Source organism: Gracilinanus agilis, chromosome 2 (assembly GCF_016433145.1).
Source record: "Gracilinanus agilis isolate LMUSP501 chromosome 2, AgileGrace, whole genome shotgun sequence".
In the NCBI taxonomy this organism is placed as follows: domain Eukaryota; kingdom Metazoa; phylum Chordata; class Mammalia; order Didelphimorphia; family Didelphidae; genus Gracilinanus; species Gracilinanus agilis.
In genome coordinates this window covers 426757764-426829852 of record NC_058131.1, presented here as the reverse complement: position 1 = coordinate 426829852, position 72089 = coordinate 426757764, and the positions used below count along the sequence as shown (strand labels likewise).

General features: G+C 36.5%; 1 protein-coding gene across 1 annotated transcript; it reads left to right on the top strand.

The window, feature by feature from the left end:
* Positions 1-20155: 20155 nt before the first annotated feature.
* On the top strand, positions 20156-47156 carry DLGAP5 (DLG associated protein 5). Its single transcript, XM_044661906.1, has 15 exons — positions 20156-20390; positions 21782-21993; positions 23951-24016; positions 25375-25437; positions 29025-29121; positions 29225-29335; positions 29698-29774; positions 32298-32584; positions 33262-33386; positions 35319-35448; positions 36269-36354; positions 37763-37923; positions 38882-38974; positions 42829-43057; positions 46984-47156. The coding sequence occupies exons 1-15, from the start codon at positions 20156-20158 to the stop codon at positions 47118-47120; spliced, it is 2109 nt and encodes a 702-aa protein (XP_044517841.1). The 3' UTR covers positions 47121-47156.
* Positions 47157-72089: the final 24933 nt, after the last annotated feature.

Sequence of the window (72089 nt, the reverse complement as noted above, 5' to 3'; positions counted from 1 at the left end):
TGGGGTGCTGGGGCAGAGGTAAGGAGGAGCAGAGGGATAGGTAGGGGCAGGGTAGGGGGGCTGGGAAAGGAGGAGGAATAGATTCGGCAGGCGGTAATGGGGCTGGGGTAGGGGAAGCAAGGGCAGAGGGATGGGGGAAGGATGAATTGAGCAGGGGATAGGGACTGAGGTAGAGGCAGGGGCTGGGGGAAGGATAGGTTGGAGTGGGGAAAGGGGCTAGGACAGAAGAGAAAGGATAGGTGTAGGGGGGTTGAGTAGGAAGAAGAAGATTGTGTAGGGTAGGGTGGGACAGAGATTAAATAGGCTCCAATAATGAGGAAGTATGAAAAGATTTATTCTGGAGGACTTTTAAGTCTCTTCCAATGTTTTTTATAGAACTTTTTATCTCCCACAAAGTATTCTCCTTATTTTCATTTTGAGCTTTGAGTATAAATGATTTTCTTCTTTCTTTTTAAGGTAGAATATGTATAGTATCAAATCTATTTCACCAGCTATATAGACATACTGTGAAATGAGAACATATGAGCCATTTTAAACCGAGAAAAGAGAACATATTTCCACCTCAGGTTATGTTGATAAAAATCCATGTTAACTGGTATTAATTTACTTATTATATTCATTATACATTTTTTTAACCAATAGATGGCATTATTGGCTAGGGGTTAGGGTAAGAGTGTGGTCTTTTCTTTTTTTTAACATTTAATAATATTTATTTTTTAGAAAAGTTAACATGGTTACATGATTCATGCTTTTACTTTCCCCTTCACCCCCTGAGTTTCCCTCCCCACAGCCGATGTGCATTTCCACCAGTTTTAACATGTGTCATTGATCAAGACCTATTTCCAAATTGTTGATATTTGCATTGGTGTGGTAGTTTCGAGACTACATCCTCAATCATGTCCGCCTCAACACATGTGTTCAGGCAGTTGCTTTTCTTCTGTGTTTCCACTCCTGCAGTTCTTCTTCTGAATGTGGGTAGCATTAAGTCCCTCAGAATTGTCCTGGGTCATTGCATTACTGCTAGTACAGAAGTCCATTACATTCATTTTACCACAGTGTATTGGTCTCTGTGTACACTGTTCTTCTAGCTTTGCTCCTTTCACTCTGCATCAATTCCTAGAGGTCCTTCCAGTTCACATGGAATTCCTCCAGTTTATTATTCCTTTGAGCCCAATAGTATTCCATTACCAGCATATACCACAATTTGTTCAGCCATTCCCCAATTGAAGGGCTTCAGAGTGTGGTCTTTTCAAGGATTTTTTCAAGGACTTTATAGAATACAGGAATACCCTTAATTAACTAGCCTCAGGCTAAAATGATTAAGAAAGGACTCTAAATGATTTTGAAAAAGAAAAATTTGGATTTACCTTCTCAGTTGAAAATCGAAGAAACAGAATAAAGGCTGACTTGAGATAGTAAAGGAAATTTTAAGAAAAGTGAGGGAAATTTGAGGGTACTTGTCACAACCTTCATTGTCTGCCAGAAATATAAAGGTGAATACAATAATTTTATGAAATGATGTGGTTGTCAATATTTATTATATTTTGAGTCAGAAATTTATTTACAAAATAGAGAGGAAACAATAAAGTAGAGAAATGTGAAAGGGATAGAAAAGTTATCTATTCTATCTTAATCCAGGCAGAGATTAATTAGCTCTCAACCAGGAAGGCCAGTAGTGAGTAATCATGTGGCCTCCTCCAAGATGGAAGCATGGAAGCTAGTCTCTCCAGAAACTAAGAAAGGAGTCAACCCTTTTCACTCACCCAACAAAGAAGTCCTAGAGTCAGAGTCTAAGTTGAAGCCGAGCTCCAAGCCGAAGATCCAAGCCAAAGCTCCTTCAAAGACTTTTTCCAGAAGACGCTCTCTTCAGATTATCTTCTCAAAGACCATCTGCCTCAAGCTGAAGGATTTCATGGCTTTTATGGTGGCTCCTTATCATTTCCCCTCTTCACAGGGGTCAATTACATTTTCCAATTTGTCTAGCATTGCCCAGGGTGCAGTGTTTATACCAACCGGTTCTCACCTTCTGGAGGGGTGAATACTCATCAAAAGGATTTACAGATTCCTGGCTGATTGAGTTTCTGAGGGTATAAATTCTGATCATAGGATTCACAAGTTCGGGCCTGAGTTAAAAGGATGGAGCTTTCTAAGTAATTTACTTGTGAGTTCTCTAAGTAATAAAGGATTCCTTTTCACAAATGTAAACTCAGAGAGAACAAAGAATTTCTTTTTACAGTAGGTAGGGAGACTGTATTTTGATGTAACCCCGCCCATCGCTTTCTTCTTCCCAGAATTCAGCTGTCGAGGCTGGGGAGGAGAGCTTGGCAGGAAAGTTTATTCACATGGTCATACTTAAGCTTTGTGTTTCTATTATTTATTTCTTCTACTTCAAGTGATTACTAATAAATCTTATAAAATATAATACTTGGAGTTATTAGACATTAATTTAAATTTAACAATATATAAAAGATAACATTTTTTAGAGACTAGTCCTTCTAAACTCATGATCTATGTTCTTGAAGTCATTGTGGGCTGTTTTGTGAAGATCTCAATCCTGTTTTCTAAGTCCCAAAAGACCAGAATAGTGGGCATCATTAGGAAAGATTTTGAAAGCAAAGCAGGGGTAGCCTTATCCTATAATGAAATATGTGTAGAAAAGAATCAAAGATAAAATGGAATCTTTGTATACTCATAATATATGCAATTCTAATCTCTGAGCCTTAAGAATGAAACAGAACCAGAAGAGACCCAAAGAAGGGCAGTTAAAGTAATTAGACAGGCATCTCATGAGAATAGACACTACTCCTTCTCCCCTTCATGTGTGGAAAGACCAAGCTAAGTTAATATATCTAATGTCTTATAAAAGTAATAGGAATGGTTGATATGACTCTGGGAATGTATAAAAGTACAGAACTAGTAGCAAAAAGTGGAAATTTCCAATAGGTAAATTTAGGGTTGATTTAAGGGGTGGCAGGGCACATGCAGAACTTGGTGAGGGGAGAGGGGCAGGACAGCTTTCCATCTATGTTGTCCTCCCAGCCAGATTCAACATTATCTTCTAAATTAATAAATTTCTCTTTTTATTTCTTAAGCTAAGTTTTAGAGTCTTGCATTCTTGTAAAAGACACCCCTCCCAAACCCGGGGGGGGGGTTCACCTCAAGCCCCCCACAACACAAGTACTAGCAAGCACAGCTTCTGCTTCCTGCCTATCCACAAACCTGGCTATAATCTCTAGACGACAGGGACTCAAGTAGGACCTTCCTGTTCTACCTTTTCTGTGGGGTGCTTGGACTGCCCCCAAACAGAGACAGGTTATTTAAATAAATGAATTGTTAAAGCTGGCTCCAAAATAGCACAAATCCTAATTTCCCCTTGTTCCCTCTTAACTGGTAGCTAAGAGCTGATGGGGCCAGCCTGCCTTATCTGTGTGATTCACTTCCCTTGGGCAATCTCTGGAACCTGCTCCAAGCTTTAGTTTGAATGAAACTTGACCTGCTACAGGGGCCCTTAGGCCTTCAGCCTTAGATTGCTAGTTCATGGTCCTGATAAATTCCCTGAATAGTATCAGCAAGTAATCTGGAGAACTTTACTATATCTGCTCTAAATTATAGTACCTTTTCTTGTATCTGGCACCAATGATCTGTTTTCAGTAAGCCCATTCTTGAAAATATAATTTTGTTATCTGAATCCCAACTTCAGTTTTATCCCCAACACATCTCTCTCCCTCTCAGTTTCTTGCATTTGTGGGGACAAACCTCTGTTTACATTGCCATATAGTATGTATGTATTTGTGTGTGTGTATGTGTGTGTCTGCTTTTGTCTGTTTGCTGTGCCACATAATAAAGTTCTTGTTTTATGTTTCCTGAATCCCAATTTCCTGGAAATTCCCCAAACCAAATCTTGGGTTTGACCTGTGTCCAAATAAAATACCTTTATATTGAGATTTCTAGGAAAACCATAGCACATCTTCAGTGTAGTCATAATACCATCAGCCTTGGAAGATGCCATGGAAGGCTATTGTTGTTTTTTTAATAGCTATATATGGGGGTAGCTAGGTAGACAAAGAGTCAGGCCTAGAGACAAGAGGTCCTGGGTTCAAATTTGGTCTCAGATATGTGACCCTGGGCAAGTTACTTAACCCCAATTGCCTAGTCCTTACTTCTCTTCTACCTTGGAACAGATACTTAGTACGGATTTTGTCAATTAGAAATCTGAAGACCCCAATTCTGCCCCTGTCTCATGAGAACTCACTCCATGGAAGTTCTAGACTCACTCATTTCAGACTGAACAATAGACCTTAAAGTACTTGAAGATCTCAGCTTAGGTGGGGCTAGCATACCTAATCAAATGTTAAGTACCCTTTTAGTCTTAGAAGTTTCTCCCTTGGTAACAGAGATCTTCAGAAGACTAACACCTGTGCAGGAACCATCCTTTTAGTATCTGTTTTAAGTAGACCACTCCCTGATACCCCAGGCTCTTGGCCTCTTTCCCAATTGGTCAGTGTAGGTTGGATGTCCTAACTACTTTAGTAGTTCTGTGTTTTTCCAAGTTGACAATTCTAAGTCAGAAGATGAGAGGTTTTTAAAATTATTTTTTATTATTTTTAAATACTTTTCCATGTTTACATGATTCCTTTTCTTTCCCTCCCCCTCTCATGTAAGAGTTTAAAAAAAATAGTTCTAACCTGGAAGTAATGGTTCTGTGATTGCTTCGTTCATGAATTGGTAACTGTGAGACAGCAGGGGGAGGTGGAAGTTGAGGCATGATCTACAAGGCAATGACATGAACAAAGGATAGAGTAGAATTAACCAAAGGGGCCAGGACCCAGAGCAGGGGTCGGCAACCTTTTTGGCCATGAGAGCCATAAACGCCACATTTTTTAAAATGTAATTTCATGAGAGCCATACAGTGCTCACAGTGCACGCTCCTGTAACAGTGCCTGAAAAAAAAATTGACTTTATGGCTCCTGCAGAAAGAGCCATATGTTGCCAACCCCTGACCCAGAGGATGCCTCAGATCAGCTGCCAATCATTGGGGGGCGGGGGGTGAGGGAGGGAGAGGAAGAGGATGTAGAAGCTCTTGGACATGGGAACTATTGGCAAAACACTAAAGGTTTAGAAAGAAGTATATCTTTTTTCTCATTGGTACATGGCACCTTCACAAAACATTGACACTATATTAGGGCATTAAAAACCACAACAAAATGCAGAAACGCATAAATGTAGATTTCATCTTTTTCAGATCACAATACAATAAAAATCACATTCAATAAAGGGCATGAAAACATAAAATATTAATTGGAAACTAAAGGATGAGTGTTAAAGAACAAATTATAGAAAGAATTAAGAGAGAATGCCAACTGTTGTGGGGGGCTTGAGGTGAACCCCCATGGTTTGGAAAGGGTACCTTTTGCAAGGATGCAAGACTCTGAAACTTAGTTTAAAAATAAAAAGAGAATTTTATTAGTTTACAAGTTAATGTTAAATCTGGCCAGGAAGACTACTTTCTAGGGGAACAGCATGGATGGAAAAGCTGTTCTTCTGGATGACATTTCTTTATACTCTTTATGCCAATGTGACTTTGTGTCACACTGAAGATGTAACTCTAGGGGTATGGGCAGGAGAGTTGGTCATCTGACCGGGGTCTGCCTGAAGATATAGGGGACATAGTTTAGGAGACATAACAGATAGATGTCTTAGATACAACCTGATGGTATCAAGGCATAACCTGGAGGTGTATTTCTCTGTCTATCTTGAACTTAAAGGATGATCCAAGGATCTAAGGAGGATAATTCTCTCAGAGTCTTATAGGAGTTATCAGATGTTTTTGGGTTAGGAGTCACAAGGATAGAAGGGAGCAAAGGAATTTCCCTGCTTATAGTTTCTGAAACACTTCTATGTTTTGGGGAGGTACAATGTTCATGCCACCAACATGAGACAACATACCAAAAATTTATGGGATGCAGTCAGAGCAATACCTGGGAAAAATTCTGAATATCTAACTACATCAATAAAATAGATCAGATTGATAAATTGAGCATGCAACTAAAAATACTAGGAAAAAAAAAACAAATTTAAAATCACATTTGGAAATCTGAAAATCAAAGGCAAGATTAACCAAACATTGAACTAATAAAACTAGAAGGTTATATACATGTTAAAAAAAAAAAAAGCATTAGTTAACCTGATGGGGGAGAGGGGAGACAAATTACCAGTATCATAAATTAAAACAGTGAATATCACCAATGAAGATGGAATTAAAGCAATTATTAGAAGCTATTTTATACAAACATATGCTAATAAATCTAACAATTTAAATGAAATGGTTGAATACCTACAAAAATATAAACCACCCAGATTTACAAAAAAAAAATGGAATGTTTGAATTCTATTTTAGAAAAAGATTTTTTAAAATGAATTTGTCTTTCCCTGTAACAGGAAAAAATTGAGCTGCACAGATAGCAGTGTTCCTCCTCTGAGGAAGGAAGAAGCAAGCCTATGTGTTTATGGCACCATGGACACATGCCTATTTCTGGAAGTATGTAGAAAGGTCCTTCCATCATTTAGTAAATGCTTTGGTATTTTGTGAGTTTTCCATCCATTTGCTATAAGGTGAAGAAAACCTTTTCTGGCCAGTGAACCAGATCCGAGACGTGCATATGTGTCTTACAAGTGTGCAGTGACACTGAAGACTACTGTTTAAACAGATCATGGTTTCTATCAAAATATCTGTATTGAACCTATTAGTAAATGTAGAGTCATTTCCATGTTATACAAAATGAAATCTCCAAACGATTCCAGAAAGACTTTTCTCACTTTATTTTTGGGCAGTGGGGGAAAGAGCAGTCAAATTCTATTGTAGCCTCTACCTCTTGTTCTTTTATCTTTTTCATGTGGAAAAACTTGGTATAATTTAAATTATATAATTAAAAAAATTGTTGCTTGTGAAAATTGTATGAATCTATATCTTTAAGTTAGAAAGGTCCTTGGGGGTATAGGACTCTAGGTTAATAAAATATTAATTTGTTTAGAGGCTAATATAGAGGCAGCTAGGTGGTTCAGTGGATAAGAGTGCTGGGCTTGGAATCAGGAAGACCTAAGTTCAAATTTGAACTCAGACACTAGTTTTGTGATCCTGGGCAAGTCACACTTAACATCTGTTTGCCTTAGAACACTGGAGACTCCAGTATCTTTGCCAAGAAAAATCCATGGACAGTATTGGCATGATCTTGGGGTCACAAGGAGTTGGACACAACTGAATGAATGACTGAAGAAGAGGCTAATACATCCCTACGGTCCTAGAAGAAACAATAGTGAAGACTTTGAACAATTGTCTTTCAACTACACTTTGTTGCCTCAGCTTTTGTCATTCTAGGCTTGTAGTGTAGCAAAGATATGAGTGATTTTAATTTAGTGGTTATCTCTGTTAGTGATCAATGAATTTTGCTGACTTTTGATCTTCAGAAGTATAATTGGGAACTTAAAACATTTTTTTTTCAAAATTTTGTAAGTCAGCTAACTTTTCTATTTTCCATCATCCAATTCTATGGTCTATTTCATATAACCTAATTTCTTCTAGTTGCTTAATTATCTTGGTTACTTTTTAAAGGCTTTATTCTATATTTTAGTGAAGCAGTTATGTTTTCACTTTTGAATTTCCTTTTTGGCTACATTCTGGTTAGCTATTTCCTAACTGATGAGCATCCCTTCAGTTTCCAATTCTTTCCCATCACAAAAAGTTGCTAAAAATATTTTTGTACATATAGGTCCTTTTATATTTTTCTTTGATCTTTTTGAGGTTCAAGCCTAAAGGCGGTATTAATAGTGGGCCAAAGAGTATACACAATTCTATAGCCCTCTGGGCATAGTTGAAAATTGCTCTCCAGAATGGACCAATTTATAATTCCAATAATTTATTGTTGTACGAATTTAACTTTTAGCCTTCTAGCTTTGGAAGATGGCCTAGTCTTGATGCAAAATTCCCATATGTATGAGTGGCATATAAACATTTAGGCCATAAACCCCCTTTTTTTTTTTTTCAGGTGGGAGAAAGTCCTTCACTCTCTGATATATATTTTCCTATAGGTATACTTTTCTCTGATGTCTTATTTTTGCTGTTAGACTTGGATAAATGGGTTTCTTTGCTACTTCCGATATGTGTTCATTGTGGAACTGATTTTGATGGAAAGGGTGTCATGCTTTGGATACAAACCTTGAAATCCTACTTCTCCCATTCATGAAGCAGTAATCAGAAGTTAAATTGAATCAGAAGATTTCATCATTAGGCTAACAATTTAAAGAGAGCAGATAGATATAATTCTAGCCCAGTAACCACTCTCCTTGAGAGAAGAGTGCCCTCTGTCCTTTTGCTTCTTTTGGCAACAAAGTCTCCCTTAGAGAAGGAAGTTAAAGATAACTATTTTCCATTTAAGCCACACAATAATACCTACATGCTATAAGTGGGGAGATAGAGCATTTTTAAAAATATATAAACCCTTACCTTCCATCTTGGAATCAATACTTTGTGTTGGTTCTAAGGCAGAAGAGTGGTAAGGGCTAGGCAATGGATATTAAGTGACTTGCCCAGAGTCTCCCAGCTAGGAAGTGTCTGAGGCCACATTTGAACCCAGGACCTCCCATCACTGGGCCTGGCTCTCAATTCACTGAGTCACTTAGTTGCCCCATGATTTGATCTTAATTGAAACACACACACAGGCATTTTGTGATTACCCTTTCCTTTCCTACATATTCATTAGCCATCACTATAATAAATTCAAGTTGATGTTCACTAGCTTTATAGTTTTCAGACTCTAATCTCTTTGGATTTTTTGAAGATTTCATTTTATCTTTGCCTAGTCCTGAGAGCTTTGTCTCATTCTCCATAATCTGTGAACGACCACTGGAAAGGACTCAGTGCTACTATTGGCCAATTTTTATAGTTCATTTGGACCTGATGACTTGAACTCAATGAGGGCAATCATGTAGGTGCTCATTATTTTTCCTCTTATTATCTTGACTCTTCCTTTGATATGTCCTTTCTAGCTCAAAGATATTCTTTCTTGGCAACTTCAAACAAACTTTCTGAATCCAACAAAATCTTGTCTATCAAGATCCTAGCTAACCAAACAGTGCTTTTTTATCTTGCTAAAATTTAAAAAACAAAAATTTTTAAATCTTCCTTGCCATTCTCTGATCATCTTGAGCTTTTTTGATATTATTCTTTATACTGACCTGTTACACTTTGGCATTCATACTATGTTATCTGCCTTCGTTTCCATCTTCTGTAGTTTTTGAATTTAACCTTTGTATCTACATCTTGCTTTAGACCACTTGGCCTACTTATTAGTTTCCTCTTTCTATCCTCAAAATTTCATTCAAGAACTTTTCATTCCTCCTGGGCTGTTTTCTCCTTCAAACATCTAGAATCTTTAGGCCATGAGTATCTATCTAGATTTTGGACTCTGCTCTTAACTTAAAGACTAAGTAGCAGACAAGATGCTGACCTGTAGGGATAGTGGGAATTCCCCGTACCAAGAAAAATCACAAGTCCAGAACTGACCTCTATAATCAGGTAAGACTTAGGTTCTAGTCTGGCTTCTAAATGTTTTAGGCAATACTTTTAAGATTGAAGTTGCAGAAAAGGTACCAACCTGTATAGGTCCAGGCTCTATTTCAATCACTTTAGTTCATTTGATAGGCCTGAAGATCAAAGTTCAAAGCTGTTTTAACTTATACATATATGTTTTACACATATAAATGCATATTATCAAGCATATACTATGTGCCCAGCACCATATTAAGTGCTGGGAATACTATATAAGAATAGATGATTTATTTGTTTGTTTGCAAACGGACTGTGACACCAAATTATTAGCAGTAATAATAATCAAAGTGAGCATTTCTATGGCACTTCAAGACCTGCAAGGCGCCTTCCATGAACCTCATAATCTCCCCTCAAAGTCGACAGGTAGGCAAGTCAGTAATCTGGTAACAGAGCAGGGGCTTTGGTTGGCTACAAGCCTGCTCTACGAAGTCGCCTTTTTTCCTACAAAGGCGAGATAACTAAGAGACACCCGAACCGGGAGCCTCCACTGGCAGTTCAGCCCATTCCACAGATTGCTTGGGAAACCGGCCCAAGATGACATCAATCTTCTTCAGGAGATCGGCCGATCTGCACAGAGAGCCATAGAAAAGGACGACAGTAACCTCTCAGCATACCACCCTAAGGTGAGGGGACCGGAAATCCATTCCCTTCTCGGAGGCAACCGGAAGAGCAGAAGCTGTTCTTCTCCGCCCACAAGGCCACTGCTCTCCGAAAGTGGTTCTGAGGAGTGAGGAGGTGATTGCTCTGCTGGAAGCCAGCATTCCCCAAGTTCTTTCCCCTGTGGGCTGAACAACAATTAAAAAAAGTTATGCAAACAAGGGGAAACGATGGCGGAAGTCTCTCGAGCTCCTACGAGCTCCGCAGCTACCCGGAAAACACACTGTGAAAGAAGATACACGTGCCAACATCTTCCTCTCCGCCCCCTCCCAGCATCCTCGTTCTTTCCGTTGTTTTCGGCTTTCAACCAATCCGGGAGGCTCCCTGAACCGACCAATCAAAAGACTCCCTGTGGAGCTCCACCAATCATGAGGTGGAGGCGGGAAATTTGAGTGTCCCGGAGGTGGACTGTCAGACTTCATTTTGAAAACTGGGCGTTTCCGGTTTGGGAGGAAGAGCGGAGCTTTAGAATTTTTTTTTTTTTTTTTTGAGTTTTTCCAGGTCCTTTTTTTGTTAGGAAAATCTATTTCACGGGTAAGTCTGTCTGGAAGAGTTAGTTGGGGGAGGGAGAGAAGGAGAGATCGGCCGAGTGAGGTAAGCCCCTGTCCGTGTCTCTGCCTCGTTTGGGTCTCTCTGGGGACAAGTGGCTTGGTCTGACGCCTCTGGCACTGTCCCTGAGGATTCTTTCTCCCGGAAGGACTGTTGTAAAAATGAGAAACTGAGTAAATTAATGTTTAGTCCCTGGGTAGTGGATAAGAGAGAGCGGTGTGGCACCTACTGGTGAGAGCCACCTCGGGAAATCAGCAAGTCCTGGGTTCTAGTCTTTTGAAACAAACCCACAACCTGGTTGTGTGACCCTGAACAAATCATTTAACTTTTCGGTGTCCTAGGTGATTCTTTAGGGCTATAAACTTGGAGCTGGTGGCAGTCTCCTTTGGTAGAGGGAGTTTCCTTATTTAGGGGTTCCTTCTACCATTGGAATTGTGATTGCCCTCACAATTGTCTAGTCTTCATGAAATTTTTGTTGTTTATATTCAGTCATTTCAGTCGTGTCCAACTTTTCATGACTTCATTTGGGGTTTTCTTGGCAGAGATATGGAGTGGTTTGCCATTTCCTTTTCCAGACCATTTGAATTAGGAAATTGAGACAGTGTTAAGTGACTTGCCCAGGGTCATATAGTAACTGAGGCAGAATTTAAACGCTGGTCTTTCACATCCTGATGCTCTAGTCACATAATATAGCTTGACATCTGATACTACTAGGCCCTTTCCCACATCCTTCCCACTTTTTTCATTATTTCTCTTTAGAATCTTACATATTATTATATTATTTTTCTAGCTCTCTAATCCATTGGCAATTTGTTATGACACTGAATAAATAAATTTAGGACATATTGTCATTTTATTGGCTCAGCTATGAGCAGCTTCCATTATTTAGGTCTATGATTTTTATTCTCTTCCATTATTTAGGTCTATGGTTTTGGTAGGTTTGTTTCATGTCCAGCTTCTTTGCTGAAATTATTTCAATTAATTTTGTTGACTTTCTAAGATTCATTAAGAATGCTATCTGCAAAAAGCAATAATTTTGTTTCGTTTTTAACCATACTTATTTCCTCAATTTCTTACTCTTTTTGTTATAGTGCGTTGTTAACTCTGTTAAATAGTGTTTATAATTGACATCCTTACATGTATCCCTGATTTACTGCAAAGTACTATACTTTATTTCCCCTTACATTTAAAAGCTACTGTTGACTTTAGAGAAATATCATTTAACATATTAAGGAAAAGAGCATTTATTCCTGTGCTTGATGCTTTTCTTAAAATACCAAATGCATTGTTGAATTTTGTTTTTAAAAAGCTTTTTCTCCTGGTATAATCATGTTTTTGATGGTTTTTGTCATTAATACGGTCAATTATTTATAATTTTGGTATAGAACCAACCTTCCCCACTTAGTCATGATGTACAATATTTTTTATTTGTTGTAACACTTTGCTAATGTTTTACTTTAAAAATTCACATCAGTCATTTTTTGAGATTATTGGACTAATGTTTTTCTTCTATTTGTTTCTCCCTACTTGAAGTATCAATACTTTGTCTCAAATTTGTAGCAGTTTGTTAGTATTCCTCCTATTTCTAATTTTCCCAACAGTTAATATAGCATAGGAGTTAATATTTATTTGAGTGTTTAAGAATATTTAGTTGTACATCCATCTGATCCTGAGTGGGATTGTTTTCCCCCAGATGGGGAGTTCTTTATGGCATATTAAATTTCTTTTTCTGAAACGGGATTATGCAATTTCTCTATTTATTTTCTGTGTTTATGACTGTTTGCTTATTTAAATATTCACTTTAAGCAAGCTGGCATATAATTGGGCAGAACTTTTTGAAATTTCTTTTATATATTGTGATTCCTACTTTTCTCATTTTTGTTATTGGCGATTTTGTTTTTTTTTTAATCTGTCTACTTAATACTTTTATCATTTTACCTCCCCAAACTAGTTTCTTGTTTTAAATATAAATTCAATGAGAATATTTTTTTCTTTCTATTTTGTTAGTCTTTTTTGATTTACAGAATTTTTATTTTTGTGTTTAGTTGTATACCCACTTCATTGATTTGTTCTTCTCTTGTTGATGAAAATAGATATATGGGGGCAGCTGGGTAGCTCAGTGGATTGAGAGTCAGGCCTAGAGACGGGAGGTCTTCAGTTCAAATCTGGCCTCAGACACTTCCCAGCTGTGTGACCCTGGGCAAGTCACTTGACCCCCATTGCCCACCCTTACCACTCTTCCACCTAGGAGCCAATACACAGAAGTTAAGGGTTTAAAAATGTAAAAAAAAGAAAATAGATATATAACATTTCCCCTCCATACTTCTTTGGCTGTATCCAAAAATTTTTGGCTTGTCAGTTTCTTTAATTATTCATTTTTTATATTCAGTATTCATTATTTTTATAATTCTTTCTCTGATCCACCAATTTTTTTTTTAAGGATGTTTAGTTTTCGTGTAAGTTTGACTCCTTTAAAACTTTTTTGTTGCCTTGGGATGGATATGTTTACCTTTTCCGTATTTGTTTATCAAGTTTTATGCCTTTATTGCATTTCAGATTTTATAAAAGTGTCACGCACAGCTGAGGTAAATTTTCCTTTTTTAGTTTTCAGTAATTAATTACCAGTGATATAACATCTGATTTTTTTCCTAAGATTCTGTTGATGTCTTTAATTTTGCTCTTGTCCATCAATTCCTTTAAGACTTAGACAAATTAGCCAAAAAGATGTCCAGTACAGATTTGTCATATAATTTCAATTAGACTATCACTACAGCAAAGCAGTTTATACTTTCTTAATTGATTTGCCATCCTTATTTTAAATCTTTTTATCCCTCTTCAAACTTCCCATCCTACTTTCTCAACTGAGGATCTTGTCCCCTCTATCATCCTTCTTCTCACTAACCTTCATTATCAAGCTATCTATTGACAACCATCCTGCTCTATAAACAGACCCCTTTTGTCTTGCCTATCTTGCCTTTTGTGGCTCAAGCCCTTGAAAAAAGCTGTCTTCTGTGCCACTATAAGATCTTTTTTCACTCTCTTCTTAACTCTGCATGTTTTTTTCTCATCTCATCATTCAACAGAAGCTGTTCTCTCCAAAGTTACCAATGATCTCATTAATGACAAATCTAATGACCTTCTCAATCTTCATCCTTCTGGACCTCCTTGTAGACTGCAACACTGTTGATCACCCTCTTTTCGTAGATATTTTCTCTTCTGGTTTTCTTCGTACTTGTTTAACTTTTCCTGCTTACAAAATTTTCTAAATGTTCCAGATCACACTATGGCAGCCTCCCAAGGGTCTGTGCAGGGACCTCTGTTCTCTCTATTATCTTTATTGGTAATTTCATCAGCTCAGTTATCTCTATGCAGACCATTCCTCTGATCTATTTATCTAGCTGGAATTTCTTTCCTGAGCTCCAGTTAAATATCACCGACTACCTCTTGAACATTTTGAATGTTCCATAAGCAACTCAGACTTAACATGTCTAAAATGGAACTCCTCTTTCTCCTCAAACCATCCCTTCTTTCCAATTTCCCTATTCCTGTTAAAGGTACATCAATCCTCCCAGACATCATTGATTCTTCACTCACTCCACATATTCAATCTCTTAAAAATCTTATCATTTCAATCTTTTCATCATCTTTTTCATCATCTCCTGTATACATTCCTCTCTCAACTCATATAGAGATGCCACACATTGATATCAACTTTCATCACTCTGAGCCTAGATTATTACAATAGCCTGCTATGCTCTCTCTCTCACAGGGTTCTCCTTATGGGAGTCTGTCTTATACTCAGTGAATAAAGACATTTCTATAAAGCCCAAGTCTGACTATGTCACACACACACACCTGCACCCCCCTCCATCCCCACTTTTTGGTAAACTTCAGTTGCACCCTATTACTATTAGGATCAAATATTAAACCCTCTGTTTGATTTTTAAAGCCCTTCATTGCTTGGTCCCTTTCTACCTTTGGAGTCTTCTTTAGTCTCCAACCTGTAACTATCCATTGACACTAGACTTCTTACTGTTCCTCACAAGTAACATTTCATCTCCTGACTGCCTTGTCACTAACTTATTCTTATGCCCAGAATATTTTCCCTCCTCGCCTTTCCCCTTCAAGATTCAGATTAAATTTGACTTTCTGCAAAAGATCTTTTCTGGTCTTGCTCCCCCTCTTCCATTTATACTGTGTATATATATACTTAGTCATGTGTACAGCACACACACACTGTATATTTACTTGTATACTGACTCTCAATAGAATATCTTGAATATCTTTTAACATGTAGCATAGTACCTGGCACATAGAAAGTACTTAATAATTCTTATTAACTGACTGAATCAATCACTGATTTCTAGTTGTTCTATTTTTCATGGAATGTGCTACTTGAGTAGGATTTTCTTGTCAGGTCTTAACAACAAATTATTTGTGGCTCATTGAACCGGGATGAGAAAAATGGATCTGGGATTACAGGAGGATCAAGCCACCAGACTGACAGATCAGACATGCAGACATCCTCTTGCTGGGTGGTGACAAAATTTAATGATTTGGAGTACACACTTTATAGGGAAAATGATGTAGGGTAGGGGATTAGGTAAGCCTTTTGCAGGAACAATGGTTAGTAATGATTTACTAGATGGAAACAATGGATGTAGATTGCCTTAGTGGCTCTGAGTAGTGTTTTCTATAGGATAATAAATTAACATGTCAGTATATCAATGTATGACCCAATATTGTATGTTCTTCTCATAGAACTCCTGCATCAGTATTTTTCTTGGCAGGACATTTAGTATTTGGGGAGGGGGAAAAGTTTGTTTTTCTCATGCTAGGAAGCAGACTACAAGCCTGGCAATTTCTAAGCTATGATTTCCTAGAGACCTTGGAAACTGGGGTGCATTGGGCATTCCACAGTCTTGCTGGAATGAAAGCCCCTAATCTTCTTAGGCTGTTCCCACATTTTCTATTTTCTTTTCTAAGCTATTCCCTTTTTCCTTACAAATTCTCATTTAATTTATAATTTCCTTTTATTCTTTTGCTTCAGATCTATCATTTTTTTTCTTGTAGCCTTTGTATAGAAAAGCCTTTTTTTCCCTCTGAGGATCTGCTTGTCACTGTGCTACCACTCTTCTGTGTTTACCTTTTCAGCTTTTCTGAACCTATAGTATTTCTAAATTGTTTTTAATGGTTTCTTTTTATTTATATTTTCAGTCTGAGTTTCTGGTTTGGGATTTTGTATTTAGGCCTGCCTACTTGATAGTAGCAATTCATATGGGGTAGCTGGCATAAGACCCCAATCTCAACCCTAATCCTTCATTTCTGCCTCTATCTCCAAGGAGTCCATTGAGTTCTAAACTTGACCATTGAGTTCTCTATCTTCTCCTTACCTGATCCTCCGGGAAAATTTGGTATGCTCCCTGGCATACCCTAGTAGGATGGTTATAAGGCAGTGTTAATCTCAGCTCATGTGCTGAAATGGCTTTGTTTCTTACAATGGGTCCCAATGCCCTGTTTTATTTCTTTGGATAGTATTCTGTGGGGGCTGGTTCTATCCTCAGCTTGTGTTCTGAGTTTAGGGTCTGGATCTTGCTTCAACTTTTCAATTAGTAGAGCTTATGGTGGCTTCTGGCTGATTTACCTGTTTGTGTTGATTTCCTTGGCAGGACCTCACCACCTACAATAGTGCTACTTTTCTTTTGAGACTTCTTTACAGTTTCTGGCCACATTTTTGTGCAATTCTGAATTGAAAGGTTTTTATGATTCTTTATATTTTTCTTTATCATTGTTCTTTCTGAGATTTTTTTCAAATTTTGCTGGACTTTATGTAGCAGAACTAGACTTTTCTATATTAGCCAGAAGTCTAATCACTTTATTTTAACATTTTCTGGCCCCAGTGGGAGACAGAACCAAGATTGTAAAATAGCAGGAAATAAAATGAACTCCCTGCCAAAGAATATCTAGAAAACTCATTGACCAGGTCATGATTGAGAAATGCAAGGGAAAAAAAATCACATTTGGCCACTGAGGTCTGTGGACATTGGGACTTGGATCTGGCCAGGTGTACACAATGTGAAGCATTCCAGGACAAAAAAGGGCTATGTCCGAGGGCAAGAAGAGGTCCCAGATCAAGCACCTAAATATGTGTTGTGTGAGGGTCAGGTGCACACTGACAACTCTTATCACTTTCCAGAAATCCCTGACTAAAGGGGTGCTTGTGATTCTGTTCCTTTGAATCAGCAGACCTTTCCAGTTGGTTGTTGTGGCTTAGTCTAGCAGCAATCTACTAACGGTCCAAGTAGGCAAACTTAAAGGCCTGATACTCAAACCCAAACTCATGTTAAGAACTTGCAAAGAATAGACCAGGGGGCAGCAAATAGACTTTACCATAGATCACTCCATAAAGAGAACAATAAAAGCCTGGAGGTCTCTAAACTGAGCTGTCCTTAAGATCCTAGTGCAGCACATCATTTAAAACCCCCCCCATCTTCAACCACAAGGAAAGCAACAGCAGTGCCAGCCCAGACAGTTCCCTCCAGAACTATACAGCATCTGTCCTCAATATAAAGTGGAAAGTTAGGAAAAAGACTGGAAGGATAAGCAAACTTAAAAAGAACCCCTTCATAAAAAAACTTATTATGGTGACAGGAATAGTCAAGACACAAATCCAAAAAGCAATGACTCTAAAACATTGACAAAACCTCCAAGAAAAACACTATTTTGGCTTAAATTCTCCGAAAAATGATCAGAGATGAAGTAAGTTTGAAAGAAAGTTTAGAAAAAAATTTAATAAACGAAATGAGAGAAATAGAGAAAAATAGAAAAGAAATGGGAGCTATAGAAGAAAGAATTGCAAAAGAAATTCATAGCTTGGTATAAGAAGTACAAAACCTTGCCTAAACAACAGACTCCCTGAAAATTAGAATGAACCAATTAGAAGAAAATGACTAGATGAGGCAACAAGAAATAGTAAAACAAAGTCAAAAGACTAAAAAAATAAGAGAAAATGTAAGGTACCTCATAGCAAAAATAGCTAATATGCAAAAGCAAATTGAGAACAAAATTTAAAAATCATTGGGTTACTTGAAATCTATGATTTAAAAACAAACAAAAAAAACCTAGACATACTATCTCATTTGAGGAAATCTTATAGATTTCCAGACCTCTTAAAACTAGAGGGCAAACTTAAAATAGGAAGATCCAGCAAATCATCCCCTGAAAGAAACCTCCAAATGATGACACCTAAGAATTTTATAGCCAGAATCCAGACTTTCCCCATATGTATGGTTGTAAGCAACCAGAGTAAATACGTGTTCTGAAGAGCTAGTCAGGATCACCTAATGCATGATTTATCAGCCACCACAATAAAAGAGGAGAACTTGGGATATGATATCCCAGGAGACAAAGGATAAATAGGCTTACAAGCAAGAATAATTTAGTCAATAAAACTAAATATAATTCTTCAGAGGAAAAAACTAATGGACCTTTAATAGAGGACTCCCAGGCATTCCTGATGAAAAGACAAGAGCTGCATAGAAACTTTGAAATTTCAGCATAGAAGCTGAGAGAAACATAAAAAGGTAAAGAGCAAATATTTGTAAGAAACTAAGGATAAACTTCTTATGTGAAAAGATGATATATCTGTTCATTCTGAATCCTGTCATCTTCAGGCACCATAGGGAAAATCTAATTCTATAGAAAGTCTGGGAGTGGTTTTAATTTGTCTTAATGGTCTCAGAAGAAGAATAAAAAGAAAGAGAAAATACACTGAAGAAGAGAGGGAAGGTTTTAGAAAATTATTTCATGTAATTGGGGTGTGTTAGAAGTCTATACAAACAAGGGAAGAGGTGGAAGTATCTGACACTTGAACTTTTCTCTCATCTGAACTATTCAGAAGAGGGAAGAATATACACACAGACCTGGATCCAGAAATACTTCCTAAATAGGGGGAAAGAGAAGGGAAAATTATAGTAAGAGTAGATTAAGATGGGCATTAGGTCTAAGGAAAACAAACTAACAATGTACCAAAAAAAAAAGTTAGCTCTTTTTGAAGTAGTAAAGAATAGGAAACTGAAGGGAGTAGTCAGAAATGAGAATGGCTGAACAAACTGTGGTATATAAATATGTTGGAATATTAATTTGCTTTAGAAAATAATAAAGGAGATGGTTTCAGAGAAACAAGACTTCTATGAACAGATGCAGATTAAAGTGGGCAGAACCAGGAGAAGAGTTTATAATGACAACAGTGTGAAATGATGACCATGATTCTAGAAGATTCAAGATAAAACATACTGCCTACCTTCTGGTAGAGAGCTGAAAGACAGTACAAACTGAGACATTTCCTTTTATATTACCATTAAGGAAATTTGTTTTGCTTTATATGTTTTGTTACAGTGTTTGGGGTTTTCTTTTCAGTGAAGGGAAGGAGAAAGGAGGTCATAGAATGGATCTTTAGATACTTCTTCATGTAATGCCACTTTAATTCTTCTGAAAGTATCTAAATTAACAGAGAACTGGTGTGTGTGTGTGTGTGTGTGTGTGTGTGTGTGTGTGTGTATAGAAACTTGGGTTTTCGGATTTTTTAACCTCATTTTAACTGGTCCAAAAAACCCCAATGCAAGCAATTTTTGAAGCAGTAAATGTTATTGATTACTTGGTATAACTAATTTTGAAATGTCTGTTGGGGGTATTTTTTCTATCATGGTTTCCAACACAAAAAGTATACATATACATAAGTATACATATAAACATGAAATTCACAGAAGCCCAGTTGAATGATTGCTTTCATACAGCCAGAATGCTTCAGATTCGTGAGATAGTCTGAGAGAGAGAGCTTTATTAATACTCACTTTGACAACTCCAGTAATTTCACCAAGATTCTTTAGTAGGATATTGGACCTTTTAGAAAAGCTAAAAAAAAATAATAATAATAATTCTAAAACACTTGTGCCCATTTGTCATTTCCCTCAACCATAGAAACCAAAAGTCTTTGTGGTCAACTCTACCTTTCTTTCCCAAATCCAGTAGCTACTTTCTTCCTTTTCCATTTTCTCAAACTTAAACAACTGCAAAAATAAAAAGCTTTAGAAACACAAACTTATCCCTAGTATTGCTTTGGTATTTATGCTTTTTTTTTGGGGGGGGGGAGTCAATAATACTAACATACAAAGGTGGTATGAGCAAGTTAAAACAAACTATTGCTATAATTTGGTGTGTTCCAAAAATACTGGGTGCTGTTTAAACCTTTATGTAACATAATTATAGACCACAAAATTTAGACCTCAGTAATTTTTTTCCTATATTCATCCAGAAATAAGAAGATTTATTTATTTTTGGAATAGGATGGCATCTTTATCAGTTCCTAATCACTATAGAAGGGATGCAAGCACAGAAATGATAAGAACAAAAATTGCTCACCGGAAATCAATTACATGGAAGGAAAACAGACATAAAAAATATGAACAGAAAAGACACTTTGGCTTACTAGATGTCAATACCACAACTTTAGAAGAGAGAAATCTTCCTCAATTGGATGAGACCATTGACAACATTCTGGAAAAGGACAATGTCAAGCCAAGTGAGTAAAATGCATTGTAGCCTGAAAGTCATTGGAATAATTAAGAAATTGATCTAGAGGGTAATTATTTCCTGTGGAGAAGGAAGTGTTTCAAGATATTATCACTTAAACACTTCAGGTAAAAGGTTTTTAATTACGAGTCATGTAAAAAAGTAACTATAGCCACTTTTTGTCTTAAAGAATTTAGTTCAACTAATGCTTACTTACAACCTACTAGATATAATTCACTGTATTACAATGTTAGAGATACAAAGATTTTTAAAATTATGCAGATGAAGAATTTGACAACTGATAGGATATAAAAAAGAAGAAGAATGAATGATTTACTCAAAGTTTTGAGCTTTGGTGACTGGGATGGTGACTATCATCAATGTGATTTTGTTTCTAAAACTCTACCTTCCTTTTAGAACCAATACTTAGTATTGATTCTAAGGCAGAAGAGTGATGGGGGTTAGGCAATTGCGGTTAAATGACTTGCCCAGAGTCACTCAGTTTCTTTAGCCTGCCTCTCAATCCACTGAGCCTCCCAGCTCCCCCTGCCATCAGTATAACAGGAATTCCAACATGTTTGGAAAGGGTTGGAAGAAAATAATGAATTCACTTTGGAACTTGTTAAATTTAAGATACTTGTGGAACATCCATGTGGAGATGATCGGATAATTGATTATGCAGGGCTAAAGCACCAAATCCTAGAGTTTGATTAAGAGAGGAAGATTGCAAATACAAATTTGAGTCATTAGGATTGAAGTGACATTTGATACCATGAGTCAGAATCAGTTGTCCAGTGGAAAAGGGTGTGTGCATTTATACTTAATAAAATAAAAATAAACAGAAACATATATAGAGAACAGAAGGCCAAGAACTAAAGGTTGAAGAATATTATAATCAGAGACAAAAAAGGAGAGAGAATGTAGAATGGAATTAAAGATAAAATGGAAGCATGAAAGGATAGTTTCAGGGAAGCCAACTGGAAGAGAGAACTTCAAGAAGAAAGCTATTCAACAGAGTCTGATAAGGCTGAGAAAAGATCATTTGATTTGGAAAGGATGAGGTTACTCAAGGTATTTAAAGTTGTGTTTTCAGTAAAATAAGATAAAGAAGTCAGATTTAACTTTTTTAATGGTGATAATAATGGTTTTTAAAAGCAGCAATAAAACATTGACTTTTCTTAATTGAGAGGAAAGTGTTTGAGAACTGATAGAAAATGTAAAATGTTTGATATAAGCTTTTCTTTTCTTTTTTTTATATAAACTTTCTGAAAGTGTGCAGGGAGAACTTAAAATGCATAGTTTTACAAACTGGTCTCATACCAAATTATGATGTCTGATTTCAGTGGGGCTAGGTGATATTTTTAAGTATCTCACATGTTGTATTGTCTCTTGCCATGTAAGCATCAACTCTGAATAGTCTACGTGAGCTGCTTAGTAATCGGCGAAAGGAAATGCTTCAGCAGTATAAAGAGCGAAAGCAACTTCAAAAAATGAAAGAACAACGAGACAAAACGAGAGGAGGGGTATTTAAAGTTGGGCTTTACAAACCTGATCCACCACAGTTTCTTAGAGGTCTTCCAGGACAGAAGATAGTGAAACCTGAACCAAAGAAGGTAAACTAACATCTTTACTGGACAAAATAGGCTAACTGGAATTTTTACTTAATAGCTGTTAAATAATAATACCTAACATTGATAATACTGCTTAAGGTTTGAAAAATGCTCTGCAAATATCAAATCTGGGATTTAGCAGCTATTATTATTTCCATTTTACAGATGAGAACTTTGAAGCAGAGTTTAAGTGACTTGCCCATCGTAAGTTTCTGAGACTAGATTTGAACTCAGGTCTTCTTGACACTGGTGGTTCAGTCATCTGGTGATACCAAGCAACCTCTTAGTGGTTACTAATCACAGGTTTATATTACAGTGAATGAAGAAGCTAATCAGAAGCTTCTATTCTAAGATAACTATTTTTACAAGGAATATAATTAAGAAATGAGATTTTGGAGACATAAATAGGTATGAGGCACAGGAAGAGTCAGAATTTACAAATAAAAAGGCAAAACAATAAAATTTGAATAAGATTTCCAACAATAAAGATAGACCCTCTTTGCTACTCTAAATTTTTTTCTTAAACCTTTTCCTTCCGTCTTAGAATCTGTGTATTGCTTTCAAAGCAGAAGAGCAGTAATGGCAATGGCTAGGCAATGAGGGTCAAGTAATTTGCCCATGGTCACATAGCTAGAAATTGTCTGAGGTCAGATTTGAACCCAAGATTTCCCATTTGTAGACCTGACTTTCAACCTAGCCACCTACCTACCCCCCCTCCCCCAATTCTAAATTTTAATGAACTATTTCAGGACTTTCAAAAAGCATTGATATGTTTCTTTGCCAAAGACTACTATCAGTATTTATTTCTGTGAATCAACATGCAATTTGTGTCTGGAAAATCTTCTGTAATAGCTGATATTGGGCAGGAAATATCTGATACAGATACATAGGCCTTTTACCACAGAGTGGAGAATTAATGAGTCCTTTTTGCATATACTCTTGCTCCACTGAAAAGGATTTGGAAATGAGAACATAAAATTAAATATCTGTTTTCAGATTTAATTCATGATTCAAGTAAGTTGAAGCTATGCCAACTTGTAAATTTATTTACCCGTTTAAAGTTAATAATGATGTCAAGATACTTAAATAATTTACTATTTTTAAATATGTTAAAATCAGTGTAAAGGTTGTTATATTATTCTATACATTGTCTAAGTCAGTGTAGACTAAACTGTACAGTTTTATATTCATAACTGAACTAGAACTCCACCAATATCAGTAAGCATCTCAAGTATTGCCTATCCTTAATATCTCAAATCTTCTACATTAACATGTGTTATCAGTGGTTCTGAGTAATGAGGAATTGGGAATTTAAAGAGTAAAAGTGTATAGGGGTGAACTCCAGAAGGAAAGAGTTATAGAGGTATTTGAAGCCAATAATTACATTAGGTTTCCTTGAGATACCTTTCCATCTGCCCAATCCTGAACTGTGGCAAAGCTTTCTGCCAGAGCACTCACTTGGGCCAAGGCAGCCAATAAAGACTGGGTTGGCCCAGGATTGGGAACTGCTCTGTGAGGGCAAGAGACAAATAGGAATAGCAAGGAACTTAGATCAAGGAGGACTTAACTGTGATGAGGGGAAAAAATCTAATTATTGAACTAACACCAAAGACGGAAGAGACTTTCTGATTCTGAGTGACATGAACAGTTAGACCATACTTAGGATTATTTCTTCAACAAATATTTTAAGAAATAATATGTAATTTGTGGACCTATATTTAAAATCTTTGTTTTTAAAATCCTACAGATAAACAGAACTGTAGTAAAGCTGTTCAATTTATAGAGAATTTATTCCTTCTTAAGAAAAGCAAGAACCCAAGTAGAGGGAAAGAATCTCTTTTGCTCTATATTTCATTGAACATTTAGTTTTTAAAAAGAAAAGAAAGAAGAGCCTAGAAACACATCTCTTACCATTATATTTTTCCTCTAAATTATTTTATTTACTTGTGGATGTTTCTAGACTATTCAGACCTCTGAATGGATCACAAGGTCAAAGGTCAAGGACAAAATGGAGCAGCAACCAAAGGTATTTTAATCAGTTTATGAGGTTCCTTTGTAGTCTTTTTGAAGAATCCATAGTAAATTTTCTGGTTTTTACATACTTCTAGATTTTTAGTGCCTATAAAACATTGTTAATTTTGTGGAATTTTTAAACCAATGAGACTTTTAAGTTCTTTAGTAAAAAACATTGAGCATTGCATATTGCTGTAGTATGGACAAATATTTAAAAAAAGATCACCATGAAAATAATTACATATTTTATACCAACATTGGTTGACAAGGATGAAGTACTAATTGTTTCCTTGACATCTTTAATCCCCCTCCAATCTTTTAAGCAAATAAAAGCAAACAACCAAAGGAAAAATTGCTTTGCTTAATTAGCAGTAGTTTTTCACTGGAATCTGAAAGGGAAGTGTTTCCTGAAAGCGTTTAGGCCAAAGTAGTTAAGAATCATTATAACAACACTTAACTTTCAGGGACAAAGTTCAGTGGGGTTGGGAAGCAAGGGAAATGGAATTCAAGGGTTTTTGCTGCTCTGGCAGTTAGAATAATACCAGTTTTGTATTTGCCTGAAATGAATACTTAATCCATGCAAGAGATATAGAATTTATCAAACTTATGTTTGCTTTTAACATGCTTACAATTACATAGTGATTGTTTCTCATCTTTTGAGTGATAACTTACCCAAGGCTCAAACTAAAATTGTATTACAGGATTAAGGGAAATCATGGAGGTTAAAACAGTTACACTAAACACTTTTCCCCAAGTGGAGTATTTGAAGAACTGACTCAGGAAAGCAGAATTAATAGTCATGTTCTGCTTGGTCTGAAGAGTCAGAACTAAGAGTAATAATCTGAAGTTGCCAATAGGTAGATTTAGAGTTGATTTAAGGAAAGAATTAACAATTAGAAGTATTCAAGATAGTTGAATGGGCTATCTCAAAAGATGATGGGTTTCTCCACCCTCCCATCTCCACCTTCCTAGACTTCTTTAGGCTAAAGTTAGTCAGTCATCCTATAGAAAAGATTCTTGTTTGGTTATAATATTAGATTAGATAGCTTCTGAGGGCCCTTCCAACTCAGCAGCTATCTGATTTGAGTGATAATACCAGTTAGATCATACCTTAGAATTATTTGAAAAAATTCCTTCATCAACAGACATTTTAAGAAATAAGATAAAATTTATATGAATTTATAGGGAATTTATTCCTTATTAAGAAAAGCAAGGACCTAAGTATATGGGAAGGATCTCTTGCCCCCAGTTTCACAGAACAGTATTAAAAAGAGAGAACATTTCATTTAGAAAGAAAGAAAGGCCTAGAAGTATATCCTTTGACATCTAAAACTTTTTACTAAATTCTTTTATTCACTTATGGGTATTTAGGTTTTTCAGACCTCTGTACGGATCACAAGGTCAAAGGCGAAGGACAAACTAGAGCAGCCAAAGGTATTTTAATCAATTTATGAAGTCTTTGTTGTCTTTTCAAAGAACCCATAATAAATTTTCTGGTTTTTAAACACTTTTATATTTTTAGCATCTATAAGGCAATATTAATTCTGTGGAAATTTTAAATATTTAGGCTTTCAAGTGCTCTAATAAATGACATTTGATCATAGCATATTGCCCTACTAGGGACGAATATTTGCAAAGAAAAAAGTAAAAAAAAAAAAGATCACCATAAAAATAATTGCAACTTTTACACTAATATCAGTTAATAAGGATGAAGTGGTAAAAAAATTCTACAAAGAACTTCATAAGACCTCTCAAATCAACATATACTCCGATACTTAGTGACTTAAATGCAAAGATGGGGAAAAGTAAGGTTAGGAAGAAATCTATAGGAAGAAATGAAAAAGATTAAAGACTTATTTATATTGAAACCTCATGAGCACAAAAAAAATTTTTTTGTTAGTTCTAGACATAGTGAGCACCTAGTATAATAAAAAATAAAATTGGTTAAATTTTAACTGACTTGCTATTAATATGGGAGTTATTCCTGAGCTTGCTGTCTTTGTATATAGTCCAACCATCATCTTCTCAGAGCTAATAAGAATTGTTTAAAAAAAAGAAAAATTAGGAAAAATGAATGGAAAGGCTCTTACTTTTCAAATAAAGCTCTGTACAGAGCAGAGATTACTAGAAGAAAAGCAACACTGGATTTGCTTTTCAACATTCGATCTCAGTCAGTTGAAAGATATGGAAAACATAAAATTTCATTGCGCTTATTGCTGATTTCAAAAAAAGCATTTGATTTCATAGAACAAAACTGCCTTACAAACTCTCATAGCAAGATTTCTTTCATCTACATCAGAATTCAGAATTCCTTGGAAGTCATCCTATTCATTGACTCTCTAAAAACATAAGGTTATGTATAAACCAAGGGAGATGGATGTGATGGAGGCAATCCAGACAGAGGTCAGATCAAGAAGACATTCCCTGTGACTTATGATGAAAAAAATGCTATCCACTCCAGAGAGAGTTGATGAACTCTGAGTGCAAATTGAAGTATAATTTTCTTCATTTTTCTTGCTTTTTTCTTTTTTGGAAATATGGTTAATATGGAATGATTTCACATGTATAATGGATATGTTGCCTAACTTCTTTTTTTTTTTTTTTAAACCCTTACCTTCCATCCTAGAATCAATACTATGTATTGGTTCTAAGGCAGAAGAGAGGTAAGGGCTAGGCAATGGGGGTTAAGTGACTTGCCCAGGGTCACACAGCCAGGAAGTGAACGAGGCCAGATTTGAACCAAGGTAGTCAGAGGAGGGAAAGAATTTGGAACTCAAAATTATTTTTAAAAGTCTGATAAGAATAAATAAATAATAAAGTTTTTTTAAAAGAAAGAAGGGGAAAAAAAGATGATGTTCCCTGAGGATGACAAGGTCCTCCAAGTTCTTCTGTTCAGACATGGCATTGTGGTTACTTAAAGTCCCAGGACACAGCAGAAACTCTCTTGATTTATAGTAACTCTTAAGGAATTTGGTCTGTCCATTCTCACAGAAGGGACCAAGTAGACTAAGAATATTTATTGTGCAAATTTTAACAGGTTTTTTGATAGATGCCCTATAAACCTTGCTCAGCAATAGGCGTATCTGGAACAGACAGTACAGTCTGACAATGAGTTGTGCTCAGAGTTGAAAAGGAGGCAAACCAAGCAGATCACTTTAGGGAAATTACAAAAATTTTTCATTTGCCTGAAATTTCCTGTGAAAGCAAAGGTCCATTTTTTTTATGTTAAAGTTTTACCGATGCTTCTATGTGGCAGAACCAAAAATGAATATTATACAAAGGGCAATGGGGACAAATAGTGGGTGGTAGCAGCCTGCAATATATAGCCAATGAAGAACTGAAGAAGAATAAAAGATGTCATGATGAAATTGTATGATGGGAAGAAAAGATGGTCACAAGACAGCCATAGTGTCCACTAGTGCCATCATTATGATGGAAAAAGTAAGGAAGTCCTCCTGAATGGTGAGCTTCTGTAATAAACTGTTGGAACAAGATATAACTAGTCTCATTGGATGTGTTATAATTTTGCAACACTGGAGATCAATAAGATGATCCATTTGAATATTTCTCATATTGTATCATTTGAGGCACAAAAACAGCTCTGTTAGGAAGAACAGCTGATGATGCTTTTATAGATGAGGAAACTAGGGCTTCAGAGTAAAGTGACTTGTCTAAGGTCATATTGCTGGTAAGTAGCGGAGGTGAGACTAGAACTGGATCTTCTGATTTCTAGCTTAGTGTTCTTTCTACTATATCATGAGATGTGGATAATCTGAGCTATAAATGAACAAGTAACCTACAAGAAATTAATAGGATCAGGGCCTTCATCTTCATTTAACATTAGTTAAATGCATTGGGTAGTGCTATGTGCTGTAGGGAAGATTTAAAAAATACATTTACTTTGCTAACTGTCCTTAGGGAACTTACCATCTAAAAGGGGACATGAAGTATGTATTCAATACTGGAAATGGTAGAAACTGTTTATTGAAGGAAGAACAGGTCACTTCTACCTGAGGTTAGCATGTGAGCTAAGCCTTGAAGGATAAGTAGGCTTTTGGTAATTATAGATAGAATGGGAAAATAGGGTATTCTAAGGAGATGGAAAAAGCATGTCTAATGACATGGAGGTGGAACATGGAAGACATTTCCAGGGTGTGTCAAAATCCAGATTAGCTGATGCTTAGAACATATGAGGATACGTATATGGGAATAGTGGGAGATAGAGCTTGAAAGTTACCCCATATACCTGGTGTTAGTAGTGACAAGCCAAATTCTGAAGGTGCCAGTCATGATAGGACTAATGATGGTAACCCTAAACAACTGGTCCTTCCCCATCCAATGTCTTTCTAATTCTTACTGTCTGCCCCCTTTATTCTGGTAATTCAGAGTTGGTGATTCCTTTCCCTTACTATATATCTCTCTCAACTTTGTAGATTTAGGTTCATTATCAGGAAAGGCTTTTTAAAAACTAGATAAAAAAATAAAGTAGATTGTCTTGGGAGAGAATGGGTTCTGTCCTTATTAGAGGTCTTCAAGCAAAGACTAGATAATCACTTGTCAGGTATATTGTTCTTAGTTGTTTGTTTGTTTGTTTTTAAACCCTTATTACCTTCAGTCATAGAGTCAATACTAAGTTATCAGTTCTAAGGCAGAAAAGCAGTAAGGGCTAGGCAATTGGGGTTAAAGGATTTGCCCAGGGTCATCTAGCTAGGAAGTATCTGAGACCAGAGTTGAACCCAAGGACCTCTCTCCAGGACTGGTTCTATTCACTGAGCCACTAGCCACACACCTTATCAGGTATATTGTTGAAGGGATTCTTATTCTTATTCTTATTATCACTTGGGCTAATTGGCTTGCTTCAGTGATCTCTTCTAAGTCTGGATTCTGTGATGTTTGTCTTTCCCTTATTATCTATGTCACTGTGGCCTTTGTTGTCACTTTTGTTTTGTGTGTCCCATTCATCTGAGCCTATGCCAGTTTTTGTTGAAGAGCTCAGTTTAGCCCCTAATAATTTTTAAAAGATCTATGCTGACCAGGTCAATAATGGGCACAAGATGGAAGCAGTCCAACCTGGCCAGAAGCCAACTTCTGAACACCAGTCGAGCAAAGAAAGGAAAGGTATGAAGATTTTGGAACTATAATGTGTTAATGCCTTCATTATAGTAGCTTACTGTATTCCAAGTAGAATTTGATTTCAGTAAAAAGAACTTTTTCTTAACAGTTCTAAAACCTGATATAAGAGTAACAAGATCAGCTACCATAGCAACAAAACAGATCCCTAAGCCAGCTTCATCTATTGCAATGAGAAGACCTATGCCAAAACTTATCAGTGGTAAGTAAAATATTGATCGTGAATTTATTAGATAAGATGAAATGTTCTAATCACTGATGGTTTCATGGTTAACATTTTAAACTTAAAATTGTGTGTGTTTGTGTGTCTGTTTTATTCTTTAATTATGGAACAGGAGAAAAAATAGGTTGAAAGAAATCTTGGAAAACTGTACTAGCTTAATGTAAAGGGGATTTTTTTCTCATTTACATTTTCTCCCATCCCCATTTTATAGTAAACTATAGTGACAAATCCTTCCAAGATATACATTTTTATAATTTTCATTTATCTCAAATAATTGTATGCTTTCATGGATATAGTATCTTTAATCAAATGAAATTTAATATTTTTATTTCATCTTTCAGAAAACAAACCAGAAAGAAAAGCATCAACTGAAGAAAGACCTCCTCCAAAGATTGAAGTTAAAGCTGACAAAGAAAAGGTATGAATTTAATCCATTTGATGAGTGAATTTACCTTGTATCCTTAATTAGAATGTATGGATACTTTACTTTATGTCTTTAAACAAAGATTGGATGAGTAGTCCTAGAGCTGATTCTTTTTTAGAAGTGTTCTGAACCATTTAGCTAACAAAATCTCTTAAGATGATATAGGCCTGAGATTCTGTGATACTGTTGCATTTTATTTAGCTAGACTCTTGTTTTGTTTTTTTAAACATTTATTAATATTAATTTTTTATAAAAGATAACATGGTTACATAATTCATGCTCTTACTTTCCCCTTCATCACCGCAGCCCCCCCTTGCCCCTCCAAGGCTGATGCGTATTTCCACTGGTTTTAACATGTGTCATTGATCAAGACCTATTTCCAAATTGTTGATAGTTGCATTGGTGTGTGGTAGTTTCAAGTCTACATCCCCAATCATGTCTGCCTCAACCCATGTGTTCAAGCAGTTGTTTTTCTTCTGTTTCCACTCCTGTAGTTCTTCCTCTGAATGTGGGTAGCATTCTTTTCCATAAATCCCTCAGAATTGTCCTGGGTCATTGCATTGCTGCTAGTACAGAAGTTCATTACATTCTATTTTACCACAGTATATTGTACTCTGTGTACAATGTTCTTCTGGCTCTGCTCCTTTCCCTCTGCATCAATTCCTGGAGGTCTTTCCAGTTCACATGGAATTCCTCCAGTTTATTATTCCTTTTAGCACAATAGTATTCCATCACCAGCATATGCCACAATTTGTTCAGTCATTCCCCAGTTGAAGGGCATACTCTCATATTCTTAGCTAGACTCTTATTATGAGCTCATTGTTATTCTTTCCCCCAAATTTTGAAATCAAGATGATAATAGAGATTCTTGAACCATTTTCCTGTCCCCAAATCCCAGAAGATTGTAAGTTCCTTGAAGGAAGGGACTATATAGAAATGAATTTTTTTGTTTCTTTTTTGTTTTGGAGTTTGTGTCCCTAGTGTGTTCCTGGCACATAGTAGGAAATTAATAAATACTTACTGAATGGGTGTGGAAGGCATTATAGAGCTTAAGTTTTTTTAAATGCCTTTGGAAATCTCAAATATCTAAAGTAACTGAAATAAGAAATCAAAAATTGAGAATACAGTACCAGTTTGATTAACTCTTATGTTCCCAGGCTTTCCCTTAAACATAAAGCCTTATGACTGTTTCATGAACCAGCCACCCTATGTCTTGTCTCCAGGCATTCTCTCTGGCTGTCTTCCCCCTGATCCCACTCTGGCCTAGGAATAGTCTCCTTCCTTTGCTCTGACTGCAGGCCTCCCTGACCTGACTTCCTTTAAGTCTTAACTAAAATCCCACCTTCTTTAGGAAGCCTTCGTGTAGTATCTTCTCTATGTTAATTACTTCCTACATAACTTTATGTAACTTGGTTTGTATATATTTTTTTCTATGTTGTCTCCCCCATTAGATTGTAAGCTTTTTGAACTCTATTCCCAGTGTTTATCACAGTGCCTGGCATATAGTGGATGCTTGATAGTTGTTTATTGATTGGCACTTTTAGGTAACTTTTAAAGCATTTGAATTAAACAAGCATACTTGATCCTTGGAGCCAGGAAGACCTGAGCTCAAATCTTGTCTCTCATACAAGATGTGTGATCCTCATGGTGCCCTAAGACTCTTAAATTGCTGAGAAGGTGTCAGCCTGCACTGGTGGATTCTTCTCCTGTGAATTCCCTATGTCAGTGAAATTAGAGGACCAGTCCCCCTTCTTATCAACAGTGCTTTTGTAATAAAGGAAGAATGGTAAGAGACTAAAAGTAGTATGGATATAAAAGAAGGCTGCTACGGCAGTGACACATAGTTTTGAATAAGAAACTGGGTCCATTTAATGCTCTGTAACCTATCCCATAGTTTCAATAGCCCAGGCTTTGACAATTTTGGAGTATCAAAGTTTGTGTTTTTCTCCTATAATCTTATATGTATTTGGTGGCCACAAGAGAAAAGGAAGAGAATACTGATCATATCAGTAATTGGTTGTGCAATAGTATAAATCTATAATTCTGTAATGCCTTGATTTCTGACTAGGGACAACATTCTTCTGCCACTGGAATTGCCATCTACTTCTTGGAACCATTTTGTCAGTGCTAGATGGCCAGGAAACTTTTGAAATTAATGTCCCACTGCTGATTAATTTGCTGAGTGTTTGTTATCAGATGAATTTAGGGAGGTTGGGGCATTGGATTTCATTGGCATTGATAACTCCCAATAAGAAAATTCCTTCTACAGATATAGATTGCCAACTGTTTTACATAATCCTAGAGAGTTGCTTGGAGACACTTAAAGGTTGCAATTTGCCCAGGTTTATACAATGTGTATCAGGCAGAACTGGAACTCAGGTTTTTCCTGACTCTAGGATTAATTCTCTCTCCAGTAAGCCTAGCTGCCTCTCTATGCCTTTATTCCTGTATGAATTCATTTAACATATCATAATTGACCAACAAATAACCTACTTTTACTACTTACTTAATGTCCAGATCCTTCCTTCTAAAGCTGGTGGTGAAGAAAATTCCTCAAAGGATGCACTTACTGAAGGACATAGCTTTAAAAAATCCCCATCAGAAGAAATTGCTGAATTTCTTGGAAAAGAATACATACCTGACACAAATGTTGCTTCTCAAGTGAGAAAGAAGTATTCCTTTGCACCTGAAAATTTTCTGTTCCAACCACCAGATAGTCTGGTGAACTACAGAATAAAACTAATTTCTCCACAAAGGGAATATGTGGCACCTAATTGTTTCTGGAGTCCTTTAGAAGTTAAAGAGTAAGAGTTTAATTTTAATTACCTTATTGTAGTTTGGGTTTTTTTATAAGCTGTGTGAGCTTAGTGACCTATATTTAGTTTAACCTTTATTTTTTAAAATAAGCATTACTTAAATATAATATTTTGAAATCAAGGGAGTGTTTTTGTATTTATTCTTCAGAAGATTCCAAAAGATTGTCATATTGATTTGGGGATGTAGAAGGGCAGGGAGAAAGAAGTATAGCTAGTCTTTTTCTTCCTGCAATGGCATTGTTTCAGAGAAATTTTCATTTCTAGAATTCTGCTCTTAAAGAAGACTGGCTGCAATTTTAAATAAGAAAACAAGTGTCACTTTATTCCTAGTGTCACTTTATAAACTAAGGAAAGCCAATAGAAGTTTGACATAACAAGTTACAAAGTTATTTTGCAATGGTAGTTAGTAATTATATCTTCCATTATCCAAAATCTTCATTTATTGGGTAATAAGTTTCCTTTGGTACTCCAATAAGGTGTCTAATAAATTGCAGAATTTCTTTGATTCAGAGTAGTTTGATTCAGATGCTTTCTAAATAAAATTTTTTTCTGAAAATAAAAATTTTAGATAATATGTAAATCTACTTTCAAATTCCATGAAATAAACCTGAGATGATGTGTTTATTTTCTGTTATGTTTTTTTGGCTGTGTGTTCTTTGTTTTAGTGATCACTCTCAGGAATCCAAAAGAGAAGTTTTGAAAGAAAATAAAGCTGACTATAATGCCTCAACTCAACCAGATTTGATTGATTTACAAAGTCCTCCAAAACCTCTCGAAATTCTGCATAAAGGTATGTTAAATGAACTTGTTACATTTTCATTTGTGAGAGTACAAATTCTTAAAATCTACCTACTACAGTTTTCTACTGTGTGATTCAGGATTAGTTTACCTAGAAGCCCTCAAGGCCAAGAGAGATGAGGAAGTAGAATTAGAGAACTGTGAGACAACACTCCTATAATCTTATATGTGTTTGGTGGCCACAAGAGAAAAGGAAGAGAATACTGATCATATCAGCTGAGAAGAATAATAAGTAGTTTGGAAAAATGAAAGGCTGAAAGTCCTAGCCTTGATTATGCCATCACCCACAAAGGTTCTACTTCCATGTTCAAGAACTGAAATTCCTTTATCTGCTGTTAATCCACATTCTGTCTCTAAATCTGTTCTTGCTCCTCACCTCACCTTTCAAACTCTCTGCCTCCTCTTAGTACTTTTTTCTGCTATCAGTTTCCTCTGACTATTTTTTCCCCTTCTCACTCTGTTTTTTAGTCCACAAGTTTTTCAATTTCTTCCACATGATCTTCTACATATTTCTCTTTTTTTCACCCTACTCCAGACACAAGTGACAACTCACCTGGACTGTTGTAATCATCTATTTAGTCTCCCTTTTCCAAAATATTTTTGACAAAACTAACAAAGTGATTCTCCTAAAGCATCAGACTGATCAATATCTCCCCTCTGCTCAAACTCCAGTGGCTTCCTATTCTAGGATTGCCATAGAAGCTCCTCTGTCTGGCATTTAAATCTCTTTATAACTTGGCTCTTTTTTCCTTTTCCAGTCTTTTACATTATTCCTTTCCATACATCTTGTGTTACTTGCTCTTGTGAATATACTACACTGTCTTCATGCACTGAAGGCTCTCCTTCACTTCTGCCTCTTGGAATCCTGGTTTCCTTCAAATCACAACTCAAGTACATTTGTTAATTCTCTTTACACACATATACCCAGCTGCTAACAGCCTCCCACCCATATATTCTTTATTCATTGTATATCTATTCTGTTTATACTTCTGTACATATCATCTTACTTGATCTCTAAAGCATTTGGCACTGCAGATCCCTTTCTCCTCTTTGTTTTAATGATGTTGTTCTCAGGCCTAGGACAGTTTGGCTGGACCATAGAGTATGGTAAGAATATTGAAAAGGTAGGTTGAAGCTAAGTTGTAGGAAGCTTTAAAGGCCAAACAGAGGAATTGATGTTTGATTTTAGAGGTCATTGAGAATCAATGGATTTTAGGAAAATCATTTTGGCAGCTGAGTGTAATTTGGATTGGAGCAACAAGAAACTTAAGGCAGGGAGGCCCAATAACAAAACTGCTGAGAGACTCCTGAGAGGTCATGAGAATCTAAACCAGAGGGGTGAGCTGTGTGAGTGAAGAAAACAGAATGGATGCCAGAGATTGGACGCAGGATTTGGAAACTGAATATGTGAGGTGAAGGAGAGCAGTTACACATGACAGAATGACACTGGGGCTGTGAATCTTAAGAAACTAGAAGGTTGAGGGTACCCTCAACAGAAATAGGTGAGTTTAAGAAGAAGGGTGGATTTGAGGGATAAAGTGGATGCAATTTAGCTTGGGACATGTTGAGTTTCAGATGCCTATAAGACATAATGTTTAAAATGGCCAGGAAGCAGTTGGTTTATGGGAACTGGAGCTCAAGAAAGAAAGTAGGACTCAAATTCATAGTCATCTGTATTGAGATAATAATTGAACCCTATGCTAAGTTGATGAAGCCACTAAGAGAAAGGGAAGAAGAGAAGACTTAAGACAGAGCTTTGGAGTATATCTAGTATCCTATTATTATACATCTGCTTCCTTTGGGGGAAAAAGATAATAATGAAAAATCAAAAGGCTTGTGAAAGTTACTTACTGAGGAGAAACTGTTTTATAAATTTGAGTTTTCACACGTGGTTTTTGGGTTTTCTCTCTTTTTTAAATTATAGATTGTCTTTCAAATAAAAATGGAGATACTACAACAAATTCAGATAACCTCTCATTAAACACACAGACCCCTTTGCTTGAAATAAATGAACATCAAGCAGCACCGCCACAACATGATGTACCATATTTCCGGTTTGTCATTCTGATTCTTGGCAGCTAAGGATTTCTGATTCCTTTTAACAAACCTTTTATTAAATATTGATTATGTTGAGGATAAGCATCAGGGGAGATATGAAATAGAAATAAGATGTCATCCCTGCCCAAGTGGAGTTTATAGTTGCATAGGGTATAGTACACATTGATAAATATAATGTAAATATTGCATTAAATGTTTCAGGTATTACAAAAGTGCTATATGAGATTTCAAGGGAGGAAGGCTTATGAAAGGCCTCACTGAGGACTTAGCGTTTCAGTTGGGTTTTGAAGAATAGGTAGAAATTCAGTCACTGAGGAAAGATGAGAGAGATATCTTGGGCATAAGAAACCATGAGCAAATATATTCACATCAGGAAGGAAAAGATAATTTTGGGGAAAACCAAATCATTTTGGTTAATAAATAAAATTCAAGATGAATAATGTCCTTCCTGCTCTGATTAGGCTTATCCCTATGAGAAATCAATAGAGATCTAAATCTAAATCTAAAAGTGTTACCTTAAAAACTGATAAAAGATTTTTCTTTCTACTATTCTCATCTTTGCTTCAAGGATGATATTATGGTGAAAGCATAACCAATATGCAACTGCTTAATGTAACTTCAATTTTTAAATTGAATCCTCTATATTATATTTTGTGTGTAGGATAGTTTAAAATATTTATATGGAAAGAAATGAATACTTATTCCTAATATTCAGAGCCATCTCATTTTGTTTATTAATGTGGGAATGGTAGTTATATTCAGCTTCTAGAGTATGAGGAAACAGTTATAAAATTAAAATATTTCTGTCACAATTAGAAATATTCTTCAATCGGAAACTGAGAGATTAACAGGATTCTGCCATGAATGGGAAATGAAACTTGCACTGGATATTCCTGATGATGGTAAGAAGACTTTGTTTATGAAGTGTGGTTTCAAATTTATTTTGGTTATTTTGAAAAAACTTTAGTTGGTCTTTTTAGAATTCAATTATTGCTCTAGGAGAAATGTCAGCTTAGCATTATGTTAACATTTATTTCTCTTCCCAACCAAAGTAGGCCTCTCACTTTTCCTCACACACTACAGAAAGCGCACATCTTACAGGCCTGAAATGTGCTCCTACCTCACCTTTGCCTCAGAATCAGTTCCCTGTGTCCTTCAAAGCTGTGTTCAAACAACACTATCTACATCAAGGATTTCCTGATTTATGGTCTTCCCCACTCCACTGCCCATAAGTTCTTAGAACTCTCCTTCCCTAGAATTTAACTTGTATTCATTTCATTTTAACTTTTTCATGTTCATGTTGCCTCCCCAAACACCCTCTTCAAACACAGGGATTGTTTCAATTTTGGTTTTGCATCCTTGGCCCCATATTTGATAGCTGGCATAGAGTAAGGACCTAATGATGCTAGTTTCATAAGTAGATGCCATCAGAAAAAAACTTTAGAATGTAATTTAAACTAAGATGGAAAATTACATTTTCCTATTTCAGGCCTTTTTTTTTTTTTTGAGGAGCAGCTGCTTTTTTTTTTTTTAACCCTTACCTTCCATCTTAGAATCAATACTATATATTGGTTCAAAGGCAGAAGAGTGATGATAGATAGGCAGTGGTGGTTAAGTGTCTTGTCCAGGGTCACATAGCTAGGAAGTGTCTGAAGTCAGATTTGGACCCAGGACCTCCCATCTCTAAGCCTGACTCACTCCATTGAGTCACCTAGCTGCCCCCTGGCAACTTCTTTAAAGAGGTCTTCTTTTGAACCCAAGTTACCTAACCTTTGCCAACTCTTCTGTCACAGAATTAATACTAAGACAGAAGTTGAGTTGTTTTTTTTAAGCCATATGTGGGGTTAGTCTGAAACTAAATGAATACTAACATGTGATAAATCATGCTGGTATTTGGTGTCTCTTGGTCTCCTGCTATGTTGTCTAGCATGTCCTTGAGGCAGTATAGTGTTGATAGTGGCTTCGGAATCAGAAAGATTTGGATTCAAGAACCATCTCAGACATATCCTGCTTGTGTGACCCTGGATAAACCACTTAATCTCTCAATATCTTCTCCCTGCCTTGGCAGCTTTCTAAATCTATAAACTACAGAATACTTACCTGTCTAGGCTGGTGTTGGTAGAATGAGTTTCCTATACCAGTGACATTATAGATCTAGATCTCCCCTTTCCACCTTTTGTAATTCTCTCGTCACTTCTGAAAAAGAAAAATAATATTTTGGATCTTCTTTGCATAGTCAGGTGGTGGGCTTTTAGGTCATATAGTTGTGTTTTATGAATGAACTTTTTTAAAACTTATTTTTTCAAACAGCCCAAGATCTCATTCGAACAACTATTGGTCAAACAAGACTCCTTATAAGTGAAAGGTTCAAACAGTTTGAAGGGTTGGTGAATGATTGTGATTATAATTGTGGCCAAAAGAAGATTACCTGCATGGATCTGGATGGATTTTGGGATATGGTTAATTTTCAGGTAAGTGGTATTTATTGGAAACACAACTAAAAAAGACAATCCTATACTAAATCTGGATTTTTCCAATATTAATACTAATACATAGTCACAGTATTTTTAAAATTTGAGGTTTCAAATTGAGTGATATCAGGTACTGCTTTTGACTTTTTCTAGATAATACTTTTTTCCCAGGGAAATTAATTGAAAACTCCATGCTTAAAGGTTTTACCTATCATTTTGGGGTCAAGAAATGACCACAGGAGCCTTTGTTCATAAATGGGGTGCTTTTTATGTTTTTTAGGACTGTAGACATAAGTGCACATTAGTATATCACCATTTTAAATATCTTAACCAGATTAATTTTTTTTTTAACTTTTACCTTTTATTCTAGAATCAAAGCTAAGTATTTGTTCCAAGGCAAAAGAGGTTTGTAAGGGCTAGGCAATTGGGATTAAATGACTTGCCCATAGTTAGGGAGTGTCTGAGTTCATATTTAAACCCAGGACTTCCCCATCTCTAGACCTGGTTCTCCATCTACTTAGCTGTCGACAGATTATTTTTTTAAAACGAACTCATTGATGCTTAAGAGCAATTTGTAGCTGCTGTTACTTTCTTGGTTCTTCTTTAACTTGTTACACCAGTTAATCACTAATAGCACTTATTACTTGTGTTTAACATATATTTAGTTTATCTTTTATTGCCTTTAGTGGTATTTAGTTATTTATGTGTTAATACTGTGATTATGAAATATATGGGAATAGATGTCTAATGCAGTCACTAGGAAGACAACTAGTTAATTGGCAACAGGTAAAACTGGGGCTTCCAGTTCTTCAATATTTTATTCAAGAATTTTAATTGTTCATTATAAGAATATTGGATTGTAAATTTTCATTTGAAAGGATCCTATGTTATTGGAGTTGTCATTTAAATAATTAATTATCATGGATTTATAAACTGTTGAATTTTCATCTGTCAACAGGTAGAAGATGTGAACAAAAAATTTGAAAAACTGAGCAAACTTCAGGAATCAGAATGGCAGGAAAAAAATACCATAAACCAAAAAGTTATTCGGGTAACCTAGTAACCTCAAAATCTGGTCTCAACCTTTATATAGCCTTTCAACTGAACATTTTTTCTTACTCAGCTGTTAAAATACTTAGTGAGCAATTTTCTTTTTCATCACTAAATACAGTTATTCAAAAAACCTTTATGTTCCCAGCAAGATAAGCTCCCTAACCTTAAAGAACTTAGCTCCCATCCCTTCCTGTCTTCTCCAGTAAATCACCCACACTATCATTCTACTTCTCTCTAATTTTCAGTCTCTTTATCTACTAATTCCTTTCCTTTTACCAAAAATGAAGCCTAGATATCCTTCATATTTAAAAAACCTTCAGTGGAGCCTCTCTCTTCCCTTTCTCAAACAAATGCCTTTAAAAAAAAAAAGCTATTTGCTCACATTGCCTTGAATTCCTTTTCTCTTCATCATGTTTTTTCCTTTTTTTTTTATTTTCCCCCATTACGTGTAAAAGCAATTTTTAATCATTGTTTTCTGACATTTTGCAATTCAGATTCTCTCCCCACCCCCAAACCCCACATGGTAAATAGTTTGATATAGGTTATACCAGGGCTATTATGTAGTACATATTTCCATATTCCTTATAGTGTAGGACAGAAGACATACCACACATACAATAAACTCATGAAGGAAATAAGTGGAAGATGTCATGCTTTGATCTGCAATCAGACTCCAATGATTCCTTCTTTGGCTGTGGATAACATTTTTTTTTCATGAGTCTCTTGGGGTTCTTCTCTTGGAACCTTGTTTTGCTGATAATAGTTTAGTCCTTCACAGTTGGTCATTGTATAATATTTCTGTTACTGCAAAGATTGTTCTCTTGGTTCTGCTCACTTCATTTTGTACCAGGTTTTTCTGAACTCATTCTGTTTATCATTTCTTATGGTGCACTAGTGTTCCATTACAACCCTAAATCACAACTTGTTCAATCAAAGGGTATGCAGTTTTATGACCCTTTAAGCCTGGTTCCATATTGCTCTCCTAAGTAATTGTATCAGTTAATACTTCCACCAACAGCATATTAGTGTCCCAATTTTCCTACATCACCTCCAAGATTTATCATTTCCCTTTTTGGTCAAATTAGCCAATCTGTTAGGTGCGAGGTGGATCTCAGTCCTCTCCATTTCTTAACCCTCTGCCACCTGACTTCTGCCCTCATTACACAAGTGAAACAACATTTGCTAGTGTTGTCTACCCTCTGTTTGTTTTGAATTCAGGGAAGTGCTATTTGGAAGTATGTCAGAGACTTCCTATTGTCACGTGGGGGCTTTGAGACTACATTTTCCATGATTCCAATGGGCTTCTGGTTTCTGGTTTTTGGGCGTGGGGACGTCATAGGGCAGCTTAAATTCAGAGGAGGGCCTAGAGAAGGTCTCTTGGTTTTCCTGAAGGGCTGGCTGACGAGAGAGGATGGGCTCCAGCAGTAAATTTAACAGATAGTCAAGCGTGGTCATTTATATATATATTTTACCAACAAAACCATGGCTATTAAAATATTAATTTCTCTTGTAATATCAGCCTTTATCATTTTTAATCATAACACCTCTAGGTACTGTCTCGTCTGATGCTTTTGTGATGCTACTTTCTTAGTTTTTCTCTGAACCCTTGTACTATTCTTTCTCAATCTCCTTTGCTAATTGAAATTGGATTCAGACTTTTATCAGCCTTCTTCTCAGCTATATATTTGCAAGAACATGATCATCTCACATAGATTTAATCATTATCTCTATCCAGATTACTCTCAGATCTTTAATTTTTCTCTCCTCAACTCTAATCTCATATTATCAACTGCCTATTAGACGTTTGAAATGTCCCATAGGCATCCCTAAGCCCTATATATCCAAAATGAAACTCATTTTCATTACTTCTAGACCCAACTCACTTCCAAATTTCTCAGTTTTTATCAAGGGCACCATCGTCTTTTCAGTTTTTCAATGTCAATTACTATTAATAACAAACTGTTGAAACATAGCTATCCAGATTTGTTTCTCCAGTCCTGACTTTTGAGGAGAAATTTTACAGAGGCAGGAAAGACAATATTTGGGGACTAATACATTTTTTGAAGTCTAAGAGGGTGAGACTGAGGAAATTGCCAACACTTGATGGGAAACTAGGGAAGAGCAGTCTTGAAAGGAAGATGAAGTTGCAGGATCTTAAGTTCTTGCCATTGCCAGTCTCCTGTCACCTGAGAATGAAGTATGCCATGGAGGTTCTTCCCTTCTGCTTTTTTGGATATTCATTCACCTGGCTTCCTCTTATCTATAACTGTTCCTTCTCTATCTCCTTGACTGATCTTATTTTCTTCCTAGCTTCTTAGGGTGGTTGTTCTTCTAGGTTTTTTCCATGACTCTTTTCTTTCTAAGTCAGTGGTTCTTAACCTGGGGTCTATGAATTTTTGTCTTTAATATTTCAATAATGTATTTCAATATATTTGGGGTTATTTTTAATCTTAAGTATTTTATTTTTCCACATTTAATAGCATTCTGAGAAGGGAACCATAGGTTTCAGGTTTCACCAGACTGTGGGGTCTATGACATAAAAAAGGTTTACTCTCAGTTTAATTTCACTTCATTTCATGACTTCAGTTTTATTATTTATGTACCTTTATGGAAATGAATCCCAAAACTGTCACTAGCCTTGACTCTGTATGTTCAATTCCTAGGAATACCTCTCAAATTGGATGTCCTTTCACCATGTCCAAAAAAGCCGGCCTTATCTTTCTCGTTAAACCTATTCCCCTTCCTGCTTTACTATTTCTCACATTTCTTACCTTAGCTTCCCTAGTTCAAAAACTTCTTATTCTTGGTGCTCCCTCTTGCCTCACTTTATATTTAATTAGTTACTAGGTCATATTGATTTTATATCTGTCACTTTCCTATTCACCTGCCCTTCCTCTAGTACAAGATCTTAATATTCTAGTCCTGGACTACCTTCATTTCTTTCCCCTTTCCAATAACACTAGATTTTTCTAGAATTGAAAGCCTACTAAAATAACTTTCCAATTTTGTTAACAAAACTATACATTAAAAAAAGCCAAGTTTGTACAGAGGCAGAAAATAAGGAACTTAGCCAATGGAAAATAGATGGTATACTTTCTTAAAGCAATGGATATAACAAAACTATTTAGTCTCATTTTCAGTGAAGGTGTGTGTGTGTGTGTGTGTGTGTGTGTGTGTGTGTGTGTGTGTGTGTGTAATCATAGCATTCCTTTGCACACAGTTGCTAAGTGGTTTGCTTCTTCAAAGTTCTTTGCCTGATACTCCACAATGATGACATATGGTGTCATCATTCCTTTATATCATTATCTCTTTCTAGTCCCCTCTATATACTGAATTCTCCAGCCAAATTTGCCCATTATTTATTTCCTCTAATACCACCTCCCCAGTTTGTCTGTCAAATATCATTTATCTATAGATTTTCAGAACAAATTTCAGGGATCATCTAGTTGGAGGTATGTTAGGATAGCTTTTTTTTTTTGAAGGATGTCCAACAAATCTTTCAACTTCGATTTGAAAAATAAAGGAAAACTTTTTATAAAGTCTAACTCCAATGTCACCTTCTCAATGAACAAACTTTGATTTCCCCCCACCCTTTTTGTTGATGAAATTTATCTTATACCATCTTAATAAAACTATTGTTCTGTAATGTCTCATAGTCAAACCTATGGGTTTTATTTTTGTTTTAATCTTCCCCTTCCTCTCCACTAGAATGTAAATTTTGTACAAACTCCTTATTCCCTCACCTTTGTCCCAATAGCTGACCCTAGGGCTGCATATAGTAGATGCTTAGTAAAATCTTTTGTAGGTAGAATGAGCATATTCAATATATGACATAACTTTTTCTCTTTTTAGAAGAAAGCTGTCCCGGTTGAAAAATGCAAGTCAAAACAGGATGATGCTGCAAGAACAGCAGCTCGAAATCGCCTGGCTGCTATAAAAGCCTCAATGAAAGAAAAAATTAAACAGGAAGAACCTACATTGGAGATAGCAGTTCCTGGGGTCTCAAAAGCAAAGGAAATTGACAAGATAGTTTTTGATGCTGGGTTTTTCAGAGTAGAAAGCCCAGTTAAGTCATTCTCAGGTTAGTTTTGTTATTGAAACCATTCATTGAGTAGACCCCTGTATGTGTGAAGGGCTGAAAAAAGAGAACTTAACCCGGCAGAAAGGAGACAGTATATTTTCTTCAAGCAATGACTAGAAAAAAAAGATTTCATCATTTTTTCTGAGGGTAGGCAAGCGTGTTTGTGGATAGACTGACTTGAATATATAAAAAGTTCTTTTTTAGGAGCAAGTAGGTGGTTCGTGGATAGAGAGCCAGGTCTGGAGTAAGGAATTCCTCGGTTCAGATCCGGCCTTAGACACTTTCCTAGCTGTGTGACCCTAGGTTAGTTACTTAACCCTAATTGGCTAGCCCTTCTGCCTTGGAACATACTTAGTATCAATTGATAAGGATTCCAAGTTTCTGCTGCACCTTTTATTTCATTTTGTCTTCATGAAAGTGACTATCATCATGGGACAGATGAAGAAACTAGTCCATGAAGCTTATGTGACTTGCACATGGTTACATGGCTAGCTGAAGATAAGTAGGGCTAGATATGAAAAGATAGTGTATATAATTCAGGCTCGAATGGCCCTATCCTTACATATTTTGTTTGGAACCTTAGAAAGAAGATTTATCTATTAGTACTGAATTTTTTTGGTCTAAGGTTGAGATTCTCAGTATCTCTTTTTGCTGAGCAAGGATAACCCTAAAGATCACTTAAGTAAATTGTCTTTCTGCACGTTTTCTTTTTTCCTTTTTTTTTTTTTTAATAGGCAATGGGGGTCAAGTGACTTGCCCAGGGTCACACAGCTGGGAAATGTCTGAGGCCAGATTTGAACCTAGGACCTCCCGCCTCTAGGCCTGGCTCTCAATCCACTGAGCTACCCAGCTGCCCCCATGCACGTTTTCTGATGGTAAAATCTTAGATCTCGTGACGAGAGAAGAACAGTAATGACTGAGTTGAACTGGTGGAGGGGGCTCCTGGCTATTATATTTTCCCTGCTGGGAATCCCAACAAACTTTAGAGTGGTATGTGGAAGTGGCAATCAACTTGAAGGACTACTGAATAAGGCTTTCAAAGACCTGCTATTAAATGAGAGTCTACTCATTTGGAACAAATATACTTGAGTCTTCAATTTTTTTATGACCAATACGTTTCTATGATGTCATTAGAAAATAAACCACCTCAGAGTTAAGGCACAGGTCAAGACATATATTTTGGACATGGAAAATGTGGGAATTTATTTTGCCTTTGCATATTTCTTTCAAGAATTTTGTTTTACTTTTCCAATATTTAAAAATAATTTTCATAAAAAAGAAAAAATAAATTTCCAGAATCAGTGTTCAGTACTTTCAAGGAAATCTTTCCCTACTTTCCCATTTATTCAATAGTGATTTTTAAAAATCATTTTCATTTTCTATAGACTCCATTTAAATCTAGATTAAAGTATAAAATGAGCAATGTTTGCTTCCAGAGCTAAACTTAATATCTTAAAAGTATCTTGAGACTTAACCCTTGGTGAACATTCCAGTCAATGTATTTAGGCAATAAAGTATAGTGGAAAGAGCCCAGCCTTGTAGCTTGATTTTTGTCTAGAGTACTCAGTTGGTTACGTGACCTAGGCAGACCATTCATCCTCTCTGAGCTGCAATTTCAACACCCCTAAATGTGGATATCTAGTACTTGTCATTACCAAGGTCTAGGCAGTATGCTATAGTGCAGAGAATTGAATTTGGAATCCATATAATTTGGCTCAAATCCTAGCCCTACCAATAAATAAATATATGTGACTGTGAGCAAGTAAGTTCTCTCTGAGCATCCATTTCCTCATCTGTAAAGAAAGATATGGAATTTGACATTGATGACTGTTACAGACCCTTTCAGCCCTAAATCTGAGATTCTACTGACCACTGGGGTTGAGAAGAACACACTTTTGAAAGGCAGCATGAAATGTCAAAAAGCATTGCACTTGGAATTAAGATCTGAGTTCTAATCCTAAATTGGCTCTGCATACTTTTACTGCTACGTTTTTTTGGTAATGTCACTTAAGCCCTTTCTCCTTCCATTTCTTTATCTCTGAAATGAGAATTTTGCACAAGATAATCTCTACGTGTCCCTTTTAACTCTTAAGTTCATGTCCTGGTGAAGTTAATCCTGTACAGGCTTATGGGAAAGTCATTTCTCAGTGCCCCATGAATCCCTCCAACTACAGAGAAATTGCTGATATTCATTGTTATGAGGTGTTTCCACGCTTAGAATTCTCCCTAATGAAATCATAGATCCAAAGTACATGGGTAGAGGGGAGATACCTTTTTAGAAAGGTAAGGCAAATTGATACAACTGCTCTTCTTTCATGTCTGTACCTCAAAAAAGTTTTCTGAAAATAAAACCTGAATTCCTGATTTAAAAATAAAAAAAATTAGCTCTTACTACAGTCATTTTTTGGTAGAATGGACATTTTAAAATGGAGCTAACATCTACTTCAGCATTTTAAATGAATCAAGGAAGAAAAGCATTTATTAAGCCCTTACTGTGTACCTGGCCACAAAACATAAGTCCCTAACCTTGAGGACTTACTTTCTAATAGAAATAGATAACACAGGGTAGTGATGACTTTAGTCATATTTTATAGATCATCAAAATTCTATAGAACATACCTTTAAGAAATTTTGACATATAAGAAAAGACCCAGGGTTGGCCTTGGGACAATGTAACAAAAGGGAATGCTAAATAAATTTGTCTTACAGAAGCAGAAAATATAACCATTGAGTAAGGGCAAGCTGATCACCAACTGGACACAGATGAATATTGTGACTATTCCTCTCAGTGGGAAAATGCCCTCCCAGTGGAAGCAGCACAGCAAAACAAGTAGACATGAATATAGCCTCACACTGAAGTACATGCCCAGGCTGTAGATGCAGAAACTCCTCGAGTCAGCTTATAGGAAAAGTAATACTTTGCTAGAGAGGTGTCTTCTACTATAGCTCCTCCAGGACGGGAAACCTAATTTTATTTTAAAAGTCTAGTAAGCCATCGCAACTGAGCTTGTTTTGAGATGTTACCATGTGGTCACTAATATTCCCTGCAGCAAGCTGCTTGTTCTACCCTCTTGAACTTTGCCCCATCTATGATCCTACTTTGTTTAGACTAGAAGGAACCTTTGATCATGAAGATAAAAATTCCCCCTCATTTTACATAGGAGGGATTTTACATTTTACATACATTCCCCCACAGATAGGCAGTGACTTGCATAAGGCCACATAGCCAATAAGTAGCAAAGCCTGGGCTGAATTCCAGGTCTCTAGAAGTTCAGGGTTTTTTCCAGAGAACCATACTGAGCTTCTGTCAATATCTGAAGAACAGGTTGATTCTTGATTTCTGTGCCTAGGGAATTCCATATTTCATGTTGACCTAGAGTAATTCAAGGCTTAGTTTGAGTGCCATCCCCTCTACAAGGCTTTTCCTGATTTTCAAGCCCCCTCCTACTTAGTGATATATCTCACCTCCACTGAAGTTATTTTATAGATGTTTCATACTTATTTATCAGTTTGTATTGTTATATGAAGAGGGAGAGGGCTTGATATTCTCCTAATAAAATAGGAGTTCTGAGGCAGGGACCATTTTCATTTTTGTCTTTTTATCTCCAATATTCATCCCTTGTAGGAAGCAGTTAATAGAGCTTATCAAGTTGAATTATTTTGAGTTAGTCCTCTCTGACATCACATCGTTATATGAGTTCAGTATTATCAATATGCATCCTGACATCTTAGTTTTGAGCATTGATTTTTAAAAAATCAGTAAAATATAACAGATTTTACTTTCCTGAATATTTCCAAATTTGTTCCAACTTAGGTTTCAGCTGTCTTACTATCATTGTATTTTTTGCTCCTAGTATTAGAAATCTCTTTTGGGATTTCTTAGTTCTTGTAAATTCTAAGCAATATTCTTTTCCCCCCCACTTTAGCCATCAGTACATCTAAAGAAGCTGTACATAGCAAATCGGATGATCCAACTGAATACAAAACACCTGGGAATAAGAAAAGAAGTGTTATTGAAGGAAACTGGAACAAGCTACGTTCTCCCATTCCCCCATATCACTAATGTAAAAAAAAAGCCACAACAAACCCTGACTGAACATTGTCGAAGCCATTCATTAATATTTTGAAAGCCTCTGTTTTCAGAGGATTACAGATTGGCTATGAAAACCTTTGTCTTAAGTTGACACTGATCAGCCTGGAAATGTTACTTAAGTACATTAACAGAAAGATTTCATCGATCATTGAAATTGGATCTTTATTTTTCTTCTTTTTTTATGTTAGAGTGATTATATGTGGTAAGATATTTTCACAAATAGTATTAAAGGGCGAAACTACTTCTTGCTTTGAATTTTTGTGCTTATGTATGTTGTGCTAAATTCAATATTGAATACAAAATTTTTGTATTTGGAATAAATATAGCAGTAATGATAGCTTACAGTTATATAGCATTATAAGGTTTGCAAAATGCTTCATTGTATTCTCATTTAATCCTCACAACAACCCTGTGAGTTGGGTGTCATTTTTATCTTCATTTTACAGATAAGGAAACCAAGGTTCTGAAAGATCCAGTGACTTGTGCAGGGTCACAGAGGTATTCAGGTATTACTTCCTCCAAGTCCTATACTCTCCATTAGACTAAATAAGTGCTTATGAATATGTCCTCAGCAGATTAATAGTAAATTAGTGGGGAAAGTTTATTTTAAGGAGTGCAGCTGTTCATCAGAAAATTGTTTCCTATAATAGCAAAAAAGTGTCTCTTAGACTTTTTTTTAATGTTAACATGTAACTACAAATAGTGATGTCCATTTTCTACTTAAGGAACTCAATCCACAAATCAAACAACTTGTTAGAATAATTGGTTTAGACATCTAAACCCAGCAAACTCCTTAGGTTAGTAATGTTTATACCCTTTTCAGTCTTTTCTCTATAATTTTTTTCAAATGGGAATTTTCAAATTTAGCATTTTAAAGTTACCAGATTTAGTCGCAACTTTCTGAGATCATTGTGTATCATGATTTCATCTGTGTTGTGAAGAATTAAATCTTCAAAATTATCATCCTCACTTTTCAGTGCTCCACTTATTATGAAATACTTGCAAATGAAAACAAAAACACCCAAGACATCTCCACATTACAGTGTCATTTTTACCTCAACTCAACATTCAGGAACCAATAGCTTTTTATTGAGTATTCTCAGAACAAACAGAGTTAGTTTTAATTTTTTGTTAAAGGAAATTATAGTAACTTTCAAATCATAAATGAAATGGCTTTTAGAAAATAGGCATTGTGGCAGCTAGATGTCTGACCTTGGGCAAGTCACTTACCTCCATTTGTTAAGACAAAAAGTAAAAGGATTTTTAAAAAAGAATGAGCATCATTAAGAGCATCATAAGCATAAAGGTCTCCCATACAGAAGGTTCACAGTTGTTTCGCTTTCATAATGCAAGTTGTTCAAATGTCTTAGTGCAGTTTTAAGTTGAAAACACCCTCTGTCTCATGTTAATGTAAATTCATTTTGTATAGATGAGAGTACATCTATAAGTTCCTTAGAGTCTGTGATGTTAGGGTCCAAGTGTGGTAGTTCCTCTATCCCAATTCCTTGATGGATATTTTAAAATATCCTTTAAGAATCATCTATACCATATTTGAATTGAATATATACTATAACTGAACTGAATCAATTAGGACATTAGTAGCAAGCAAGCATTTTTTTGATGTAGAAGATACAAGATCCCATTGTGCTTGTTAAGCATGAAAAAAATAATTTATTCCATAGAATAAAACACCACTCTATAGGGAGACCCAATCAAGGTATATCCAGACATCAAGATCATTCAATATCGATATAATACAAATAGCCCTTTTTGGTGACTGGTAATAAATATCAAGTAAGGCATAAAATAAGGAGACCTACACTGGCCAGTGGGATAGGGAAATCCAGCATAGAGCCCAGGTCAAGAAAAGGATTCCTGTGGATGATCTTCAGATGCTCCTGGTTTCAGATAACATGCTAATTGCATTGGTCTCCAAAAGTCTATTATTGCTATGATCACCTAAAAGGATTTAACCTTTCTACCAGCTCTGCAAAGACCAAGTGAGGAAAAACATGTTACCCGGATTTCAACATGTATGTGGATGGAGAGTCCATAGGGCTTGTCCAACAGTATATCTGGAATGGGCTGCTCAGATAGTGAACTTGTAAAGAAAGAAAATAGGCCCAACTCCTTTCAGAAAACCACAAAGCTTGTTTACTGACCATCCACCCCACAAGTTTCTGGTGAAAGCAAAGACCCGTATTTTCAATACTAATATTTTACTAGTGTTGTTAGCACTACCACCAAAGATGAGTAGACTCACAGAGAAGGTAGTGGTGAGGAGAGGCACATAGTGGTTGTGAGCAGGCTCCAACATAAAACCATGGACTTCTGATGAATAGTAGGAAAGGATGTCATGGTGGAGTTGTCTAAGGGAACAGATGGGCCTATCATGGAGCAAGAGTAGGGACGACAGATGGATAACCATAGTGCTCCAATACTATTCTTCATTAACTTTATAGAAAGTAAGGAAAGCCTCGAAGAGTCAGTGGACTTCTGTCCAACCCCAATGAAATTTTGTGATAGTGTGGGACAATGTCCCTGAGTTGGCAAGCCAAAATGGATTGTGATCTATGTCACTGGCAGAAACTCTTAAATCTGTGGTGTCATAAAGTATTAGAGTATTCAAATGTAATGAAAAATTGTAAGATAGCATTTTAATACATTTGTTATGTTTTTAATATGTTTATTTCATTAAATGTCTTCATTTAAAAGTAGTTGCTGCACTTAATAAATATCAACATTGTGTCTAGAAACAGTATTATTTTAAGACTAAGCGATACTATCAAAACCTCTTTTTTTCCTTCTAGGCCTAAAAGTAATAATCCCAATTTGAGGAAGACATTAAAGTCATTATAATGAGTAATTCCTCATTAAAATAAATATCTTTAAACCTTTAATTTAGACTGAGTAAAATATCATTTTTAAAAATTTGTAATATTAAATGAGGATTTAATTCATACTAGTTGCCATCATACATATCAGAGTAGATTTATTTCTTCAAAATAGATGAATAAAATAAGTAATTTATTCTATTTGGTGTATCACAAGTAATAAAATTTTACAAACTGACCAAATTGAATACAGCGTAGAATATCTAGAAATTATATATATAAACTCTATCTGACTTATTCTAAGGGCAGTGTGGTAGGTAGAAAGCACTTTCTCACTTTGGTGTTTGAGGACTTTGGTTCAAATCCTAGTTCTGCAACTTAATACTTGTGTACCTTTGGACAAGTAACAATTACTCTGGGCCTAGGATTTTTTAGCTATAAAATGGATGGTGTGCTAGAAGCAATATTCAAAGGCCCTATGAGGATAGGCTAGTTTTTTCTGAAAGGGTATTGAAGTTGTCCTGGATTCTTAATGGCTGGCCTAGGAGCCTAAAGCTTGAGCCATTGACGTGGCTTCTTAGTGACCTGCACATGAAAAGTCATCACTGAACCAGGCAGCAAGCACCTCTTTCTTCAAGCATCATCAGCATAGGCAGGGCTATTACACCCAACTAAACCAATGCTCTCTTCTTGCTCAGTATCCTTTTTCTGCTAGAGCTAGTAAGCCTTTTGTTAACTGTAACAAAAATAAGACTCATTTCTTTTACAATCTCAAGCATAAACTGCCAGCCTGCCCTGAGTCAGACCTGCTCCATGGGGATTGGAATAGGTCCCTTCTGACTCAATCCATAATCTCTGTAGATTCTCAACTCCACTTTGAAATGACATCAGTTTTTTAAATTAGACATGGAAGATTATAGTTGCTTCTAGGCTTGAGTTACTAAACTATTGTTTGTCAGGTTTAAATAATAAAAGTACAAGAAGATCTATTGTTAATTAGACTTACTACTAACTGTAGGCAAGCCATTTTCTCAGAACTTCATTAGGGAAGTGCCTGAAACAATATTACTTAGTCCAGTTTTCCTCATTTTATGGATGAGGTAACAGGTTTGGTGGAATTTAAAAAATTTTTTTTCAATTAGCAAAAATCTACCTTACCCTCCTACCTCAAATAATCCCTCCCTCCCTGCCCCAAATGAGAACAGCAACAGATAATCTGTTATAAATAGTCAAGCAAAACAGATTTCCACATTAGCCATGTTGAAAAAAATATTTTTTTCTCCAAGTCCTTCACCTCTCAGGTGGTAATACCGTTAGTCCTCTGGATACATGTTTGATCATTACACTAATAAATATTCCTAATTCTTCCAAAGTTGTTGATCTTTACGACATTGTTATTGTTTAAACTGTTCTCTTGGATCTGTTCACTTCACTGCATCAGTTCATAAGATCTTCCAGGTTTCTCTGAAACCATCCTCTCCGTTATTTCTTATAGCACATTTTCTAATTACACCATCACATTTACATACCAACAATTTGTTCTTGGCTTTGTACATTTTGTATCAGGCTATTAATCCTCTTAATTTTTGTTCCATAGCTCTCATTTCTTTTCAGATTGTTACTCTCATTTTATTGATAAACAATTTTTTTTAACTTTTTTTTTACTCTTACTTCATCTCTTCCAAGAATTCTAGTTCAAGTCATGCCCAAGCTGTGATTCTCTTCTGTGTTTGTTTTTTGAGCATCCTTGTCACCATAGCAGTGTTTTTTGGTGAGATTCTTTTTTCAGTGTATTTGTTCTTCCAGTACACTTCTTGACTTTGGATTTGATGTTAGAGCTGGGTACTGACACACTTCTGGAGCGGGGTAGGCTGAACTGGTCTTGATGCAGCGTTCTTGGAGTATCGACTAGTGTTATTACTAGATCTCAGAGACAACCCAATCTGGACCAAATCTTCAACCTTTCAGTACTCCTAGAGTGCTCTGATCCAAGGCAAAGTCTGATTGTTGTTGTCCCATAGTCTGAACTGTGCAACTTTCTGATCTGAGTTTGGAGCTAAATAACAGTAGATTACTTTGGACTCAGTCACTCTCAACTTTCAAGCTACTGAGAAACTCAGTTAGTTCAAAATGGTAGAACTGCAAGCTTCCCTTTGCTCTGGAATTTCTGGCATTATTTCTCCATAGGTTTCAGACTAGATTAGAAGCTGGAACTGAGACCCATTCTGTTCCCAGAGACCAAGCCACTACACTGCTGCTTACTTCTGAATTTGCTTCTCTCTCAGTGGTTATAGTCTAGGACAGGGGTTGACAATGTATGGCTCTTGAGCCAATTAGGCTCTTTCTGCAGGAGCCATAAAGTCAATTTTTTTTTCAGGCGCTGTTACAGGAGTGTGCACTGTGAGCACTGTACAGCTCTCACAAAATTACATTTTAAAAAATGTGGCATTTATGGCTCTCACGGCCAAAAAGGTTGCCGACCCCTGGTCTAGGACCTATGATCATTCTTTATCTGGAAATGTCATCCATAAGAAGAAGTCCCCTTCTCAGTCCACCTTAGATCTTGAACTAAAATTGATCAGTGAACAACAAAGCTGCCAGTCAGGATTTGTTCCTATACACTGAATGAAATCAACTGTGTGAATTTGAGACCTCCTCTTGCCCAAGTACACAGCCAATCCCTGTACTAGAGTGCTTCCTGCAGAGCACTGACCAGACCTTCTCCCCATCATCTACATTTCTCTCTCTGTGCTGACCTGAGTTAGAAAAATGACTCACTGACTTTTTATTGAATTTCCCTATCAGGATCTAGGCCAGTATGTTTTCTAGATCTGTTTGGAGGAGTTGGAGTAGGGAGTTTACCATACTTCATGCTACTCTGCCATCTTAGGTCAGCCCTTTAAATGATCTTTTATTTTTATTTTTATTTTTTTTTAAATCCTTGTACTTCGGTGTATTGTCTCATAGGTGGGAGATTGGTAAGGGTGGGCAATGGGGGTCAAGTGACCTGCCCAGGGTCACACAGCTGGGAAGTGGCTGAGGCCGGGTTTGAACCTAGGACCTCCTGTCTCTAGGCCTGACTCTCACTCCACTGAGCTGCCCCCTAAATGATCTTTTAAAGTCCCTTTCTACTCTGTTTTTCTAGGGTGCTAAGGCCAAACTGAAACTAATCTCCCAACAAAGAGCAACTTCTTGAGAATCTGACTTTTTAGAACTGGCATGAGTCTCAGTAGATATCGGGTCCAGCCCAAAAGGAATCCTCATTTTGAAACAGACCTAACAAATGGTTATCTATCCTTGAGGAGAAGTGAAAGAGTGATCTTGAAGACCTGCATTAAGAAGATCCCCGTCATCTCCTAAGTCAGTCCATTTCACTTTGGCACAACTCTATTCAGGAATTTCCCCCTAAATTTGCTTCTTTGCAACCTACACATTCACACACATTTTCCAGGTTCTGCCCCTGGGACCAAACAGATCAAATCTAATCTTCAGCATACAAGCTTTTCATGTATTTAAATTTCTACCCTCTTAACCCCCTTGTCTCTCCCAAGTTAAACGTCCCTATTTCTTTCAGTGATCATATAGCATGGACTCAAGAGTCTTCTGTCCTAGGTGTTTTCCTATTCATGCTTTCTACCTTGTCAGTGTCCTTTCTATTTTGTGTTTATTTAGTCATCTGCGATTCTCCATAACCTCATATGAGGTTTTCTTGGCAAATATACTATAGTGCTTTGCCATTTCTTTCTCCAGCTCAATTTACACTTGAGGAAACTAAGACAAACAGGATTAAGTGACTTGCCCAAGGTCACACAGCTAATAAATATCAAGACAGATTTGAACTCAGGAAGATGAATCTTTCTAACTTTAGGCCCCATATACTGTCCACTGCACTACCTAACTGCCCCATGATTTTATATATACACATACATATATACATATGTATATGTCTACATAGATCTATAATTTTTTTTATCTGAATCTGTGATTGCATTAGGGTAGGGATTTTTTTGCTGAAGAAATAACTTCTACCAATATAGGCCTGCAGCCATTGCTCAATCTCTGGTCTTCGAGAGCTGCCAGTAGCACCAAAAAATTAAATAGTATAATTAATGGACAGCCCACTACTTTATACATGACCACATAATGTCAAAAGACCTAGAGACAATCCCTAATATGTGGAGCAGGCTTCCAAGATGAATTGATGAACAAGTTACAGAGAATGACTTGGAGTAGATAAGTCGCAATCTGTAGCTTTGTCCCTAATAAGCTTTTAGAGTTGAAACCTTGGCAGTAGACTCCCACCCCCACCCCCATCCTCTTTGTGCCTCAGTGGCTCAGACACTGGGTATCAGACCCATCCTAGGGATTGGGATGATAGAAGACCCTGGAAGCCAGACATATAGGACTTATTCAAAGGTATTTAGTTCAGTGCAGGAGGTAAGGTGAGTCAAATGAAAGGTGAAGAGGCCCAGACGGCAGAGGCTTCTTGGAATCTCCTCACCTTTTCCCTGTGAATGGCACCCAAATTTGTTTCTCTTTTTCCCTGGATTCTTTTCTCTCCTTGCTCCCCCACATACTAGTTTAAAAAATATATATATACATATATACACATATATGTGTGTATGTATATATGTATATATGTTTCCTTTGGCTTCTCTCTTTTGGGCCTGTGCATCTGACCACCCCTAGAAAAAAAGTCTCAGGATGAAAGAAAACTGGTGGTCATGGGAAAGAGGGGCACATAACTGTGGAACTTATTACAGCTGTCTGCTACAACAGTTACCTACAAAACAGATAGGAGGGAAGCAGGGAGATGGTTCATCAGAATGAGAAAACAGTAATAGAACTTTAATTTATACTTAAAAATAAAGAAATTAAGCTATACTAATATTTAATATAGGTTGGCACTGATGCTCTATATCCACATGTCAGACCTTCAACTTCACATATCGTATGGGAGGAAGAAGTGGTTGCTCTACAACACAGAGGGGTTGACAATAACATAATCAGCTATTCATTTGCAGGCTATTGTGACATGTTAATAGTTTATGTGTGAGTATGTGGACTTATAAATAATCTAGCTTTAACCTAACCCTCATAAAATAGACGTGGCTCACAAAGATTCCCTCAATAATTTCATTGTTTGAAGGTAATTATAATGAGCACAAAAGCAAATGGCAAATATGAAATTTATAGATTAGATCAATCTGGAAGGCATCTTGGAAGCCTTTGATTAAACCCACTCATTTTCCAGATGAGGAAACTAAGGCACAGAGAAATTAAGAGACTTGGACAGGGCCACACAGGATCTTATGGGAGAAACAAATGCCCTTGTACTATTCTGTCTTCTTCTACTTCTAATGCTAGCTTTTCAGCTATATTGCAACATTAAAAATAGATCTGAAAAGAATTCAGCCAAAATAAATCTAAATTGTCAATTTATTTGAAATAGGAATTTACATCCAATCTTATTTTTTTTTAACCCTTACATCCTGTCTTACAATCAATACTGTGTCATGGCTCCAAGGCAGATGGGTGGTAAGGGCTAGACAATGGAGGTTAAGTGACTTGCCCAGGGTCACACAGGTAGGAAGTGTCTGAGGCCAGCTTTGAACCCAGGACATCCTGTCTCTAGGCCTGGCTCTCAATCCACTGAGCCACCCAGCTGCCTCCCATCCATTCTTTTTTTTTTCTTTTTTAAACCCTAATATCTTTTATATATATCCTTCTATATTAATTTTTTTAATTTGTTACAGGGTTAGGCAATGGGGGTTAAGTGACTTGCCCAGAGTCACACAGCTGGGAAGTGTCTGAGGCTGGATTTGAACCCAGGACCTCCTGTCTCTAGGCCTGGCTCTCAATCTACTGAGCCATCCAGCTGCCCCCCCATCCATTCTTATTAACATTGAACCTCTCCATAAATGTAAGTTGTGCCTTGAGATAGTAGATGATGACAATTTGAAACCATCATGACTACCAATAGACTCTGAAATCACCGGTATACTTGAAGTCACATAATATTTAATATTTTATGAAATTTATCTCATTAAATGCTAATAGTTTAGAAGTCTCTTTTAGGTTTCTTACTAAATAGCAAAAATATAAAAGACCACATACTGTCATGAAGAGTTGTGGCTTTTTTCCCCTGCCACAGTAAAAATGGCTAAAAATAATTCATAGAAACAATGAGGTAATAAGATTAAATACCTTCCTTTATGAGTAAATATTGTAAAATGCATAGAAAAATTGCTAAAGATTCTATTTCTTCAGTGAATGAAGAAACAATTAGAGTAAGTTTCTCAGTTATTAATTAGAGTTTTGCTGTATAGTTAGATGAAAGTGTAGCCATTTCTAACCTATCTAGGCTTAAGGTATTTGCTCAATTCAGTTTCAATAATGAAATACATAAATAACTTCTTTCTTTGTAATGCATAAAAGAAAAGATTACTAGAGAAGCTATATCTTCAACAGTAAATGACTTCTTTAATTAAAAAAAATGAGAAAACTATGTAATTGTAGCTATTTTGACTAGAGTAGGAAAAAGATTCTGGGTTAAGGTTACAAAGATAACTGCACATACAAAATTCATTTGCTACATGCTTACTAAGCAGCCCCCTGCAGCAAAGATGGTGGAGCCAGAAATACCCAAAGTACTACAGTATATCATCAATATCTCTAATTTCATAAAAATAAGAGTTTTAAGTAGTAAAATTTTTACAATACTTTGTAACAAGATGGGGCATGACCACAAAATTGTTTTGTACTATATAGAGGTTCACTAGCCCTTTAAAAGGGCTACATAAAGAAGTTGCATATTCTTCTCTTACAAAAAAGATAAATGTTCTGAATTTAATGACCTTTTCTATGATTACCATGGTTGTTATTTTTTTGCTACCTAACATATGTGTTATATATATTAAAGCCCATGCTTAATCTGCCTTCTTTTTTTAAACCCTTATCTTCCATCTTAGAATCAACGTTGTATATTGGTTCTAAGGCAGAAGGGTGGTAAGGGCTAGGCAATGGGAGTTAAGTGGAATGGCCAGGGTCACACAACTAGGAAGTGTCTGAGGCCAGATTTGAACCAAGGAATTGCCATCTCTCAATTCATTGAGCCACCTAATTGCCCCCTTAATTTGTCTTTTCAAAGCAAAGGTGGCTTTTTTATCAATGAGAGAAAATGCTTTTATTGTTATATTTTTTAAAATTTGACATTGCCTACTTTCTCCCCAGTTTCCACCTTTCTCTCTTATCAGAGAGTTGTCCCTTATAACAAAGTTTTTTTAAGCAGCAGAAAAGGAAGGAAAAGTGAGCAAAACCATTTCATAATCAAAAATCCGACATTATACACAATATTCCACACCCATGGACATGCAAAGCAGCAGGGAAAGCTGTGTTTTCATATCTCTTATTTGGGGTTGTTTGACTTTTTAAAAAAATAATTTCATAACATTCAGTTTCAATTGTTTGTAGTTGTTCTTTCCATTTTTATTCCTATAGCATTTCATAGACCATCTTTCTGTCTCTGCCTATTTTATTTTGCATCAATTTATATGTCTTTCCATGCTTCTTTGTGTTCATCATATTTGTCATTCCTTTAAGCACAATAATAATCTATTACATTTATTTCCCTAAGTTATTTAGCCATTTCCTAATTTTTTGCATGGGCAGCTAGGTGTCAGAGTGGATATAGTGATTGGCTTTAGATAGAGTCCTGAGTTTTCTTGGCTAAAATACTGGAGTGATTTGCCATTTCCTTCTCTAGCTCATTTTACAGATGAATTAACTCAGGCAAACAGAGTTAAATGACTTGCCCAGAGTCACAAACTTCTCAGGAAGATAAGTCTTCCTGACTCCAGGCCCAGCACTCTATCCACTGTACCACTTAGCTGCATATTTGCCATATATGAAGTTTAAAATCAGTCATGCTCTGTTACAATAACAAATTCAATTTTAACCTAGTAACTATTTTGTAGAGTTTCTATTAGATGAAAATTTATTTTTAAAAATAACATCTGAGAGCTTCCAATTAGAAAAATTCTTAACCTTAAGTGTTTTAGCTCTCTGCCCCAATTTAAATTTTATTTCTTTCCAGCTAATCTCCGGCTTCTTCTGTTCCCCTTTTCTTGGCACAGACTAAATTAGCAGATATACAATACAAATCTTCATGAGAGATCAAGGTTTATATATATGAAGCAAAATTAGGACACAGGAAACAGCTTAGCTAAAAAGGAATAAGAAATGCCTATAAAAGTGCTTGTTAAGTTGGAACTTCCCTTGATCCTTAAAGAAGAAATCATAATTCATACCTTCTGTCTGACTTCTTTGCTTCAAGAAGGCTGCAGGAACATACAACTATGATGAATCTCTCCTTTTTCTATGTTGCAACCTTCTCTGTGATCATTCTTTGCTACCATTTCTCTTCTAGTTGGTTCCATAAGCCCTTGTGGGACTGAGGACACTGCCTCCACCATTGCTACTGTTGTTCCACTCCTGAAATCCTACTCTGCCCTCTCATAAACTATATGTACGTCTCTTTCAAAACTTCCAACCTAAACTCAAGTTCACCTTCTGGTCCAAAGATTTCAAGATTGTAAATCTCTTTCAAAGCTAAAGGGAAACACTTTGTCCTTCTGAACTACAAATCCCAGAATGCCAAAGCAGTCTTCATCTCCCATTATAAAGCTTTTTTTCACCAAGTGAAGAGTGGGGAAAGCCACAGAATTATTATATGTGCAGTATCTGAGATCAACTGTTTATGTCACATGTCAAAATGTATTAGTCTCCTGAAATTCATTTCCACTTTTGTTTATTTGTGATGGCTATTAGAGTAGCCACCTGTATTCAGACAACAGGATCATGGAAGGATGCCTAAGTACCAAGAAATTACTTCTGGGTTGGGATCTCGATGGTATTACAAGGTGAATTAAAAGCTATAATTCAAAAAACAAAGAATGTTGGAAAATCAGCAAGTATTTTAAACCGTGCCAGTAGACCTTCTTGATTTCCTGTTAGTCTGACACAGCAATCAAAACTATTTTGGGGGAGAAAGTTGATATATATTTCTATGTGAAAATTTTTTTAGCTAAAATGGCTACAGGGATTAACTGCTATCTTTCTAGGTCACTAGTGACTGTTTGATTGAATGAAGCTTTTTTGTTTTGGATTTGGAAGAGGAGTAGAGTTTACTTCCTCAGAAAGCAGTGAAGGAAAAATTGGTCCAGACATTCATAAGACATTTATGCCTAGAGATGGCACTAATGTGCCATACTATACTTAGAGCTCTTAAGTATGCTTTAGGAATTAGGATGAATTTTATAAAGAAATCACTGTGAGAAATATTACTTTTGATATTCAGGCATGTAAACCTAACATGTTGCTTGTGAATAAAGTATTTTTACAAATTACATTTTTCTGATTTAAAAAGATCATCAAATCATGTAAGCCTTCATGATTTTGTTTTCATATGTTATGAGTCAGAGAATCAAATGTGAAGGTCCAGGTACCCTTAATTTTATCTGACAGATGTAAATTGAATTGTTTAAATTAAGTCATACTTTAGGTGATTGATGGATGAATCCCCCTTTTAAAAAATGTTTACTAATGTTATGTTTATTTTATGTAACAAATACATTTTAATATTGAGAAAGATTTCTTGTTTTTATCTCACTACATAAAAAGCAAGATTTATATAAGATAAATTTTGAGATGATTATATGCAATGCCCAAATTATAAACAGCTAATATTGTTTGGTTTTGGTCAGTTATTTGGAACTTTTCCTTTGGAGACTGTTATTTTATATGGTTAGTTTATCAATTTATCCCACAAAAATTCATAATGTAACTGATATATGATACTCTACTAATAAATAAAATCTAACTTGTGTGTAACAGTGTTTCTGAGGGGGAAGTACATTTGGAAGTTTATCAAACTATCTCACAAAGATTTACAATGTAACTGTATCTGATACATGATACTCTACTGATAAATAAAACCTAATTATTATTTGTAACCATGTTTCTGAGGGGAAAATGCATTCGGAATCTTTAAGTGTAGACCCCAGGTACATATCTTTTCCTACAGTAATAGGAGAACTTTTCTTCTTCTTGTCTTTATTAAATCTGTGTCCTCTTCCTGCCTTTTATTTATTTTTTCTTTATTTTCTTTTATTGTCCTGATTGCCCACATAAAGAATTTTTAACATTTGTTTTCTGACATTTTGTGATCCATAGTCTCTCTCTTCCTTTTTCTCTCTCCCCTCCCCAAGGCAGCAAGCAATATAAATTATATATGTGCTCTCATGTAATACATATTTCCATATTCATCCTCTTCCTGCTTTTTCTATAATAATAGCATAAGAGATTTTTATCAAACGCTGAGATAAAATCTAGATAAAGTAGATTTACAGTTTTCCCTTGACTTATCAATCTAGTAATCTTGTCCAAAAGAGAAATCAGGTTAGTCTGGTGTGGCCTCTTGATGAAGCATCATTTACTTTTTATGATCCCTGATTACTTTTCTAGACATACTTTAATTATCCTTTTCACATTTATTCTAGAATTTTGCCAAAAATTGAAGTAAAATCTACTGGCCTGTAGTTTCCTTCTCTTCCATATTTTGAAAAACCAATATGACAATAAAACCCTGCTCTAAATCTTCAGAACCTTTCCTATTTTCTGATCTTTCTAAAATAACTATCAATGACTCACTATTGACATTTACTTCTCTTTCAAAATTCTGCAATACATATTTTTTAAACTGGACATTAACTCATCGAAGTTAGCTGGAGTTTCTTATTATTTCCCAATAAGTCTGGAGTATTGATTCATTATTAGCCATGCCCCACTCCCTTAGGCTGATGATATATATCAATTTAGAAGGAGCTGAAGTGCCCTCTGGGAGATGTGGTACTGTGAGCTGCATTGCAGCCTACAAGGCCCATTTTGATAACTCTGCAGTAGATAACAGTCAGGCTGCAAAAATGTGTTGGCAGGCGATAAGACTAGGCTAATTAATTTTAATCCCAGGGCTGAAGGGGAACCATTTGTGCTTTTTTTTTTTTCTAACAGACTTTTAGGAAGAATGAACTCTGAGAGTCATGTTTAATAATGTATTAGCAATGGAAGGGTTTCATAATAGAGAGATCTATTAGGAGTTGGAATAGTTGGCTCAATGGATAGAATACTGGGCTTGGAGTCAGGAAGATGAATCTTCCTGAGTTCAAATCAATTTGAAGCCATTTTCTTCTCCAGCTTGTTTTACAGATGAAAAAACTGAAGTAGAGTTAAGTGGCTTGCCCAAGTTCACACAGCTGTGCCTGAGGTCACATTTTAACTCTGGTCTTTCTGACTCTAGGCCTGATGCCATTGCACTACCTGGCTGCCCTGACTTCCTTGAAGTCCTAACTACAATTCAACCTTTTACACAAAATCTTCCCTAACACTGCTTAATAAGTGCTTTCCCTCTCTTAATTATTTCCTATTTATCCTATATTTATCCTTGTACATATTTGTTTATATGTTGCTCCCCCCTTTAGATTGTAAGTTCTTTAAGGTCAGGGACTACTCTTTTATCTTTTTTTTTTTTTTTTTGTATTCCCCAGTACTTAGCAGAGTGCCTGAACTTAGATGCTTAGTGAATGTTTTTGGACTTAAGAAATAAAAAATGCCCCAAATGGCTACAGTTCTCAGAAGCCCTTATTTTGAATATCTTCTTTAAGAAAAGAGTCAAAAGTCACAGGCATAGCTAAAAGGAAACATAAAAATGGAACAGCCTAGAGTTATCATGGGATCATAAATTTAGAACCAGGAGGAATGTTAGATCCATGAGATGGCTTATTTGTTTTATAAGTGAGGAAACTGAAACCAGAGAGATTAAGACACTTGCTCAGGGTCACGCAGCTAATATAGGATCTGAGATGAGATTCAAATTGAGGTCTTCCTGATTACAAATTCAACATCCTATTTTCCATTTCACATTATCTCTCAGGAAACAAGGGAGTAGCTAATATGGCAGTCATTTTAGAATCAGGTATCTAGATATAGTCCGATTATTGTATAATACAATAAATATGAAAAAATAAGAAACTATAAATAGATATTGCATACAATTACAACACTCAACTAAGATATTTAAAGAAGTTGTTGACTTTGAAAAACAAGAAATTGATGAAAATGAATACAGTAACTTGAATTAAGACCATTTCTGATGTATACGGAATGGAGAGAGGAGAAAACAAAACAAAAAAAAAACAAAAAACTCATGCATCCTCCTCGCCCTTGATCAAATTATCAAAAGGGGAAGGAAAGGAGGGAAAATCTAAAGTAATAGCTTTGGGTATATACATCTAGTCATGTGTGTGTGTGTGTGTGTGTGTGTGTGTGTGATAAATATATATATTTGATCCCAGGATCACCAGTCACCAGTCTCTGTCTCTCTGTCTCTGTCTCTGTCTCTGTCTCTGTCTCTGTCTCTGTCTCTGTCTCTGTCTCTGTCTCTCTCTCACTTTGCCCCTAGAGAGAGAGGCCACTAGGGGCAAAGTGGATAAAGCACTGGTCCAGGTCTTAGAGTCCAACCTCAGATAATTTACTAGCTATGTGGCCTTGGGCAAGGCAATTAAACCTTTATTTGCCTCAGTGTACCTGACTGCAAAATGGCAAGGATAATAACACCTATCTCTCAGACCAAATGTAAAAGTATGTTTGGAACCTACTAGGAACTATATAAATGTTAGCTAATATAATTATTATTATTATATTTAGATTGCCTGTCTCTATTTAAAAAATTTTTTCCTTTAAATCCTTACCTTTGTCTTGGAATTAATACTCAGTATTAGTTCCAAAGCAGAATAATGACAAGGACTAGGCAACTGGGGTTAAATGACTTGTCCAGGACCACCCAGTTAGGAAGTGTCCAAGGCCAGGATCACCAGTCTTCAGGCCTGGCTCTCTATCCAATGAGCAACCTAGCTGTTTTCTAAAATTATGTGTGTTATAACCAAACTGTGTCCTTACTGGACCACAAAAATCCCCCTCACTTGATGGCAAAGTTACATGATAGCAAAAGAGAATGGTATAGTGAAAAGAAGGAAATCAGTTGGTCTGTTAATCATTAAAATAAGAGGAAGTACAATATTTATGAAGGTTACTTTGCTTCCCCCATCCCCATTAGCTAGACTAACCTACTTGGAGCACTTTATTTGGAAGACAAATAAGTTATTGCAGTAAAGGGGAAGAGGCCAAAGCCAAGGCTCCTTACAAAGTACTTCAAAGAAGGGAAGGAGGGAAATTTGCAAAGTGTATAGTGAATATAATTGAAGACTGACAATCTTTCTTCTCTTGGGAAACCATGATGTGAAAATATTCTTTCTTTTTCCTTGTTTCAGAAAGTGGAAAAATGCAACTATCAAAGCTCTCGAGGGTCAACAAGGCATGAGTGGTACTGGCAAAAAGAAAGTTGGTAAAAGCTTATTCTGAGGAACCAGACCATCTTGGACCCAACATCTGCTTCAGGGGTGTTGTGTCCCACCTTGCTTTGAGATAAAATTACATAAATATATATAATATATGCAGATATTTAATATAAATAGGGCTTAATAAAAGGTTGTTGACTTGTTGTCAATCCAATCAACCCATCAGAGGTGAGAACTGATGTAGCCACAGCCCAAAATGCCACTGACTCAATCAATTAAAAAATGTGAACTAAGTGGTACCAGCAGAAAGTGTATGAGAATTAGTTGCAGTGTATGAGAATCAGGCATTCCAATGGTGAACTAGCCTAGAGGTGGAGTGTTTTCAGTCACACCTCTGAGAAGGAATGGCTTGGGAGTTGAAGTAAGGGGAGGAGGACAGGTAGGAGGAGGAGGAAGCCCCTACTTCTTCCCCCCCACACTTTGATCCAGTAAAAAAAACTATTCCAGGGGGTAGCTTAGTGGTTTGAGAGCCAGGCCTAGAAAGGGGGGGTCTTCAGTTCAAATCTGGCCTCAGACACTTCCCAGCTATGTGACCCTGGGCAAGTCACTTAACCCCCATTGCCTAGCCCTTACTAAACTAAAGTAGTAAACTCTTCTGCCTTGGAACCAATACACAGTATTGATTCCAAGATGGAAGGTAAGGGTTTAAAAAAATAAAAAAGGTTTTCCATAACTAAGGAGAACTTCCTGAGGATGCTGTGAAGAGGAGAAAAAGACTTCCAGCAAGCAGCAATTGAAGGTTATCTCTTTGCCCCATGTGTTCTCTAAGTTTGAACCCACTTTCTGCTTAGACTCTTTATAGACTTATGGGAAAAGTTTTGGTGGGGATCTTTTTATACAAATTGTAACACCTTATTAAATGCCTGTTTCTAAAAGCTAAGTCTGACTGCCTAGTTGGTATTAACTGATAATTGATGGAGAACATAACAATGAGGGGTTGTAAATAAAGAAACTATGGGAGAAATCATTCCCCAGTCCCCTGAGGTTACCCCTCAAACTCTAAAAGAGAAAGTAGGCAACTGCTCTTTAGACCCAATCTGTGTGTGGGAATAGGGATTAGGAGAGTAAGCCTTAGAACCTATGCTATAGATCAGTGATTCCCAAAGTGGGTGCTACCGCCCCCTGGTGGGTGCTGCAGCAATCCAGGAGAGCGGTGATGGCCACAGGTACATTTATCTTTCCTATTAATTGCTATTAAAATTTTAAAAATTAATTTCCAGGGGGCGAAGTAATATTTTTTTCTAGAAAGGGGGAAGTAGGCCAAAAAAGTTTGGGAACCACTGCTAGATGGTTCAGCATCTCCTTCATGGTCTCTTTGCTTAGTCCAGACAATCACTCATTCTCTTTCAATGATAAGATCATCACTTTGGAGCTGGAAGCAACCTTACAATTTATCAACTCTCAGTCCCTCTTTTCAGAGATTGGTGGGAGTGCCAGAGAAGGACCTGGAATAGCTGAGACATTAGATAGCTTTGGAAGTGGGAATCAAAGTGAAGGGGGTGGGGGGAGAGGTAGGGACCTCTTCCTTTTTCTCTAGGCCCCAAGTGATTCCTTCTCAAGGACTTAGCTGAAACTGCTCCACTACTAGTCTGGTCCACTATTGGAATGCCTGATTCTTAACTAAATTGCTCTAAACCCTACAGCACCTGCATGATTCTTCAACCAGTCCTAACATATTTCCTATCATCTAGTTTGCATGTTTGATTGATTGATTCAATAGCATTCTGGATGTTGTTCATATACAATTCCCAGTCCTAATGAATTGATTGAGTAACCTACTTTCACACCATTGGCAGAACCAAGATTTAAATCAAAGCTCTCTGAATCCAAATCTAAGGGCTCTTTCCTTTGAACCACTCCCCCCTCTTTCTCTTCCGCTTCACAAATCCCTGTGATGGTGAAATAATTTCTCACAAACCTATTGAATGTCTGGAAATAACCCTGAAGGATGCTGGCAGTGCTTTCAGCCCCAAGATAGCAATCGTTTAAGAATAATGACAGTAGTAGTAGCAGCAGCAGCAATAATAGTAGTGCTAATAATAGTAACCACTCCAATTTCTATTGCTTTAAAGTTAATAATCACAGTATTAATAGCCAATACTTATGTTTTTTTTATAACTTTTTTATTTTAAACCCTTAACTCCTGTGTTTTGACTTATAGGTGGAAGAGTGGTAAGGGTAGGCAATGGGGGTCAAGTGACTTGCCCAGGGTCACACAGCTGGGAAGTGTCTGAGGCCGGATTTGAACCTAGGACCTCCCATCTCTAGGCCTGGCTCTCAATCCACTGAGCTACCCAGCTGCCCCAATACTTATGTTTTAATAATAGGTTTGCAAATAAGATTTGTAAAACATTTTATCTCAAAGCACTCTCCTCATGATAATCCTTGTGAGGTTTACAATTACAAGTACAATTATCCTCATTTTATATAATAGGGAAATCAAGGCTTAGAAAGTTGAAGTTACTTGCTCAAGGTCACACAGCTAGAATGTGATAGAAGCAGGTCTTAAACCTTGGTGCTTTGACTTCAAGCCCATTGTACTTGACAAGGAAAGAGTTGGTCCTGTTCCCCCTACACCTGGCACGAAATACAAAGAGAAGATGTTCCTGTAAGACTGAGAGACATCCAAGGTGAGATCTGGAACTGTGGGGATCATGCGCACAATAAGTCTTAAGAACAGAACAAAGGGCTTTCTGAACTATCAATATACTCAGAGATTCTCCCCACTTGGGTCAGCTGTTAGAGAGATGGACTCTTGGGAAGGCAACAAGTGCCAACTTCTGGAAACTGAGAACATTGACCAGTTGATGCTTGCTGAGAACAAGATATCAGACCAGTAACAACTTCAGAGAGGTTCTTCATTCCTCAGAGAGAGAGAGCCCAGAGGGGAGTAATGATGTGATGGGGCAAACTCTGACTAGTAGTCTAGCACAGGGCAGCACTCAGTCAAGGACCTGTTCACATCTCTAGGAAGAGAGCTGCTCACTCTCCCAAATGGAATGGCAAACAGTGTGTGTGTGGGGGGAGAATATTGACTTTTAGCTTGGTTCAATGTGAATCACATCAATTTCTATTTACTTATAGATAAAGGAATGTTGTCAGTCTGTATGCCTATAAGAAAAGCTGGGCTATCCTGTGGTGAGTTATAGAGAGCCAGCTCCCTATATGGTAGGGGTTCTGAGTGTGTTTGTGGAATTGGATTGTTAAGACAGGAAAAAGAAAATGAGAACAACCAGACTAGTGGTTAGCCCATGTTAGTCTGAACTCTGTGGGCTTTGGAGTTTATCATATACTGATTTCAAACAAAGAACACAAAGAAAGATTCACAGTTGTGAAGGGGTCACAAATCATACACAACCCATTAAAGTCTAAAAAGTAAAGATATAGGTACAAGGACAAGGGCCAAATTCCAACCACCAAGTAGTAGGGGATAATTCTGGGAGCAGAAATATATTTTATGGAGATGTTCACTAATTAAGTCCTGTCTTCCTGAATTACAGATTTTGCACCTGGTCAAATAAAGTCTGGATTAAATTGTCAGGCTCCAGTCTTATCTAAGTAATGCAGTCTTATCTAAGTAATGTTTTTTAGGGTTCAGGCTTCTTAATTATCAAGGAGAGAAATTGTTAACTCAGTAGCTGCTGGTCTGCTAAGGACTCAAAGCTTTTCAATAAGTCTATAATGTTTTTCCAATAAGAAAAGGTATGGATCATAAGAGGTGTCAAAAGAGGGGTCTCAGATTTTTATCTATTCTCTTATTGGCTTCCCACAGTGAGTGATTCTGAGGTATCATTAAAAGTTCAGAGAAAATAAAGTCAACAAACAAGTGAAAAGAAGACCAAAGCCCTCCTGGGGGAACCTCTGACATAGTGGTCCCCACATAGGGTCTTTTTTTTACCTGATTCCAAACTTAACTATAAAGCATTTGAAGGGAAAACTGTAGACCCTCACAGTTGTCCTCTCAGGGGCGCATCCCAAACCCAGATCTTCACATAGTTGTTAAAAAAAAAAAGCACACAAATTTCCAAAATTCCTGAATTTCAGGTAACTTCTATTTTCTTGTTTGTTTTTGTAAAGATTTTTGAAAGAAAGGGAAACAAAGGAATTCAGTGAATCAGTTAATGCACTGACCATTTCTGAGAGCAATATGCAGTATTTGTAACAAATAAAATTGTTATAGAAAGATATATTTAAGAATAGTAAGGTTTTATTGTAATCCATATTGGTAATTAAGCCACTTGCCTGATAAGATCTAATTCAAATGCACCGCCATGCTTTCCCCCTGGCTGCATCCTAGGAAAAAGAGAGTCCCAGTCAAGTTCTGAGTCTTTGTCTCTGTCTACACAATCACACTTCCTGTCACCTGTATTACATAAGAGGAATCATGGGAAATGTAGTTTTCAAGTCCCCTAAACATCCACAAAATTTTATATCATGGATCGCAATATTAAGACCCCCAAAATTCCAATATTATATTCTCCCCTTAAGAGTGGTGAGAAACTGGTCTCCTCGAATGCTCTTGTAAACATAACTAATGTTTAAATTACAGAAATTTGGGGATAAAAAGAAAAGAGGACAAAAACAATGATCCAATGGTTGCTAGCCTCATTGACAAAGCTCCAATTAGGGGCAGTCCCCTTTGGCATAAGAGTATACATTCAAAACAAATGCATTCAACTCCCCATAGTTCAATCAACCATACCCCAAAGTTCATTTGGATCTTCATGATCCAGTGAAGATTCTTCAGGCATCTTCATGGTGCTTTCTCCAAACAGGTTCATTGTGTGGATTCTGGGGAGATGGCAAATTTCTCATCCTAAAATTACTCTCAAAGAATTTAAACTTTACATTATAGATTATAAAACATACATTCCCTTCTGAGGAGAATTTTGCATTCCACCCTGAAATTACTCTTAAAAGAGTTAAAATTTTACATCATAGATTATAATACAGACATTTTGATTATAAAAACTTACACACACCCCTGAGAATTTCCCTCCTTAGAAATAAAGGGAGAGGGGGCAGCTGGGTAGCTCAGTGGATTGAGAGCCAGGCCTAGAGATGGGAGGTCCTAGGTTCAAATCTAGCCTCAGACACTTCCCAGCTGTGTGACCCTGGGCAAGTCACTTGACCCCCATTGCCTACCCTTACCACTCTTCTGCCTTGGAGCCAATATACAGTATTGACTCCAAGTCGGAAGGTAAGGGTTTAAAAAAAAAAAAAAAAAAAAAAAAAAAGAAATAAAGGGAGAGAGTTGCATTTTCTGAGCTCTTCTCTAGATCCATGCGTAATTATTATAATTAATTATACAGCACTCTGTTTCATTTTATTGGAATTTCTATTTTCATGATAGAAGATCTCCTGGAAAGCTAAGGGTCATTCTATCATCAAAAAGTCAAAGCTGGAAGAGAACTTTATTTTCTAGATGAGGAAACTGTGGCCAAGAACAGAAGTGAAGCTCCAAGTCTTGTAAGCAATTACTGGCATAGCCAGAATACAACAGAGAATATACAAGGCGTACTTTTAGCAGGAATCCCTATCCCCAGAAGTGCAAAGCTGCAGCTTTCTCTTAATATACAACACCCCAGACCCACCCATCCTGGGAATAGTCCCAGCTTCCCTTTTAGGTTCACAGATTGACAATACTAATGGCACTTACAAGTTAATGAAAACTGATTCACAGCCTTCCAAATTTAGGCCTTTGTACATATAATTTGACCATGGGGTAGACCCTACCTGGACTGGGAGACTCCACCCTTACTCCTCGGCTTGAAGAAGGATAATAATAGATAATATCTGGCTAGAAGGGAAAAAATTTGCAATCCATACTATAGCAACAGGCTAAAAGAAAAACAAAAATAGCAGGATATGACTATTTTAAAAAACTGATTTATTTTGTCCCAATAGATGAATGAAATTACATTCCTGTGACTGGAAACTACTCATACTGGAAGTAGCCATAACTTTATGATGTTATTTGGAAAAAAAAATCTTCCATTGTTGGATTTCTGGGTTTGTAGTATTTTCAGAACATGGATATTTTAGGGAACTATACTCATAGAAAGTAACTATTAAACATAGGGGTATAGGCTTGGTCAGGCCTCGGTCTGACAGCACTGCTGAGACAAGCAGTCTTATTTTTAAACATATGTATTTCTTTATTTCATTAAATATTTTCTAGTTACATGTAAAATTTTAAAATATTCCTTTCTTAAAATTTTGAGTTCTAAATTCTCTCCCTCGCTCCCTTATGTCCTTCCCACATCCCTTGGGAAGGCAAGCCAATATGATATATATATGTGTGAAGTCAAGTAACACCAATATTTGAAAAAAGCCTCAATAGTCTTCAAAAGTATAGACCTATCCTCTGTATGGCTGGATGTACTTATTAATACATTCTTATTTAATAATGAATAAGTTAATTATTAATCATTAATTGTATATAATATTATATAGGACAATGAGGTGGTGCAGAGGATAGAGTGTCAGGCCTAGAGTCAGAAAGACTCAGCTTTCTCAGTTCAAATCTAGCCTCAGACACTTATTAGCTATGTGACTGTGGGAAAATCACTTAATCCAATTTGCCTCAGTTTCTTTATCTATAAAATGAGCTGGAAAAAGAAATTACAAACCACTCCAGTATCTTTGCCAAGAAAACCTCAAGTGAGGTAACAAAGAATTAAACATAACTGATACAACTGAACAACAACAATATTATACATAATATTTCTTATACTTACTCATTAAAAAGACTCTCTATGCTCCTCATCATAAAGGGCTTTCCATATCTGACTGTATGCTTCTCATAAGTCTAAGCTAATATCAAATAAATGATTGAATGAATGGGAATTTGTCCCTTATTATGTTCCATATATATATTCCTTACCTTCTGTTTTAGAATTAATACTGAGTTTTGGTTAAAAGGCAGAAGAGCAGTAAGCACTAGGCAATAAGGGGTTAAGTGACTTACCCAGGGTCACACAGCTAGGAAGTAGCTGAGGCCAGATTTGAACCTAGGAACTCCTGTCTCCAGACCTGGTTCTCTATCCACTGAGCTGCCTAGCTACGCCTACAAATATTTTTGAATGAATGAATAAGCTCATTACAAAGCCAGAAATAGAACCCAAGATTTGTATAACAGAGAAGGCAATGGAGTTGAGCCTCAGGGATGGAGGGATGGAGGAAGGGAAGAAATAAGGAAGGGAGGAAGGGAGGAAGGAAGGAAGGGAGGGAAGGAAGGAGGAAGGAAGGAAAGAAGGAAGGAAGACAGGAAGGGAGGGAGGGATGCATAGAAGGAGAGAGGAAGGGAGGAAGGAAGGAAGGAAGCAAGCAAGCAAGCAAGGAAGGAAGGAAGGAAGCAAGCAAGCAAGGAAAGAATCTGGCCATAGATATTTCCAAGTTATATGACTCTGGCAAAGTCACTTAACCCTAATTGCCTCTAGCCCTTGCCGCTCTTCTGTCTTAGAACTGATACTAAGGCAGAAGGTAAGGGTTAAAAAAAGAAAGAAAGTAAGGAGGTTGAAATGGATTCTCTCTTCTAGCTCTACATCTTATAATCCTAGTATTTTGAGGCCAGCTACATTTCCCCCTCAGACTTCTAGGAGCATTCTTAAGGAGTAAGAGTACCTTTCTTTACTTCTCGAGACTCAGCTTCCATTCCAGAATGCTCCCCAGTCCCCGCTGTTAGCTATCAATTACTTACTTTGAAGATACAGTAAGAATAGAAGTATTGACATTTCCTCCCAACATCTTGGTGGACACACTCTCTCCTATGCCACCTTGGAGAGTAGGCTTATAGTTAACATAGTCTCTACATTGCATTGACACCTCCCCAACTAAGGTCTAGTCAAGGGTGCATTGAAGTGCTCATAAGAGCTAAATGTTAAATTTTCTGTATAAACATTTATATGTCAGAATTCTGCAAATGCCACAAATCAGGATTTGATTTATTATTTTATTGATTGCCTAAATTAAAGAAAGTGATGGAGAAAATGTTAATAGCGTAGATGATGCACAAGTCTACTATGCATAATTCTCCCTACCCACCTCCCCCACCGCACCCCAAACTCCACCCCTGGAGAGCAGGTTGTTAAACATTTCCCAGCATACTACTGTGTCTAGTCCAAATGTAGGATCACTTCTGGATGAACCCCACTACTGAGTCAGGTCCTTAAGGTCATTCCTCATCCCCTGAGCCTCGATGCTAGACTGTCTGGCTACAAACTCCGGCTTTTCTACTCCTAGATCTGATGGTTGCTTTTTCTCCTGCCCTTTTTAAAACTCACAAGGCTATATGCTCCAATATTTTTCACCTAAAACAAACAAACAAAAAAAACAACAATCCAAGGCAAAGAACCAAAGCCTATATTCACATTAGCCTCTCCCTTTCCAGCATTGTCTCAATTATCTCCCTGGAACAATGACAAACAGAGAAAAGTCACTCCTTCGAAGTGATGGTCATCTAGTGCCTTTTGGATGCACCCTTGGGTCTGGTTACCCAGCCATAGCCAATCACAGAAGCTCCTATTTAACACATGGTTAGAGACTGAAATGAATAACAGAATGTCTATGAATGTTCCAAAGTCCATGTGGGAATTGCATCAGCTGAACATTCTGCACATGCTTGTAAGGAC

Coding starts and splice junctions, on each gene's coding strand:
- DLGAP5 (XM_044661906.1), top strand. CDS start 20,156: ATGGCATCTTTATCAGTTCCTAATCACTATAGAAGGGATGCAAGCACA. Junction 32,585..33,261: donor AGTCCTTTAGAAGTTAAAGA/GTAAGAGTTTAA, acceptor TCTTTGTTTTAG/TGATCACTCTCAGGAATCCA. Junction 43,058..46,983: donor CCCAGTTAAGTCATTCTCAG/GTTAGTTTTGTT, acceptor CCCCCACTTTAG/CCATCAGTACATCTAAAGAA.